This window comes from Bombus bifarius, unplaced genomic scaffold (genome assembly GCF_011952205.1).
Source record: "Bombus bifarius isolate JDL3187 unplaced genomic scaffold, Bbif_JDL3187 scf7180000008033, whole genome shotgun sequence".
In the NCBI taxonomy this organism is placed as follows: domain Eukaryota; kingdom Metazoa; phylum Arthropoda; class Insecta; order Hymenoptera; family Apidae; genus Bombus; species Bombus bifarius.
The window spans coordinates 1-72,089 of record NW_022884404.1 but is presented as its reverse complement, the minus strand read 5'-3'; the positions used below and the strand labels follow the sequence as shown (position 1 = coordinate 72,089).

General features: G+C 39.1%; 2 protein-coding genes and 1 pseudogene across 2 annotated transcripts; 1 reads left to right on the top strand and 2 right to left on the bottom strand.

The window, feature by feature from the left end:
• Positions 1 to 26,412: 26,412 nt before the first annotated feature.
• LOC117207514 (jerky protein homolog-like) lies at positions 26,413 to 29,642 on the bottom strand. The gene is made up of 4 exons (XM_033447815.1): positions 29,306 to 29,642; positions 28,743 to 29,233; positions 28,332 to 28,670; positions 26,413 to 26,649 (listed from the first exon to the last, which is right to left on the bottom strand). Exons 1-4 carry the CDS (start codon positions 29,640 to 29,642, stop codon positions 26,413 to 26,415), a joined length of 1,404 nt encoding a protein of 467 aa, XP_033303706.1.
• A 25,935-nt stretch (positions 29,643 to 55,577) lies between these two features.
• On the bottom strand, positions 55,578 to 57,192 carry LOC117207516 (annotated as a pseudogene).
• Positions 57,193 to 67,055: 9,863 nt separating this feature from the next.
• Positions 67,056 to 68,498, top strand: LOC117207513 (jerky protein homolog-like). The gene has a single exon (XM_033447813.1). The coding sequence runs from the start codon at positions 67,056 to 67,058 to the stop codon at positions 68,496 to 68,498; it is 1,443 nt and encodes a 480-aa protein (XP_033303704.1).
• The last annotated feature ends 3,591 nt before the right edge of the window (positions 68,499 to 72,089 follow it).

Genomic DNA, 72,089 nt, shown 5'->3' with positions numbered 1-72,089 from the left:
AGATCTATCTAAAACCTGTAACATGGCAAGCGAAACATATGAAAATTAGAAATCATATAGCAATTTTGGAAATATGATAAGAACTGCTGATATTTTTGCAACGAGCCTAAAAGTAAAGTTACATATTCTAAAGAATGTAATCTAGAAATTCACGAATCACTGCCTGTTACCAGAATAAAACGGAAAAACGGTGCAATAGGAGAAGGAGCTCCAGATAACAATATAATTAATGTAGAATTCAAAATTATTGAATTGATATGTAATATATTTGATGTTGTGTGTGAACGTATTTATCGTCGTTTTCTAATCAGTAAACCATTATATGCTGATTTTGCCTATCCTGATCTCAAACCTTTTTCCTACGGTAAAAAAAAAGTGAAACACATATAGATGCAGTCATATAAGTTTTGAAAATTTTAAAGATGAGTACGATAATTTCATTATTCATTATTATCATTATTCATTATCAGTAGAATAATTTGAAGAGAATACCAAAACAAGCATTTGCTATTAGCATCACGGAGGAAAGTGATGTATATGAATATGAAAATGAAGAAATTAATAAAATACTTAAACAACGCCAATCGTGCAACGATTGTGCCTTTTGTTCTTACGAAATATTTAATTGTGGCGGATCGGTATCAACAGGACGCCGACAGGTCGAAGCATCAACGCAGCGCAACACCTCCCGGGCGATCCGCGGGTACCAACAGCCAACACCAGAGGGCTACGACGACAACGAGACTGTCTATCTCGCTAGCGGTCGAATATACGGGCGAATGATACAAATACCGCACCTAGCGAGACTCAGTAAAGAATTCAGTAAATCACTACTTTCGGCAAAGTTACTGTTGTTGTCTTGCTTCGGAGTATCAAGACCGTTAGGTCACAAGTATTACAAGGAGTAATGAACTCTGAGCAAAACAATGTCGCCGCTACTTACAACCGTCAAACGCAGTCGAGTTCAAATTTTCTGGCTGTCCCCTGACCAGTATAAATAAGCAGATGCAATCACGAGCGTGAGAGTTCATCGAACAGAGTTGAAACATTTTGACGCTTAAACAAACATCGCACTGATCTACGAAGTTTCTTTGAGCGTTTAACGGGTATTTATTCCGTGACTCAAAATTATACCAGTGGACGCGTAATTTGTCTGTAATTAACTATTTGATTGAAAGTAGAGAAAAGTGAAAGAGAAAGTGGAGAAGAACAGATCTATCCTCCACAATTCTGTAAATGTAAAAATTATGCAACATATGCCAAAGTGTTCGACAAATAAATCTATATGTATCATAAAATGGAATTTTCCCTTTTGTTATATGTATACTATTATTATCTACTGCTTGTTTAAAAATTTATATGAATTATAGTGTATCAAACTTGGTACGTGATTTATATATTGCTTCTTTTGTACTATGAAAACCACGTGACGGTTTTCTTATTAACTAAACAGATTTGCCAAAGGAGGGCTGCTCATATCGGTGATCTGCCGGTAAAAATTTAATTTACAGAAAATTATTTTCAATGATGTATGGAATGTTGCACCTTACTCTGATCTTCACTTGATCAATAATGTACCAAATACCTAGCGTCCTTAAAAAATTGTTTATAGGACAATAGAATAAACCGTTAAATAGTGCATATAGTACTAAACATTAATTATTTGAAACTTGAAAACTAAAGCCAAGCGGCAGTTATATATGATAATAGACTCATAAAGGTATTCGTACATATGTGGATACATTTTATGAGCAATGTGAGCATATTACGTATATTACGTATGTTATACGACACTTTAGAATTTCATTAGCGCTATAATGAAATCTAATTATCGTAGTATATAATATAATGGAGAAATTTTAAACAATTTTGAAAATCTATACTGAAGTTGTAAGATATTTAGTAAAAATACATACATATATTTTAAAAATCACTAAAGTATTTAAACGGACAACCATCCACAATAATATTAATATTAGTATTGAGTGGGACTATATTACTATATACTATTAAATATTTATTATGTATATGCTTAAGATAATTGTCGATAATGTATATTACTTTTTTAATAAATATAAGTTTGCATTAAATATTTTGTAACTTCTATATATATTTTCAGACTGGGATCAAATTTTGTAACATGGCACTAATAATATTTCAAAACGTTTCTTACAACAGGCACAATGTATGTATATGTCGGAGATGAAAGGAAAACCGGAGCCTTCCCTTTGCAATTTTGAGGAAGCCTTCTAATGCTTTAGCCTAGATTTTATCATAACTGTAATTAAGCAATTGTCATTTGTAATTGTTTGATATTTGTGAAAGCGAAAGTGGGTTCGAGGTGACAACTGGTCGCCGAACGTAGCCACGGTCACGGGATAAACGTTTTGCCTGACGAAGGTGTGGATCGGTTGTATTGTTCTCCCTAGAAATCACATAGAATTGTACTTTGGAGATGTCGATATAATGGGACACACGTTGTAATAGGAATCAATCTCCAGACAGAAACTGCCTAGTAACGGCGTTTGGATCTTTCTCGATGTTTCCAAAGAGTATACAACAAACTTTTGACAGAAATTGCCTAGCAACAACGATTGGAACCTTCTCGATGTCTCCAGCGAGCATATAACAAACAAATGCAGTCGTATAGCGAAAAAGATTTTCATCAGATATTCATTCGTGTGATCGCCTTGGAAAGTGATACATCGAGCAATTTACCGAGTGTCTCAGCAATCGTATTTTTGTGTTTAAAATTATTCTACGCATAGTAAAGAGTTATCCCGTTGACCGTGGATTCGTTTGAACCCTGGAACATTGTTAATAGCGTTAATTAAATTCATTATTCGTAAAACCTATCAATCATTAATCTCATTATTCGTTAAAATTATTATTCGTAAGACATATTATTCCTTCCTCTTATTGTTCGTTAAACTTATTATTCTTTAATCTAATTATTAGTTAAACTTATCGTTTGTTAATCTTATCATTTATTAAACTCATTATTCATAATATTTTGTAAAATCTTGTTTATTCGCGTAAATATATTCAGTGTTTCGTAAAACAATGGCTAATTCAAACGAAGAATCATTACGCGCCCTAGATTCTAATGTTAACCCGACATATTTATATAGGTTCGTCGAACGCCCAAGTGCCAACGTGCCTCCGACATATATGTGGTAACGTATGGATTCATAGAGTAAGGACAAGTAATGATGACAAATTTAAAGTTTAGTGTAGTTTAATAAGTGATATTCAATAACAAAAGGAATATAAATAGAGTTTAATCTAATTTAATAAGCGATATTGAAGAACAAAAGGACCGATTATAATATCGTCGATTCACACTCTGTGTCCGCTCAACTCGCACTCTGCTTCTCAACTGACTCTCTGGCCGTTGTAGCATTCTTTTGTCTTTTGCTAGGCCCACCGAACACGTGTTCCGCGGACGCTCGTAGCTAGGGTCACGTAGGCCTTTTCGGCGAAACTATTTATTTGAAGGACCGATAAGGCATTGATGGAGCCGACAGCGCCTCGGCTCTCGCGACATTGTCTATAGTTAACTCGATGTTTCTTAGGCCCTTTTCCCCGATACTACATATATATATATATTGAAATTATTTTCATTATTTTTGCTAGCGTTGTAATGAACTATAACTGCTATGATCATACTGGCAAAATTTGAAACCAGTTTGAAACTACATATGGAAATTACAAGATATTTAATACAAAGTTATTTTTGATAAAAAATCAATAGTGCTTAAGGCATCTTATATACAATAAGTGTCGAAAATAATCTCATTAAAATACTTAGACTTAATAATACTATTGTTGATGATTGCTTGTTTAAATGCTTTTGTGATATTTGCAAAATATGAATATGCTTGGTCTAAATATCTTTCAATACATACATTACAATACATATAAGCACTTCTACGATGTTGGTGGTTGTCAGTATCTGGCCTACATAGTTTTTCAGTAGGACCATTTCGTTGGTCCACCTGGGGCAATTGAGCAGGGCATACTCCGCATCATCGCCCTCAGCATCACAAACCCAGCATCTTGAGTGGGTCTCCTTCTTTATCGTTTTTTCGGTATACATTGAATATACCATGCTCACTCACACATGGCGAAACAATACAGGGAAGTGAAAGTTATGGTGGGTCCTTAGGTTTATTGAGGGTCGAAATGACGTTACGCATGCCGGTTGTTGTCCGGTCGCGTGTGCTGGCGTGCAGATGTTTTCGGCGGCGTAACACATAATGTGTTCGAGATTTGAAGTGGCCTCCCACTTATGATTCAGACAACACATATGCCTTTTTGGAAAAGTCTGAACTTCCTATCACCCTAATTGAATACCTTACAATGCGGATCTCATTAAGAGGCTAATAAACACCCTAAGTGCCCGATGGGACAGGTCAAAAGTAAACAGCTGGTATCAATCAGCAACACCAAAGGATATACGCCCACAATTACAAGATTTAAAGGAATAGATTCCTATCCCAAAAAACCATGGTAAGAAGGAAAACCCAGGGACGGAAAGTTGGTATATATGGATCAAGCGAAGCTGAGTAGTATTATCAGAGTCTTCTAACAGTCTTCATGTGAGCGTCATACTCTTCGTGTTACACTAAATCGTATTAAGTAAACATAACATTATTCTATATCATAACATGCTAGTGATTTTCTTCTTGTATACCAAAGAGCGCAAATAAGTAACCTAAACATACTACTACTCGGCATCTTTAATTTACCTTCACTTTGAGCGTTAATCTAGTTCAAGGCTCGCGATATCAACCGATCAGTTGCAACCTGACTGAGCGCCACTTAGTTGAGAATTCGCAACAGAGTGGACCATCTAACGTGACCACTTCAATTATTTTCGTTAGTAGTGGATCAATCAGAATCATCTAATGCAAAGGTACGGTGACAATAACGTTCAAGCGGAAAGTAACGTTGCACAAACCGCATGACATGTGTTTTGCGTTAATCTAGTCTCGATCTTATTGAAGATCGCATCCTTTATTAAGCGAAAATTTCACCGTTACTTCAGTTATACTTTTCTCTATGTATCTGTAGCGTTATTATTTTACGTATTTAGGTGTTTATTCGTTTATATATTTATTTATATTTATACATTTACTTTTTAATTTATTTCTTCCTTTACTCGTTCATACTTATCACCTCGGGAAATCTTGGTTCTCCTAGGAACAATAACTTTATAAATCTATTGGGCACATTTACCTTGCTCATTACCATCTGCTGGCAACACCCGTGGCTTTAAAATTCTTCGTTATTCTTTATTCTTGCTTTATTCTTCTGCTTTGTTTGTCGTACTCAGAGTGTTTCCTAAGGGTTTATTGTTGCTAAGAAGTACTTTTAATAAACAAGTGATGCACTAATCTTTTTTCATACTATTCCGCACATAACATTAACATTGTTCCATGAACGTTAACTGCCCACTTGCCACAACTAATGAGGATTTTCGACAGCCCAGTAATAAATTCATCCGGAAACAATATGCGATCACAAAATGATTCATTGGTTTCCGATTGTTATAATATTCATTGGCAAAACATAACACGATTATGGAAGTCCTCTCCATGAAGTTCTTGATGGACCGATAAATTGTAAGGATGAAGATAATTACATTATTCTTCATTTATGATTGACTCGGACGCTATTTAGAAGATAACATAAACCGTTTCGCGTTTTGTTTGAAACGCGTCAACGGGAAGCATAAATTCCCGTTGCGATCAGAATAATCGACGCCACGAATAGGTCGATCCCCCATTTCGATTAGGATAATAGGGGTGGTTCAATGAGTATAACACTGATTTTAACAGGCTATAAAATTATATATTTTCAACAATTTAATAACTTTAATATTTGATATAATAGTGAATATGTCGACAGCCAAACTGCAAGTGAGTACAGACTGAGACTCCTTTTCGATTTGGCGACTGCGTTTTGACTCTTTTCGAGTAGGTTACTACGTTTTGACTGACTGTCACGTATGATTGGCTCCTGCTGAGGGAGTCGTATCAAGAGATTTTTATGAATGGCACTGGTGCCAAAATTAAAAATTTCGCCGATGCTTGTTCAAAATGTACTTGGAAGGTTTTGGGAGTGTGTTGGCTGTTCCTAGTGGTACATTCTTATCTTTCGATGCCTTGCCTCTTTTATTTTTTGCCATTTTCCTCTAACTCTCTTCTGTCTATTGGGTTTGGTCTATTGAAATACCGTCGCGTGGAGTAACTTGGCGCTATAGCTTCACCGTGCATCAGCTGCTTGTAAGCATGTTCGAATCCTCGGGTTATGCTTCTTTTCCCTTTCCTTTTCCTAAAAGACTGCATTGGCAGGCCAGCGTACGCCCTGCCGAACAAAGATTAAGATGTAGAGACGCTTGAGAGAGTGATAGTGAATAGGATTGTCCGAATAGTGGGCTGAAGAACGAATAATGACCAACATGGAAATCGTCGTGGTTGCTTGACTGAGAGTGGGTGGAAGAGAGCGAAAAACCGTAACTGTTATGTTCTTTGTTACATTAGTTAAATTTATTGTTATTAAAAACGTCCAACTTTATTGAAATTTTGTTCTTTTTTACCAGCTGTGCTTGTTTTGTTCTTTTCGTTCGATCTGCTAGCTTTCTCTTGTCCTGCTGTTGGTGCCTTGACGATACGTTCTAAAGAACTAGTTGATGAAGTAATATCATGTTCTATTAAAATTGATGAGATTGTTCTTTTACATGACAAGAACGATCCTTACCGCAAATGATAATTTGTGAATTAATAAGCTGACTTTGACGATCTTGTATTCTATTTGTCACGAATATTTTAGTCCAATTCGTCCGTTAATTTGATCTGTTCCAGCTTTCTGTGAGGCTTATCCGGCCCAGAATTGGATTTAGTTCCACTTAGCCAGAGCAGCCACCTTCCGACACATTTTCTATTGCCTGGCATCGATTTCCCTACTCATAATCTGGTTGAACCAAAGTAGCGAATTTAGCTTTACCGGTGTTCGCTCACGCCGCTCTCTCTACGCTGACTAAACCCACTCATATTCTTACCAGGTTGAACAAGAGTGCGAGGCTTGACTAGTCAGTCTCTATCTGATCATTTGTCACCTCCACAGAATTAACACAAATAAATTAACGTTTATTTCAACAACTTATCAACTAGGAAGACATAAAGAGAACAACAAAAAAAATGTAACTGCGTTTTGCTTGATAAATAATGCGCGATATATGAGATGTGTTGACGGTTCGACTTCTCGAAAAGTTCTGCTCGCCTTTCGATTTTTTCCGTTTTTTCTGGAAGGCGACCCCCACTACGTTCGGATCACGCCACATTCTTTTACGCGAGGTAAAATAACGGCCACGAGTCGACGTTTCTGGAGGTCGCCCTGCTTAATGAACCATGCGCTTGCCACTACAATGTTTGTTTGCCGGGCAGCCGCGACGATCCGTCTGCGACATTATAGTGCCGCGATCGACAGTTAAGAATATGACCTATGGTAAGCCGCATGGCGTAACAATAACTATGATCGATATCAACCATGTCAATATGGCGGCACTCGACAACAAATACCGCCACTGGTGACCCCGACGTGATCGACAGCGAAAAAGAGGTGTGCGACCGTGATAGCGCTACCAGAGATTTCGATCATCGCGAATCTAAGACTGTGGCGATCTGGATCTACCTCTACGGAGCACACGGAACGGCCCTCCCTTCAGCAAAACTCGACGCCCCACCGCCGAGCTACACAAGCAGGTGACAGGATACGAGACGATGATCAAGCCAGGGGTGATGTAGCCATTGCAAAGTTCACGGGCATCACCACCAGCACGTCATACTAAAAAGAGGAACAGAGGCCTACGACCGTACGTGGAACGCTCCGCACCATACCGACAGGTATCCACCGCCACATCGAAGACAACGCGCAACATCTACACGGGCTTGACAACAATCGGCTGACGCATTACCACACTAAGAAGAAACGTTATCGCTGGTAAGGGGGTACTGTGGCGGCACTCAACAGCAAATACCACCACTCGACGCTCACTAGTGTCGGACGACGGCAGCACAGTGGTTAGCGCCTTAGGTTACGAATGTTCGGGACCCGGGTTCAAATCCCGGCGACCAGAGTCCGATTTTTCTTCCGCGCATCTAAATTAGAAGAAAAATAGCAGTACCCTATCAGCGACATCTACAGCCAGCATCTACAAGTATCACGGACAACACTTACTCCTCATGAACATTTTTATATCTTGTGATACTACAAAGAATTAGATACACTTGGTTACTAGAACTTTACCATAATAGGTGACTGTCAGCATTAAGTTTAATTTGAATTTTATTCCTATTAACAAAATAAATACTTATAGATTGAACGAGGTTTAAAGTAGCATTCTTTATACCAAGATGATAACAATTCCCTGGCTGATTTTTTTTAATAACTGTTTCTTTACATGTTTTTAGAAGACTTCCAATAGCTCGGATGCCATGGAAGTCCCTTGTAAGACCCCGTCCGCACTGTGAGAACACGCGTGCGCCATTGGTTGCAGATCATCCACCGACGTTGATACATTCAGGGAGCATGTCAAAAGATCCTGTATAATTTTCCCCTTAATGGAGGGACTCATGCATCAACTGTACAATCAGAGTATCGGCAGCGCAATCGGCATTAATTTTAATTCGCCAAATGGCCGATACTGAGCCGGATCGACGCAATCCGATCTTTGCTGCATGGTTTGTTCATCAGTCGAGCACAGCGAGTGTTGCAGTTCGAACGTTTCACATATGTGGCGGCACTCGACAGCAATCATTGTCGGACGACAGCAGCGCAGTCGTTAGCGCCTTAGATTAAGAACGTTCGGGACCCGGCTTCAAATCCCGGTGACCGTAGTCCTATCCTCGGACGTCGTTTCGTGGGGCATGTGGCCAATACATGTACTTCAATAATGGAACTTTTTCTACAGCCATGGGTCGCCACATAGTATAGAGTATAATATACTGTAAGATAGTATATATACTATATATAAAATATAGTGTTATATTGTGTATAATTTAGTGCGTAGTTTATTGAACCTGTGCAAGCGGTTCATCACGCTATTTATATAAAAATTAGTACTATATACAAGGTATTCTGTTAGAGGTACAAACAAATTTAAGGAGTGGTTCTTGAAGCTAAAATGATGAGCCTTACCCACACTACACGTATTTCTACACCTGCATATACAGGCAAGAACGTAGATGCATACTAAAGTCCCGCTAGTCGTGCGAAGAAGAAGAGAAGAAATAGGCTCCTGCAACAGCATGCCTATGTGCTCGCCGCGTCCTAGTCTGTGTGACAGGTGATATTCGACTAATTATGCGATAAGGTAGTAAATTCCAAGCGCCTTGTCAAGAGTGACCGCCGGGGTAGCACCCGGTCACTCTACCCGTTCTGACAACCAACGTCTTTCCCCACTCCAACGATTAAATAATATAAATACTCACCCCAAAATCATCCAAGTCAGTCTGAATAAGGCCGAGCCAACCGGAATATTAAAAGTCTATCGATGCGAACGGCAAATACAATAAAGGGTTACCATTTAATCATTGTATAAATTGAGTGGAAATAAAGAACTCGATCTCCTGTTTGGAGATTGACATTTCTTCAGCTACTTGTTGAATTTTTACGAGACATTTTTGGCACCGACGTCAGGATCCATTCGCTTCAGTGGAAACGAAATCACGATTTCGGCGTACGTGTATCATTGAAGATTGAATGATCAGCGGACCACTGCGAATATTTCCTACTACGAAGCCCTAACAACTTTCAACGTTCCTCTACGGTGAAGCTAGACGAGAGGACTACGGTCAGCGCAGAGTAAGCCTACGTATAAGATTCCGAATCTAGAACCGACCAGAGAGAAAACACACCAGAGACGCCTCAACAGCCACAGCTACTACGGTAAGCTGGAAATCTGGATTCATTTGTACGTTACCGTGCGAGAAAACCAAGTTTCTCAAGCGTTTCGAGCTCAAATAGCAACGATAGTTCAGAATCAATAAGCTCAATTAGAATCATGTCTGCACCACGAAGAGACAAAATCTAAACTATTAATACCGCTTCTACAACCTGAGCTATGGATAATCCGACTCGTGCCATACTCGACGCGATGCAGAAACAAAACGAGAATTTCACTAAACAAATTGAACTTCTTAAGCGACGTATAGAAAAAAAAAATGGATGGCCGACAGTGAAAACAAGAGACGTACAGCAAAGATAGAACTACTAGCCAAAAATATATCTAAAATAAAAATAGGACACGACGCTACTACAGAATTAGGCTCCCTTATTACCATGGATGAATCTATTACCGCGAGCGATAGAACTCCCCCACCATCCGCCCCGATTCGACCGGAAGCAGACAACCATCCCTCCTATGAAGACCGTTTACCGCAATTCGCTTCTCCGAGCTTACGAGCCAAAGCCGCGATAGCATGTATTCCACAGTTAAACGGCGAAGACGATATCGGAGCAGAAGAGTTCATACGCGAAGTACGTGAAATGCGAGCCATGTGTAGCGAACAGCCATTCTTACTCAAAATGATCAAGATCGAGAAAATTACGGGTAAAGACGCAATGGCCATCCGTAATATACCGATCAGCGAATACGGACATCCGTTCGATGCCTACGACGAAACGTAGCCACCCATGCCTCCGTTAGGGAGATACAAGACCAGCTACGCGAAACAACACAGCGCTACGACGAAAATGTTCAAAGCTATATCATCATGTTTCGCAGAGCGTTCAATAAGTTACAATATAGTATGACAAACGAATATTCCGATGAAATTTCTGGACGAACAATGAACGATAGAATACTAAGAGACTCCGTAACCGATTTCATTCGAGGCCTAAAAACCGAAATAGGACAATTATTACTCGCCAATACACCATACAATATCTTCGAAGCTGAAAAGAAAGTCGCCGACATCGAGCGATACTTCAGGGAAGATCGAAGTCGACGACCAAGACCAATGGAACGACCACGATTCTCCGAGTAGCAACGACCAACGACCTATAATCCCGACCCAACCATTAGAAAACCAACCCCAACACCTAATGCAATGCCAAGAAACTTCCGGCAAGCTGAACGAATGCCACTTGCCCAAAGAACTCAACTGAAATGTTTCAAATGCAATCAAGTCGGGCATGTCTCCAGTCAACGTAGAAATTTTCAAACATCCAGCTAACATCCGAGACCACGAGCAGTCCACAACCTCGAGACACGCAAAGAAGAAACAGAGGAACCAATAGGCCAGACTTACGAATTAACGCCATAACAGGAAGACTACCCACAGTGCTTCTACGATCCAACGGACGACAACATAAATTCCTCGCTGACAGCGGAGCAGGAATTTACATACTCAAGAGAAGATGTGTATTAGAACCAAGAACAGTAAGAGAACGAAAATTATCTATGGGACACTCGAGATTTAGGACTAACGAACACGCCTTTGTAAAATTATTCGATAAAACTTTATAATTCTTTGTAGTAGATGATAACTTTCCAATTATTGAGGACGGCATACTCGGTTTGCCAGTCCTATCTAAATTCAAATTTGAACTCTCGAATCAACAACTAAAACTTGACGATAATATATTCTTTTATTGCAACAGGAAAACGACGTACCTCCAAAACAAGCAGTGTCAAAGATAGTATACCTGGAAGGAAAATCGACAACGATATGCTTTATCAATGGTGGTGAGTGCTTAGCCAAAATAACCAATCTTATCGAAAATTCAAATACATACGATCAAGTCTCCATATTTAAAGATATAGTCAGATTCTCGCATATAGAAAAAACTCTCCGTGAACCAATCGAAAAGATATTGCTGTTTTACCTCGACGTATTCAATCTAGGGACTGACCTTTTACCATGTACTAACCGTGCTAAGCACACAATAACGTTAAAAGAGAATGAAGTCATTAACACAAAATCCCACCGACTACCCTAATGCCACATAGAGGAAATTAAACGACAAATGGACGAAATGCTACAAAAGAACATCATAGAACCATCAGATTCCCCTTACAATTCATCAGTCTGGGTAGTACCAAAAAAGGCAGGCGCCTCAGGGAAACTAAAATAGCGAATCGTAATAGACTTTAGAAAAATAAACGAGCTAACTGACCAAGACGCATACCCATTATCCGACATAGGCGACATACTATCCCAACTAGACAACGCAAAATTCTTCTCAGCACTTGATTTATCCTCCGGATTCCACCAAAACCCAATGGACACAGACTCTAAGAAATACACATCGTTCTCTACACCACAAGGACATTACCACTACAATGGAATGCCATTCCATGGCATGGATGGAATCCAACGCATGATGGATACCACGCTAAGAAGGCTCACAAATAAACATTGCTTTGTGTATTTAGACGACATTACAATATACGGACAGTCGATTCAGGGCACAATAGCAACCACGCGATAGTATTGCAACGCGTACGAGAACTCGGACTCAAAATACTGCCAGACAAATGCGAATTCCTCAAACCAGAACTAGAATATCTCGGACATATAGTAACCGCCGAAAGTGTAAAGCCAAATCCCAAAAAATTAGAAGCCGTTAGTAACTTCAAATAGCCACGTAATCCCACAGACATCAAATCTTTCTTAGGACTAGCAGGTTATTATCGTAAATTCATCAGAAACTTTTCTAAAATTGCGAAACCATTGATTGAACTTACAAAGAAAGAGACACCATTTCATTGGACAGATAAAACCCATGAAGCATTCCAGACGTTAAAAGACAAACTCTGTTCATCATCCGTACTAAAATTCCCAGACTTTACAAAACAATTCACATTAACGACCGACTACAGTAACGAAAGCATAGGTGCTATCTTATCACAGGACGGACATCCATGTTGTTATATCTCACGAAATCTGAATCCACCGCAACGAAATTATTCCACAACTGAAAAAGAACTTTTAGCAATCGTATGGGCCGTGAAACGTTTCCGACAATATCTGTTTCCGGAAATTCCCTATTCGAACCGACCATCAAGCGCTAAAATGGCTACAAAACTGCAAAGATCCCTCACCACGCCTGATGAGATGGCGACTAAAATTAGAGGAATACCTGGAAGGAAAATCGACAACGATATGCTTTATCAATGGTGGTGAGTGCTTAGCCAAAATAACCAATCTTATCGAAAATTCAAATACATACGATCAAGTCTCCATATTTAAAGATATAGTCAGATTCTCGCATATAGAAAAAACTCTCCGTGAACCAATCGAAAAGATATTGCTGTTTTACCTCGACGTATTCAATCTAGGGACTGACCTTTTACCATGTACTTGTCGTGTAAAATTAAGGTAAAAATAAGGAACTTGTTAATTTCCGAAAAGGAGATTAAGTTCTTTTTATTTTTTACTCAATTTATACAATTTTTTCGGTTCGCGATGATACACTTTCGATACTTGGATTAGTTAAGAATTTTTTTATTAGACTGACTGGATGATTTTGAAGGGAGCATTTATATTCTTCCATTCGTTGGAGTGGGAGAAGGTTTTGTTTATACTTAGTGTAAAATTCGGAGAACGGCTGGAGTGATCGAATGCCACTCAGGCGGCTGAGAACGGGTGCTGACCGGACGGTCACACGCGATAAGGCGTTCGGAATTTCGGTTTGTTATTTACAGTTGCTCGAATTTCGTCTGTGACATTCCCCCCTTCTCAGATTGAACTTGATCCCTCAAGTTTTCTTCAGAAGACTTTTGTGGAATCGGACTTGACGTGGCTTGAAAATTACAGCTGATTCCTCCTCTTCATCTGAGTGGTATGTGTTGGTTGGAATATAGATGTTGGGTGTTGAGCGCAGGGTGAGTGGTACTGGTGGGGCTGTCGCATTGTGGCCGTTGATTACAGTTTCATTTCGGCAGCAAAATAAATTGATACATAATTTGTTCGGTATACATTTCCTGATGCATTTGAATACCCCTATTTTGTTTAATCCATATATACCTAGTATGCCTAATGCTATGTACCCTAATATCTGGAGCGTGGTTAGTCCCCAATACTGTATATTTTTAATTCTGTGTTCGAAATTAAGAGTTTCTATCTCGTCGCCTATTTTATCGATCGTTGTTTTATAGCCTTGTAAATTATCTATTATTTTCGGTGCTCGCTCGAGTTTATCTAATAGATGAGTGAAACTATCGTTTGGTTTGAGCGCTAGGGTTTTTGTTTTGATTTCGTATATGACTTCGTTTTTTGTTTCGCCTATACGCATGTGTTCGTCTTTGTACAATATATCGCAAGAAGTGTTGGCTCTTATGATGGAAGGCTTGTCAAGTTTATGTAAGGTATGTTTCGTTTGGCAAATTGTGTCTATTTCTATCAGATTTGCTGGTATCGCAGTGTAACTGTTGCTAGTTTTGAGCGGTATAAAGCTAATGTCTTCAATCTTAAGTACAGTTATTTGACAATGTTCAATGTGTGGTTTGAAATTTATTATTTCGCTGCGACAATCGGTTCTTGAATTTCTGTCATGGATTGGTAGTGTTTGTTTGCATATAGTGGTTCCGGCTCGATTCTTACAAAGTTTGTTGAAATACTCGATATCAGCGTTTATAAATGAAAGACCTGAAGTTAAATATATCTGATGTTCGACTACTGGAGCCAAAAATACTCCATTTCTTTTACTCGGGATAGGATATACTTGTAATATGTTTCATTCTGTGTTAGAGACTAAAGGTACTATGATTTTGAAAAATATTTTGTCATCTATTGTGAAGATTTTAAGATCACTGATGTCCAGTATGAATTGAAAATGTTCGGTTTTGGCAGAAATCGCGGTGTTGTACATCTGGCTACCTATTGCCTTGGCGTAATTTTCTATGAATTCATTGGGGTCAAGTATTTGTGGACTAATTATTCCTTGTTTGCCTAATATCATGACGTTAAGTATTTCATCTAATTGGAAGTGCAAAGTTTGCATCGCGGTGTCGACTTTCATGATCATCTTAAGCATAGATCTATCGATATTTGCCTGCTGTTGTAATTTTAATATATCACTATATGATCTCTCTAAGTGGTTTAGGTTTTCTGAGTTTACAATTTTTCTAATAAGTGCTGTTTGATTAGCTATTATGGTCTTGATTTTATTATTATCATCGAATAGTTTGTCCATATTTTTGTTTATGAGCGTAGGATCATCATCGTCGAGAGTCCCGAACAGACTTTTCGATACGGAACCTATGATGTTAAGCAAACCTCGTGTGCTCCGGGTATGTGTTAACGCTTTCAAGTGTTTTGCGAGTTGTTTTAGGTTATTGATGCGATTTTGTAATCCGCCTAACTCTTCGACGTGTTGTTTGCTGATTGCACGTGAGTCTATCGTTAATTTATATGATTCTATTGCGCTTATCTGTTCGTATATGTCGCTAGTGTCTAATCCTACTATTACATTGGCAGTGTCGCTGTATAAATATCCTTTTCCTATGTTTTCTACGAATACAGAGTTTCCTTCTAATGGTGTAATATTTATTTGCGCGGATACTATTCCGGCAAAGAGGAGCGTCGACCTGGAAAGTAAGGTTTTAAACGATTACCGTGTATCTTTTTGTCTTGAATCAGATAGTATGGAGTACATACTTTATCAATCGTGTACGGTCCTAACCATTCCACATCAAGTTTATGCCTTTTATGATCGTTATGTATTAAAACAGTGTCTCCTTCTTTGAAAACTGATTGAGGTTTTATAATTTTACGTTTTTGATCGCGCTGATATCGCTGTTTACTTTTGATCAATGTTTCGCGAGCGTGTCGGAGTCTAGAGTCCCATTCCTTTTTGCGGAACGTGACTTCGTCTGCGTATGTGCGTTGGGGATTCTTGGATATTGTGGAGGGAAGATTGGCTTGGTGTCCGAATGTGAGTTCGAATGGCGTGTAACCAGTAGAGTCGTGTATCATTGTGTTATATGCAAGGCATACAAAGTTAAGTTGATCGTCCCATTCTTCATCCGAATTTCGCTGTATCGACTTTAACATGTCTGTTATTACTGCGTGTGTCCGTTCTAACGATCCGTTACTTTGTGGGTGGAAGGATGTCGTTTTGATATGTTTGATTTTGAACGCGTCTTCGTACTGTTGCATTAAACTAGATATAAAATTCTGTCCGCGGTCAGTTAATATCTTTTTTGGAGCGGAAAAGATGTAAATGTAATGATTCAAGAGTGCGTTCCAAATTGTTTCCGTTTGCTGAGTTTTTAGTGGTACGAGTATTAAGTATTTTGTCAATTCGTCATGTATGGATAGAATGTACTGATTGCCTTTTTTCGTCTTTTTCAGTGGGCCTAATAAGTCCATAGCAATTTTATCGTTTGGTTCGAGGGGTGTGTCGGTGATACAAGGTTCTTCGCGCGGTCTGATACGTGTAGTTTTAGATGTTTGACAGGTGTCGCATGATTCTATATGTTGTTGTATACGTTTCATCAAATCTGGTACTCTGTGCCGTTCACGAATGCGATCGTATGTCTTTTGTATACCGGGGTGTCCTACTAAATCGTGATTTTCTTTCAATAATTCGTCTATTTCTTCGTCGCTATATGTTTGAATTGGTTCCCATGCAAAATTTAATTCTTTTACGGTGTCGTTCAGGAATAGTAAAATTTGTTTGATCGCGTTCTTTTCGGTCTCTGTGAAACTGTCGTCGCCTATACCTATCTTTTCGTTTATATGAATAATTTCGTTTAATTTAGTTAACCATTCGATTCTGTCGTAATTTCCTAGCTCTGTTTTGGATAATTGATAGAAAGATTTACGGTTCGGAGTCATTTTGAGAATTTTGGGTAACGCGTCGGTAGATTTTTCCCAATCGTGATATTTTTTATCGAGTTCTATGTTCAAATTTTCGCGTCGTCTGGTCAGAACATGTATTCTAGATAGTGCGTCGGCTGCAGTATTATCTTTTCCTTTCGTGTATTCTATGTCGTATTCGTATTCTTCTAGTTTTAATCGCCATCTCATCAAGCGTGATGAGGGGTCTTTGCAATTCTGTAACCATTTTAGTGCTTGGTGATCGGTTCGGATGAGGAATTTCCGTCCTAACAGATATTGTCGGAGGCGTTTCACGGCCCATACTATTGCTAAAAGTTCTTTTCCTCTAGTGGAATAATTTCGTTCCGGTGGGTTTAGAGTTCGCGAGATATAACAACATGGATGTCCGTCCTGTGATAAGATTGCACCTATACCTTCGTTACTGGCGTCAGTCGTTAATGTGAATGGTTTCGCAAAGTCTGGGAATTTTAGTACGGGTGATGAACAGAGTTTGTCTTTTAATGTCTGGAATGCTTCCTGGGTTTTATCTGTCCAATGAAATGGTGTCTCCTTTTTTGTAAGTTCGGTCAATGGTTTCGCGATCTTAGAAAAGTTTCTGATGAACTTACGGTAATAACCTGCTAGTCCTAAGAACGATTTGATGTCTGTGGGATTACGTGGCTGTTTGAAATTGCTAACGGCTTCTAATTTTTTGGGATTTGGCTTTACACCTTCGGCGGTTACTATATGTCCAAGATATTCTAATTCTGGTTTGAGAAATTCGCACTTGTCCGGCTGTATTTTGAGTCCGAGTTCGCGTAGGCGTTGCAATACTATCGCGAGGTTGCTATTGTGCTCTTCAATCGACTGTCCGAATATTATAATGTCGTCTAAATATACGAAGCAATGTTTATTTATGAGTCCTCTTAGCGCGGTATCCATCATGCGTTGAAATGTTGCAGGTGCATTCTTTAAACCGAATGGCATCCTATTGTAATGATAGTGTCCTTGTGGTGTGGAGAATGCTGTGTACTTTTTAGAGTCTATGTCCATTGGGATTTGGTGGAATCCGGAGGATAAATCGAGGGCTGAGAAGAATTTTGCGTTACCTAGTTGGGATAGTATGTCGTCTATGTCAGGTAATGGATATGCGTCCTGGTCAGTTAGTTCGTTTATTTTTCTGAAGTCTATTACAATTCGCCATTTCTGTTTCCCTGAGGCGTCTGCCTTTTTTGGTACTACCCAGACTGGTGAATTGTAGGGAGAATCAGATGGTTCTATAATGTTCTTTTGTAGCATTTCGTCCATTTGTCGTTTGATTTCTTCTTTATGGCATTCAGGCGGTCGGTAAGATTTTGTGTTAATGATTTTATTTTCTTTTAACGTTATTGTGTGTTTAGCAAGATTAGTGCATGGTAATAAGTCGGTCTCTAGATTGAATACGTCGAGATAGAACAGCAATATCTTTTCGATTGGTTCACGGAGGGTTTTTTCTATATGCGAAAGTCTAACTAAATCTTTAAACGTGGAGACTTGATCATACGTATTTGAATTTTCGATAAAATTAGTCATTTTGGCTGGGCACTCACCACCATTGATAAAGCATATCGTTGTCGGTTTTCCTTCCAGGTAGACTGTTTTTGACACTGCTTGTTTTGGAGGTACGTCGTTTTCCTGTTGCAATAAAAGTATATTATTGTCAAGTTTTAATTGTTGATTCGAGAGTTCAAATTTGAATTTAGGTAGGGCTGGCAAACCGAGTATGCCGTCTTCTATAATTGGAAAGTTGTCTTCTACCACAAAAAATTCTAGAGTTTTGCCAAATAGTTTTATCAAAGCGTGTTCGTTGGTTTTAAATTTAGAGTGTCCCATCGAGAATTTCCGTTCTTTTGTTATTCTTGGTCGTAATACGCATCTTCGCTTGAGTATATTAATTCCTGCTCCGCTGTCAATGAGGAATTTATGTCGCTGTCCGTCGGATCGTAAAAGTACTGTGGGTAGTCTTCCTGTTGTGGCGTTAATTCGTAGGTCTGGTCTATTGGTTCCTCTATTTCTTCCTTGTGTGTCTCGAGATTGTGGACTGCTGGTGGTCTCGGAAATTGGCTGGTGTTCGAAAATTTTTACATTGACTGGAGACATGTCCGATTTGGTTGCATTTGAAGCATTTTAATTGTGTCCTTTGGGCAAGTGGTATTTGTTCGGTTTGTCGGAAGCTTCTTGGCATTGGATTGGGTGTTGGAGTTGGTTTTTTAGTGATCGGATTAGGATTATTGGTTGTTAGTCGTTGCTGCTCAGGAAGTCGTAATCGTTCTATTGGTTTTAGTCGTCGATTTCGATCTTCCCTGAAGAATCGCTCGATGTCGGTGGCTTTCTTTTCGGCTTCAAGGATATTGTATGGTGGATTGGCGAGTAGTAATTGTCCTATTTCGCCTTTCAGGCCTCGGATAAAATCGATCACGGAGTCTTTTAAAATCCTGTCGTTCATAGCTCGTCTAGTAATTTCGTCACGGTATTCGTTCGTTATACTGTATTGTAACTTATTGAGTGCTCTGCGGAACCTGATGATATAACTTTGCACACTTTCGTCGTGACGCTGTCTCGTTTCGCGTAGCTGGTCTTGATGTTCTCTAACAGAGTCTTGGGTGGCTACGTTTCGTCTTAGGGCATCGTACAGGTGTCCGTATTCGTATATCGATATATTGCAGATGGCCATTGCGGCTTTACCCGTGATTATCCCGATTTTAATCATTTTTAATAGTAACGTGGGTTCGCTACACATGGCTCGTAATTCGCGTACTTCGCGTATGAATTCTTCTACTCCGATATTGTCTTCGCCGTTTAATTGCGGAATACATACTATCGCGTCTTTGGCCCGTAAGCTCGGAGAGGCGAATTGCGGTGGACGGTCTTCGTAAGAGGGATGGTTGTCTTCTTCTGTTCGAATTGGAACGCATGGTGGGGAAGTTCTATCTCTCGCGGCAACAGATTCGTCCATAGTAATAAGGGAGCCTAGTTCTGTAGTAGCGTCGCGTCCTATTTTTATTTTAGAGATATTTTTGCCTAATAGTTCTATTTCCGCTGCACGCTTCTTATTTTCACTGTCGGCCGTCCGTTGTGTCTCTTCTACACGTTGCGCAAGAATTTCAATTTGTTTTTGAATTACGTCGAGTATGGCACGAATCGAATTGTCCGTACCTCCGTTTGTAGAAACGGTTTCAATAGTTTCGACTTTGTCTTTTCGTGATGTGGGCATGATTCTAATTGAGCTTATTGAGTCTGAACTACTGTTGCTATTTGGACTCGAAGCGCTTGAGAAACTGAGTTTTCTCACACGGTATCGTGAAAATGAATCCAGATTTTTCAGCTTACCGTAGTAGCTATGGCCGTTGAGGAGTCTCAGGGATGTTTCCTCTCTGGTTGGTTTTAGATTCCGAATCTTATTCGTAGGCTTGCTCTGCGCTGACCGTAGTCCTCTCGTCTAGTTTCACCGTAATGGAACGTTGAAAGTTGCTCCAGGGCCTCGTAGTAGCAAAGATTCGCACTGGGTCCGTTGATCCTTCGATCTTCAATGATGCGCGTACGCCGAAATCGTAATTTCGTTTGCACTGAAGTGAATAGATCCTGGCACCGATCGCCAAAAATGTCGTGTAAAATTAAGGTAAAAATAAGGAACTTGTTAATTTCCGAAAAGGAGATTAAATTCTTTTTATTTTTTACTCAATTTATACAATTTTTTCGGTTCGCGATGATACACTTTCGATACTTGGATTAGTTAAGAATTTTTTTATTAGACTGACTGGATGATTTTGAAGGGAGCATTTATATTCTTCCATTCGTTGGAGTGGGAGAAGGTTTTGTTTATACTTAGTGTAAAATTCGGAGAACGGCTGGAGTGATCGAATGCCACTCAGGCGGCTGAGAACGGGTGCTGACCGGACGGTCACACGCGATAGCGTTCGGAATTTCGGTTTGTTATATACAGTTGCTCGAATTTCGTCTGTGACATACTAACCGTGCTAAGCACACAATAGCGTTAAAAGAGAATGAAGTCATTAACACAAAATCCCACCGACTACTCGAATGCCACATAGAGGAAATTAAACGACAAATGGACGAAATGCTACAAAAGAACATCATAGAACCATCAGATTCCCCTTACAATTCATCAGTCTGGGTAGTACCAAAAAAGGCAGGCGCCTCAGGGAAACTAAAATAGCGAATCGTAATAGACTTTAGAAAAATAAACGAGCTAACTAACCAAGACGCATACCCATTATCCGACATAGGCGACATACTATCCCAACTAGACAACGCAAAATTCTTCTCAGCACTTGATTTATCCTCCGGATTCCACCAAAACCCAATGGACACAGACTCTAAGAAATACACATCGTTCTCTACACCACAAGGACATTACCACTACAATGGAATGCCATTCTATGGCATGGATGGAATCCAACGCATGATGGATACCACGCTAAGAAGGCTCACAAATAAACATTGCTTTGTGTATTTAGACGACATTACAATATACGGACAGTCGATTCAAGGCACAATAGCAACCACGCGATAGTATTGCAACGCGTACGAGAACTCGGACTCAAAATACTGCCAGACAAATGCGAATTCCTCAAACCAGAACTAGAATATCTCGGACATATAGTAACCGCCGAAAGTGTAAAGCCAAATCCCAAAAAATTAGAAGCCGTTAGTAACTTCAAATAGCCACGTAATCCCACAGACATCAAATCTTTCTTAGGACTAGCAGGTTATTATCGTAAATTCATCAGAAACTTTTCTAAAATTGCGAAACCATTGATTGAACTTACAAAGAAAGAGACACCATTTCATTGGACAGATAAAACCCATGAAGCATTCCAGACGTTAAAAGACAAACTCTGTTCATCATCCGTACTAAAATTCCCAGACTTTACAAAACAATTCACATTAACGACCGACTACAGTAACGAAAGCATAGGTGCTATCTTATCACAGGACGGACATCCATGTTGTTATATCTCACGAAATCTGAATCCACCGCAACGAAATTATTCCACAACTGAAAAAGAACTTTTAGCAATCGTATGGGCCGTGAAACGTTTCCGACAATATCTGTTTCCGGAAATTCCCTATTCGAACCGACCATCAAGCGCTAAAATGGCTACAAAACTGCAAAGACCCCTCACCACGCCTGATGAGATGGCGACTAAAATTAGAGGAATACCAGTACGATATAGAATATACGAAAGAAAAAGATAATACTGCAGCCGACGCACTATCTAGAATACATGTTCTGATCAGACGATGCGAAAATTTAAACAAAGAACTCGATAAAAAGAATCACGATTGGGAAAAATCTACCGACGTGTTACCCAAAATTCTCAAAATGACTCCGAACCGTAAATCTTTCTATCAACTATAAAAAACAGAGCTAGGAAATTACGACAGAATCAAATGGTTAACCAAACTAAACGAAATTATTCATACAACGAGAAGATAGGTATAGGCGACGACAGTTTCACAGAAACCGCGAAGAACGCGATCAAAGGAATTTTATTATTCCTGAACGTCACCGCGAAAGAATTAAGTCTTGCATGGAAACCAATCCAAACATATAGCGACGAAGCAGTAGACGAATTATTAAGACAAAATCACGATTTAGTAGGAGACCCCGGTATACAAAAGACATACGACCGCATTCGTGAACGCCACAGAGTACCAGACTTGATGAAACGCACACAACAACACGTAGAATCATGCGACACCTGCCAAACATCTAAAACTACACGTATCAGACCGCGTGAAGAGCCTTGTATCACTGACACGCCCCTCGAACCAAACGATAAAATTGCTATGGACTTATTAGGTCCATTGAAAAAGACAAAGAATGGTAATCAGAACATTCTATCCATACATGACGAACTGACAAAATACTTGATACTCGTGCCACTAAAGCAAATGGAAATAACTTGGAACGCACTCTTGAATCATTACATTTATATCTTTTCCGCCCCAAAAAAGATACTAACCGACCGCGGATAGAATTTTATATCTAGTTTGATGCAACAGTTCGAAGACGCGATAAAAATCAAGCACATCAAAACGACATCCTTCAACCACAGAGTACCGGATCTTTAGAACGAACACACGCAGTAGTAACCGACATGTTACAATCGATACAGCGAAATTCAGATGAAGAATGGGACGATCAACTTAACTTTATATGTCTTGCATATAACACAATGATACACGACTCCATTGGTTCCACGCCATTCGAACTCACATTCGGACATCAAGCCAATCTCCCCTCCACAATATCCAAGAATACTCAACACGCTCGCGAAACATTGATCAAAAGCAAACAGCGATATCAGGGCGACCAAAAACGTAAAATTATAAAACCTCAATCAGTTTTCAAAGAAGGAGACTCCGTTTTAGTACATAACGATCATAAAAAGCCTAAACTCGATTTGGAATGGTTAGGACTATACACGGTTGATAAAGTGTGCACTCCATACTATCTGATCCAAGACAAAAAGATACGCGGTAATCGTTTAAAACCTTACTTTCCAGGTCGACACTCCTCTTCGCCGGAATAGTATCCGCGCAAATAAATATTACACCATTAGAAGGAAACTCTGTATTCGTAGAATACATAACAAAAGGATATTTGTATTGCGATAATGCCAATATTATTGTAGGATTAGACACTTGCGACATATACGAGCAAATAAGCACGATAGGATTATATAAATCAACAATAAACTCACGCGCAACCAGCAAAGAATACGCTGAAGAGTTAGACAGATTACAAAATCGTATCAATAACCTGAAACAACTCGCAAAACACTTGAAAGCGTTAACACACACCCGAAGCAAACGAGGTTTACTTAACATTATAGGTTCCGTATCGAAAAGTCTGTTCGGAACTCTCGACAATAACGATCTTACACTCATAAACGAGAATATGGACAAACTATTCAGTGACAACAATAAAATCAAGACTATAATAACTAATCAAACAGCACTTATTAGGAAACTTGTAAACTCAGAAAATCTAAACTACCTAGAGAAATCATGTAACGATGTATTAAAGCAACAGCAGCAGGCAAATATCGATAGATTTATGCTTAAAATGATCATGAAACTCTACACCGCGATGCAAACTTTACACTTTCAGTTAGACGAGTACTTAACGCAATAATATTAGGCAAACAAGGAATAATTAGACCACAAATACTCGACCCCGATGAATTTGTAGAAAACTACGCCAAGACAATAGGCAACCAGATGTACATCACCGCGATCTCTGCTAAAACCGAACATTTTTAGTTTATACTCGACATCAGTGATTTTAAAATCTTCACAGTAGGTCACAAAATTCTTCAAAATCATACCTTTAGTCTCTAACATGGAATGCAATATACTGCAGGTATATTCTATCCCGAGTGAATGAAGTGGAGTATTTTTGGCTCTAGTAGTCGAACATCAGATATACTTAACTTCAGGACTTTCATTTATGAACTCTGATATCGAATATCTCGACAAACTTTCTAAGAATCGAGCCGGAACCACTGTATGAAAACAAATACCACCAATCCATGACAGAAATTCGAGAAGCGATTGTCGCAGCGAAATAATAAACTTTAAACCTCACATCGAACATTGCCAAATAACTGTACTTAAGATTGAAGACATTAGCGTTATACCGCTCAGAACTTGCAACAGCTACATTGTGATACCGGCGAACCCGATAGAAGTAGACACAATTTGTCAAACGAAACATACCTTGCAAAAACTTGACAAGCCTTTCATCATAAGAACCAACACTTCTTGCGGTATATTGTACAAAGATGAACACATACGTATAGGCGAAACAAAAAACGAAATCAAATACGAAATCAAAACTAAAACCCTAGCGCCCAAACCAAACGATAGCATCAGTCATCTGTTAGACTAACTCGAGCAAGCACCAAAGGTAGTAGATAATTTACAAGGCTATGAAACCACGATCGATAAAATAGGCGATTAGATACAAACTCTTACTTTCAAACATAGAATCAAAAATATACAGTATTGGGGACTAATCACGCTCAGGATATTAGGGTACATAGCATTAGGCATGCTAGGTATATACGGAATAAACAAGATAGAAGTAATCAAATGCATCAATGAATGTATACCGAACAGTTTATGTATGAATTTATTTTGCTGCCGAAATGAAACCATAATCAACAGTCACAATGCGACATCCCCACCAGCACCAAACGCCCCGACCGCAACACCCAATATCTATGTCCCGACCAACACATACCACCTCGAAGAAGAAGAGGAATCAGCTATGATTTTCAAGCCACGCCGAATCCGATTCCACAAAAGCCTTCTGAAGAAAACTTGAGGGACCAAGTACAATCTAATAAGGGGGGAATGTCACAAGTGAATAAGGTAGTAAATTCCAAGCGCCTTATCATGAGTGACCGCCGGGGTAGCATCCGGTCACTCTACCCGTTCTCAGAAATATATGATAAGTACGACCAAAGTCTTTTCCCATTTCAACGAATAAATAATATAAATACTCCTCCCAAAATCATCCGTCAGTCTGAAAAGGCCGAGCCAGTATGAATATTAAAAGTCTATCGATGCGAACCGCGAATATTATAAAGAGTTACAATTTAATTATTGTATAAATTGAGTGCAAATAAAAAACTCCATCTCCTGTTTGGAGATCAACATTTTTTTAGTCACATGTTGAATTTTTCCGCGACATCTGCATCGATGCGCAAATACAACATTTGCTTACGCTGAGAGCGTTACTGTAGCGATATGTAGCGTAATTTATACTGTATTCTCTTAAATTTTAAACTCATTTCATTTCGATCAATGTTCCAATAGATCGTCAGAAAATAAGTCAGTACATTTTTCATTTTTTACCTACTTGCATCTAATATTATAAATGTGTATAATATAAAACGTTAATTTATTATGTGTATATTATTATTTATATGTAATTAATTATGTACTGCTGCCTGAGCATTACAAGTTCGAAATGTATTTTTTATTTGCACCATAAAATATGATCCATTGGGACCTCCAATGATTCAGCATTTTTATTGTTTTTTACCTAGAGTACCATCGGGATTTTCCCCAATGTTTTCCCCGATACTACAATATTAGTTTCTTAATTTTTTGCAAATTATGCAGAAGCTCGTTGCATACAAGGTTCCATAAGAAGGGTGCTAGTACGGAGCCTTGTGATACCCCCGCATATATAAAATTTTCCACCGTACCAAATGCATTACTCACGATTTTTCTTCTTACAAGATAATTCCAGAGTAATCTCTTGACTTTTAAGGGTAATTTCCTTCTGTTTCCTTCCTCCATCATTTTCTTCAAACTTAGTATATTGAATGCGTTTTTTATATGAATTTTATATGTTTCCTAGTGATCTCGGTCACATCGTCTATATTTTTGTCAGATTGTGGTGCTCTCCATTATTATCGTTATACCCTGCTAAAATCTTATTTTTCTTTTTGCAGCGGGATCAACTTTGTCACAAACAATGTTTCAATAATACTTTTTACCTTTGAAATCGGTATGGCCTTGGGGGAATTTTATTCGTTGCTCTTGCTGTAACTGTGCGATGAGGTCTTCCCCAATGGTCCCATTCTAAAATCTCGTGAAATTTTCCCCATGCCTTCTCATTGCTCTTGGCTATTGTCCTTTTATGCAAATTCCTAATTTTCTTGAAATCATCCAATGATTTAAGATGAGGATCATCACTTTTTGTTCTTGCTCTTGTAATGTCGCCCAGAAGCTAGAATTTCGCCGACCTCAGAATATGCATATAACACACCTGGTCATGCGATAGCGGTGTGAATAGACAGTAGCCGGGCTCCCACCCGTGAGATATGTGAATCATAGTGAGGAGGCAAAGATACCAGTCCTTTAGTCAGTAAGTCAGTCTGTAGTTTGCTATTGAAGCGTAACTTCGCCTTGTGAATAAAGTATACGAACGGGCTATTGTTCATTCGCCTTTCTTTTTATCTATATATTACCTCGTCATTTATTACGTGACACTTTCATGGCTCTTCTTTTGAAATCTATTTTTTCTTCCTAAGTTCCCTAATTTCATTATTCCACTTGTTACGTCGGGCGACACTCTACCTAGACCAGGCCACACACCGCGGGCAAGATGGGAACCAGATATCCGCTCATCCTTACTGCGTACCCTCAATAGTCTTAATTTGCTAGCTAAGGTCATTCAGACCAAACAAACATCTGTTTACTGAATCGTTTCTAAAGCTTATTGTTTGCTACGGGAAGACACGGGAAAGTTAGTTTTTCTCACGTATGACACATCCCACTAGCAACTTTCTATCGAGGGCGGCTAAGACCCTTCCTAGTCCACCAACCTTCGTTTATCCAATCCGAAGCAATGTATACTGCCCTCACCTCCTGACCTAAAACGGCATGAACAAATCCGATGGCCCCGTGCGCTAGACACACCCATCACTAGTTTTCCTCCGACACAGCGTCGTCACTCAACTTCACTTCTTCTACATCGTTGGAAAAGTCAACTACTAAGTCTAAAGTTAATGCCTATCGGGGCAGTCTAAGCATAACGCGAGAGTCGGTTCTCGGTATTGTCGAGCATACATCTCAGCTACTAAATATATTATAATGCTACGTCCCCTAATACACTAAATCCAATTATAAGAGTCCTGCTCTAACCTACATATCTATCTTATCTTCGTGCGATAAGTGATTATCTATTTATCTATGCTCATCAGTGTAATCTAAGTGCTGGAAATATATAATTTATAATTCTGTGAATCACAGTGTTATACAAACTCAATCACCCCTATTATCTCAACGGAAATCAGGGGATCGATCAATTCGTGGTGTCGATTGTTATAATCGTAACGGGAATTTACGACTCCCGTTGACGTCTCTCCTCGCGACTACGTCTCACCGCAATTGGTCGAAAAAACAAATACATTCATCGATCCATCTCTATATTCCCAATAAACATTTAATTTAACAATTACTTTAACTCTAATTTGCCAAATTCAAAGTATAAAGTTCAAAGAGAACGTAAATACAAGAAGAACATTGCGCGTCTTTCCTTGTCTTCCATACATAGTAGAATCTTGATTATTGGAACTAATAATGATAAATGTGTTTGAATTATAGAAAACAGTTTTTTCTGTACGTCAAACCAAATGCTACAAGGAAACAGTTGAACGCTACATAAAATCATACGGGTTCCGCAATTACTTATCGCTAAATCATATTATATTTCTTAACACATTTTTTAATACACGCGTTTTAATAGAAGCAATTCCACCGAGTTACTTTCATTTTGTGTTTCAAGCCACGTTAGCTCCTTTTTGAGAGCTTCGCACGAGAAGGTCCAGCTTCATCGTCTATAATATTTATGTTCACTGGACACAAAGTATCGTTTTTATATTCTCGAAGAGCTTCATTGGTACATACCTTCTTGATTATATCATGTCCGTTATCCATATTAAACCAACGGAACACATGAACATTCTGACACTGTTCACATCCAGGTAATGTATGCAGAAGTTCAACTGCGTTACTTATGTCAGCATCCCATGTTTCTGTGTATTGCGTACGCCGCATGTCTATAGGTCTTAAAAGGTTGTCCCACGAGTTTACCAGTATTGAATGGCCGATTAGTGTCCAAGCATCATTTACAAAGCGGCAGAAATCCCACACGCTTAATTCTTTATAGAGGTCTATCACTTCTTCCTCCGTATTGTAGATAGACAATGGCCTTATTGTTTTCAGTAATTCTATTCGGAACTTTCGCTAGAAACATGTGATTATACCACAATTCATTGGTTGACTGAGTGCTACAGCGTTCGGTGGAGGAGACTTAACTTCTACTAATGGATTTATATTATTGATATCATTGATATCGTGAAGCGACATAATATTATCTACTAACAACAAATATTTGTCCTCGCTTCCGTTCTCCCGTTGTCTTTCTTTAATTGATTCTAAGTAATACTCTTTGTACCATTGTTTGAAAATGCTACTGTCCATCCAAACCTTGGTGTTTACATTGTAGATAGTTGGGAAGATATCTGTATTCAAAACGGATGAACTTTGCGGGTTGCCAATTATTAGTACTGGCACCGTGTGACATCCGGTAGCATTTGCACAAAAAAGTGCGGTAACGTAATCTTCGCACATTTCCAGGTTTCCTGTCGATTTTGCACGATTAAAAATACAAGAATTTTCTGATACTGCTTTCCACATTACCGTTGTGTAAACGGCATTGTAAACGTTCCTCAATGTGAACCCACCTTCTTGCAGGAATCTGTTGAAATGAGCTTTAAAGGCTTCCGCTGTAGTGAATTCATTTGCGGCTTGAATATTTTGCCTTATATAGGCAGTAGTAATATTGTAACGTCCTTTAAAGCCTCACAACCAAGTAGTACTGGCTTTAAAACGAGGATGTCCGTTTAATTTCTCATTAATTTCTAGAGCTTCTCTCTGTATGTCTGCTCCTGTTATTTGTACCTTTCTTTCCTTACATCGTAAGTACCATTGGTAAACAACTTTATCTACATTCTGTAAACGTCGCCGTGTGAGACCCATGATGAGCCCGTATTGTTTTGTAATTTCTTCGCTTTTTACATATATAGTGTGCAATGTAGAGAGCGCAACACCGTACTTTTCCATTATGGTTTGTCGAATTTCACCTCTATCTCTCATCATAAGAATATTGTATTTATCAGTAATTGTCAAATATAACGGTATTCGCCTTGACGTCATTATTGTTTGAAACGTTTCGAATGTAAATACAGTACTGAAATGTTGAGACGAGATTTTATTTCGACAGTTGTTGTCGTTGACAATTTTGATGGGGGAAATAAATACTACGTGTATCAAACATGTATATAGATATATAGGTATGTCGGGTTATCATTAGAATTTAAGGCGCGTAACGATTCTTCGTTTGAATTAGCCATTGTTTTACGAAACACTGAATATATTTACGCGAATAAACAAGATTTTACAAAATATTATGAATAATAAGTTTAATAAATGATAAGATTAACAAACTATAAGTTTAACTAATGATTAGATTAAAGAATAATAATTTTAACGAACAATAAGAGGAACGAATAATATTTCTTACGAATAATAAATTTAACGAATAATGAGATAAACGATTGATAGGTTTTACGAACAATAAATTTAATTAACGCTATTAACAATGTTCCAGGGTTCAAACGAATCCACGGTCAACGGGTTAACTCTTTACTATGCGTAGAATAATTTTAAACACAAAAATACGATTGCTGAGACACTCGATAAATTGCTCGATGTATCACTTTCCAAGGCGATCACACGGATGAATATCTGATGAAAATCTTTTTCGCTATACGACTGCATTTGTTTGTTATATGCTCGCTGGAGGCATCGAGAAGGTGCCAATCGTCGTTGCCAGGCAGTTTCTGTCAAAAGTTTGTTGTATACTCTTTGGAAGCATCGAGAAAGATCCAAACGCTGTTGCTAGGCAGTTTCTGTCTGGAGTTTGATTCCTAATACAACGTGTGTCCCATTATATCGACATCTCCAAAGTACAATTCTATGTGATTTCTAGGGAGAACAATACAACCGATCCACACCTTCGTCAGGCAAAACGTTTATCCCGTGATCGTGGCTACGTTCGGCGACCAGTTGTCACCTCGAACCAACTTTCGCTTTCACAAATATCAAACAATTACAAATGACAATTGCTTAATTACAGGTATGATAAAATCTAGGCTAAAGCATTAGAAGACTTCCTCAAAATTGCAAAGGGAAGGCTCCGGTTTTCCTTTCATCTCCGACAGGTATATACGTATATACGTATACGAAATACACAATAGAGAATTATACAATATTCTGATGATAGAACGTTCGGATGATGTATGTACGTAATGTGTATATTCGAGTATTACGCTATATATCAAAATAATAAAAATAATATACGACCGAGAGGAGACATTAAACCGACAGCACGAAAATAAGAATCTAGTATGAGATTATTATGAGAATAAGAACAATTGTAATGCAGTTTATAAATCAATGGTTTTCTATAACTGAAATTATACTTCTGTCCATCCTATAAACGGTAATCTTTTTAAGAAGACTAAAAATTCATGGATTCTACGAATATTACAAACGTCCTTTTCATGGATTTATTCATCGAACATTTTTACGTAATTTTGAAAAGGAAAAAATAATAACTTTAACTACGAAGATAAAAGACTTAAAAATGAATTGTAATTTTGTCATCGTGCTTTATTGTTAATATCGGTTAATTTAAAGACAGAGTCTTTTTCTGTAGAAAATTCAACGTAGAACATATTTGTGAAGTATGAATTCGTCGAACAAAGAGTCTCGTACTTTTCACATAAAATGATTATTACTAGTGTTAGTTTGACTCATTTTAGACGTTTTGGTCCATCTTCTTCTCGTGGACAGTTCTGTCCGAACAGCCGAGCTAAACGGACGTGTAAAACTGCTTCGCCGAAAGTGCGGCAAGTGGCGAAAAGGAAGTTACGAACGTCAACGCTCATCGCCAAATGGTGGAAATCCGTGTCATCTACTAAAAAGACTATTATCAAATCTAAAATGCAAAGTCACATTCCACTGATAAAAATAATTAGTAAAGACGAAACATACTACATAAACAAAACAACAAACATTTCAAAACCAAGCCAATCAATAAACGAAGAACAGGAATGCTCAGCTATAAACGAAATTGAAATGGAACCAATAGAAAAGAATGAAGTGAATAAAACCAGTATCGAACTAATCTACCAGGATGAAAGCTGGAAGGTGGCAAGTTGTAACAAAAAACGAAAAATAACACCAAACACAAACGTTAGGAAAGATATCGAAGCAGAAAGACAACAATGGCTACAAGAAATCACACTCCGAAACTCCTTCAGCGCACTGCCAAAGAAGAAAGAAACCGTTGTCAGCAGTATATGTACCACCGCGACACAAAATGACAACACAAATGTGGGAAGAGTACTTTCGACACTTAGGTGACAAATATATTGCAGCTGGAGACTATAACTCAAAGCAGACACTATGGGGATCAAGAATCACCACACCTCGAGGCAGAACCTTGGAAAAATACATTAGAAATAATAACCTCAATATACTATCCACAGGAAGACCGACATACTGGCCGACAGACCTGAGCAAAAGGGATGACAGTCAGGCGACCTAGAGCCGCTCCATCGCCGTCCCAACGGACCACGACTAGAAGGAGCGGTAGCGCTAGAGGCAATGCCCGCCCCCCCTGTCACAAATTCAATAGTCAGGAATTATTAGGAGTGGCTCGAACAAGAGGACGCGGGAAGGGGCTGCAACAGAAGTTAATTCATAAGAGGTTCCTGGAGCACTCCTGTCATACGCGTAGGATGGTCATCGTGGAGTTCTAGTCGGTAGGAGTCCGACAGTACTCTGCTGATGCGCGATTATTAGAACAGCGGAGTGTCCATGAGGATTTCTCCACGTACAAAAAAAAGGGTTCTATCTATGAAATTTGAATTTGTCGAACAAAGAGTTCCATACTTTAAACATAAAATTATTACTATTAGTGTTGGTTTGACTCATTTTAGACGTTTTGGTCCACCTTCTTCTCGTAGTGATTAATTCCTTCCTTGTAATTTAAACGTGCGTAAGTTAAATATGTCAGAGATGAAAGGTCAACGGGGTCTTCCTTTGGAATTCTTTGGAAAACTCCCAATATTTTAGTCTTTATGATTTAACCTGATTATAATTGTTCGAGATTTGTGATAATGAGCTTGGCCTCGAGGCGACAACCAGTCGCCGAACGTAGTCGCGGTCAAGTCATAAACGTTTTGTCTAACAAGGATATGGAGTAATAGTTCCTAAAAGGACATAGTCGTAGCGGCACTCGACATTAAACATTCCAACGGTTTCTGTTCCGTGACTCGCCATACGCAGACGCTATTCTTCAAGTAAGATGATTGCCAGATGTCCATGCGTTTCCGCAGTACACGTGCAGCTTTCCCTCGAGGGCGGCTAGTATCTTTTTCTAACCACGGACATGGAAATTGACCAAATTAACAGCAACGTCAATTTCCCTCACTTTCTGAACGAAGGCTATCCTCGACGAATCCGATGATCTCGTGTCTTTAGACACATCCCATCATAGTCTTCCTCTGCAGCGTCATCGCGACGGAAAGTCATTCTCTCGTGGGGTCGTATTAGCGAGTTACTTAACGTCTTTGCGCTCGGTGGATATTCCACGTTTTAACAAACAGTTAGTTTAGTTATACTTCCATCGTAGCCAAGCAAGTCGAGTACGATTTGGGCTTTGGAAGAAAGCGCATCCTGTTATCTCGTTGACCGCGGATTCGTTATTGAACCTAAGATCATTGTTATTAGCTTCTCGAGTATCTAATTACCACGGTTACTTGTCAAATTCTGTAATAATAGTATTTGCACCAGTCAATGTCTTCTCTATTCCATAACGATAATGTGTAATCCAAATGAAGATGCGTTTCACGCCCCTAACCGTAATTCTAATGTAAATCCGACACATATATAGGCTATGTTCAAAACATTGATTCCTATAATATTTTTCAAAATCAGTCAAAATAGAGAATGTAGCCTTTTTTCAGTTTCGCCAAAATGCACATAAAATCATTGTTTTTCATGAATGCACGTTGTTGGTTTTCTGATGCAAAATTGATCGGATAATGTTCTGTCATTCGTGAGGGCTAACGAGGATTACCCTGTCGCCAATGCTGTCCAGGAAAATTCTTTATGGCCTGTTGCAAAATAATGCACACGGCACAGAAGCAATTGTAGCGGCACAGGAGTCAAAGGACGACGCGAGTCGGGAGCGACGCATGCTGTAGTATTGCCTCAGGATATTGACTCAGCCTTGACGCAGAAATGTAATGATACACAAACTCCGGGCAAAACAATGTCGCCGCTACATGCAACCGTTGAATGAAGAGGAATGTGAATTTTCCGACTCTCCCCCGACCAGTATGAATAAACGAACGCGACTGCAAGCGACAGAGTATCGAACAGTATCGTCGAGTATCGCACTGTATCTACAGAGTATCTCCGAGTATCTCACGAGTATTTATCGAGTTACGAGACGAGCATTAACGAGTATTTATTCCGCGAATTTAGTCGGCGATTTATATTTTGTACTTACGCCTCACGTATACGGCTGTACATTAATTTATTTATTTATTCGAAAAATATTGGACGGGTTGCGACAGCAGTCTATCGCTCTCCTTATTTCACATTATCTATCCACGACCAATCCGCCACAGAATCAAGTCTGCCTCTCATGGCCCTTTGTAGCAGAAACGATAAATCTAGAGCACTTTATCGTGTGGATTAGGGGTCATGGGTTATAATTAAATGAATTGTTCATTATTTAAAATTATATTCGCTATCTATTATTTATTATTCTTATATTTGTCGGGTTTACATTAGAATTAGGGTTAGGGGCGTAAAGCGAATCTTCGTTTGGATTACACGTCGTCGTTATGCAATAGAGAAGACATTGGCTAGTGCAAATACGATTACCATAGAACCGGACAAGTAACCGTGGTAATTAGATACTCGAGAGACTAATGACAATGATCCTAGGTTCAATAACGAATCCGCGGACAACGGGACGGTAGTCGTACGCACTCGCAAAAATCTAAGTCGGATTCTGTGTTAATATTCGCTGACCGTAAGGAGTTAATCCTTTTTGTCGATGAGACCGCAAGAGAGAATGACTTTCCGTCCCGGTGATACCCCAGAGGAAAACTATGACGGGTTGTGTCTAAGGACACGAGATCATCGGATTCGTCGGGGACATCCTACGTTCGGAAAGTAAGGGAAATTGACGTTGCTGCTAATTGGCCAATCTCCACATCGGTAGTTAGAAAAGGATGCTAGCTGCCCTTGAGGGAGGGTTGCTAGTGGGAGACGTCGTTCGTGGAAAAATAGTTCTCTCCTGTCTTCCCGTAACTGGGACAAAGACTGTGTATCTGTTGAAGGATTTTAGGTAACTAGATATTAGTGTTTATGACGGTCCTCGGGCTAGCCGATCACGTACTGTGGAGACGCGTCGACATCTGGTAAACATCCTGCTCGGAGAATAGGATCTGCGTGTGGCAAGCTACGGGACAGAAACCGTTGGAATGTTTACTGCCACGTGCCGCTACAAATCTTTCTTTTAAGGAGAGCTATAGGATTACTCAATGCCTTTGTTAGATGGAGAGTTCGTCCCGTTGACCGCGGCCACGTTCGGCGACTAATTGTCGCCTTGAGCCCAAGCTCATTGTCACAAGTCTCAAACAAATACAATTGGTTAGATCGTTTAGTTACAACTGTAGATTTTAATTACGATGTTTTTATGGATTTTCCCGAGGTTTCAGAGGGAAGGCACCGGTGCCCTCTTATCTCCGACATATTTATTAAATTGAAATGTTTGGTCATTAAATGGGCATGAACTATTTCTCAGATAGCTGTATAGATCGGTAAATTTGTTGCTGTCAAATATTAATAGCCAAATACATGTACTTTTTCATCATTATAGTATTAAATGTTTTTAATAATTCTGGTAGCAAGAACATCTATATACAATGTTCTGAAGAAACAGCGAAACTGGTAAATAAGCAATAAGTTTCATACCTTCCTTTTTTTGCATATGGAGAAATCCTCATGGACACTCCGTCGCTGCAAGCAGCAGCAGAGCATTGTCAAGCCCTTATCGACTAAAACTCCACGATGGCCCGCCTACGCGTGTGACAAGAATACCCCGCGGTCTCGGCTTTTGCGAATTACTACAAGTGCATTCCCCGCGACCCCTTGCGATCCTCCCTGCTAGTCGCGTCCCGTTGGGGATGGCAGTGGAGCGGCCCTCGGCCGCCTGACTGTCATCCCCCTCCATCGTCTTATCCTACAAGGGTGAGAGTTTTTTTTTTCTCCCATTCTGTTCGCTCCTTAGCGAGCATAACTCGTTCGCAGAAGAGGCGGACAACCTCGTATTCCTGTGACCCTCTCAACATCGCTTCTACAATCGCTGAGGGTGTCAATCTTCCTCCTATAGCGTGCCGCAGAGTGTATCGGGGCAGCTCCCACGCCGGACGGAACTCCAGCGTGTGCTGCGCTGTGTACCTGCTCTCTCCGCCGTGGTGACAAATGTCTGTCGTCTCCCGTCCGATTTTTCTCAGGCACTCGCCGAACACGTCGTGTCCAGTGAGCACCTGGGTCATCCTGTATGTGAGCGGGAGGCAACGATGGCTCCTCCATGCCTCCTAACTGGGAGGACGACCTGGACGAGTTGATGTCCGCTTCCTTCGTTGATCAACTGAGACCGCCAATGGTCACACGCATGCTCCTCGGCGGTTCCTAGGTTATCTGGCGCCGCCTGCTCGGTCAAATCTTCTCCCGGATCCCATACTTTCCAGCGGCCGTATCTCCTTTTCAGCGCTAGCGCCCGACGGGATCCCACTGGGGGGGGGGGGGCTAGAGCGGTCGAAGACGCGTGGGACATCGTCCGGTATCCCCTAATGATTCTGATGGCGGTTACACTGTGCAGCCTCCTGAGGAGCAGGATGCTGCGACGACTCGCCATCAGATCGTCCGCCCATACCTGGGTCCCGCATATCACTCGGGAGCGAACGACGCCCTCGCATAGTCGGCGCACCGCAACTGCCGCTCCACCGATGTTCGGCAGCAGGCCGCACAAGGCATTGGCCGCCGCCGACACCTTCGGAATCAGGGGGTCGAAGTGCGGCTCGAACCTCCACTGGCTGTCGATGACGAGACCCAGGTATTTCATCCGCGATCTCACCCCGACGGTTTCACCCGCCATGTTTATGCAGAGGCGGGACGGTGGAGTCTCTCGCCTTTTCTTGTCGTAAAACCAAATTGCCTCCGACTTCGCAGGGGAGACCCTCACGCCCAGTCCGCGTACAGCACGGGTCGCGCAGGCCGTTGCGATTTCACCGATGCGCAGCGTCTCGTGCCAATCACGAGACCCTGACCAAGAACCAACCTAATATTTCATCAACAAAAATTATATTATGAAAGGGTACACCTGCCCTTAAATTTTTCTCGTATAAAATACAGAAAATTTGGTAAATTTGGAAAGAAGTAAGGATACCTCACATCTATAACCGTCCTAACAATTAACAAGCGCTGTAATTCCCAAACTTGTTTTGATCATGCTGTACTTTAGGAAATATACCGATATTTAGACGCAGTCTCTATACAAATGTTAAAATTTCCAACAGCACGATTTAAAAAAAGAGAAACAGAAAGAGAACCTTGCTTAATTGGTAGGTAACACTGGTTAAGTGTTTAGTGCAATAAATGTATAAATATATAGAATAACAATATCTTACAGACAGTTTTTCTTTTCGGATATTTATAGAACGTAACTTTGACTATGTCAAAACTATATATTTACAGAAGAGAAGTTCGAACAAATTGTCCTTATTACCAACCCAATTTGTTCTATTTATTATATAAGTTCTATTCACATTAATAATTTTCAGAAAAATATATACTAAAATCTTAATAGTTTCTAACCCATTATGCTGTAAGGTTGTTCTACAGTGTATAGCCTAGGATCGCTGGGCCGTGTTAATGGCAGAATGAACCACTACACGTACAAAGGAATTTAAACCGTACAATTACAAGAAACTAGAAAATATGGCAAGTGATGAATGAAATATCGATTTCCAAGAGGATCCAGGTCCTAAACACATAGTAGAATTGTGTACATAGCAAAAGTGGTTATTATTGCAAAAATGTAAAGTTATGAACTGGCCAGCCCAAAGCTCAAACATGAATCCGATTGAAAATCTATGGGCGATATCGAAAAAAAGTTACAAGATAAATATGATTTCTTACTTTGTAATCTTAATAAATTATAAGATAGAATTGAAGAACAAGGGTATGAAATATTTTAAGAAGTATACACAAATTTGGTTGAAAATATGCTAAAACGGATTGCAGCCGTTTTAAGTGCAAAGGGCTCATGTACAGAATATGAAGTTCGTTTAAAGCCTTTTACCTCCTTTTCGTGCGGTGCGGAATCGAGTCAGAAGAATACCTATATAATCAACGAATAAAATAGAATACAGTAAAATTTGTACGTGTTATTACCATACATTAAGTGTATATTAATATATTTAAGTTATGTTACGTTTCTTTCATTCCCTATTGCAATATGTAAATAAATTATCACATTCTACAGATCACACTGCATTGGTTCAATTTCGCTCCTCACTGTATTTTATACATTCTGGCATATGATATTTGTATAAAAATATCATATGAATGTATAAGAATGATAATTGAAATCGTTATGAGATATTTATTTAGTTGGCTTTAAAACTGAAATATTATTGCCGTCAATCCTCGCGCAGTGATCGTACGCAGGATCTGTTTATAATGCTAAAACAAATGGTACTATTCCATCGTCATAAGGTTAAGCATGCGTTTGCCACGACTGGCATACTTCAAATCCAATGGACTCACGATGGAGATAAAGATGTGGCGGCACTCGGCGACAATGTATATCGCTGAAGTGCCTAATGAACCATCAACATCCCAACGGTCCTTCCGCCGAAGGTTCTAGAAGAAAGAGCACGTGGCAACGGTCGCTGACGCCTAGTAAATGCATGGACGGTGGGGATGTTGAGGGATGACAAAAGAAAGTAATCGGATCCGATCGAAAGTCAAATTGTAAGAGCTTCAGTCTTGGAAAGTCACGCCTAGAGTTCGGAAGTGGATTGTAAAGTGGGTTGTTGTTAGAAAAATAAAGCTTCTTTTTTTTATTTTTCACCTCAAATTTCTTTTTTATTTTGTTATTTTACGTGACATTTTCGTATTCGTATTCGAAACGCAGCAGAGTACATATGGCACGTGATTATCTACCAAGAATTAGTTATTATTAGTTATAAATGGTAAGGGAAGAATAAAATTTGTTTATTAGAAAACAAATTTGTGAAGTTTCTGTAAAAATTTTATAGGTTCATAAATTGAAAACTTTGTATGAATTATTTGTTATTAAATACGTTTTGAGGTTCGATATTTAATTGATTCACATAGACTTCGTTCTGTATACTCTGTATTTCACCACCATGTACAGCCATTACAACACATCGGATATTCTTTGATAATTAACACGTGGCGGACGGGAAAACAAAAGAGCGTCGTTAGTAATCGTACCAACTCTGCATGAAGGAACTAGTGATCATATCAACCTAACATTTTCCACAACATTATTCTAATCGAAAAACTTTATTTCCGCTATATGGTGGATCATATAGCAAGTAGATAGATTATTCTTATTTATGTGGTCTTGTGATTTTTATTACATTTTTGGTCTTTGGTATATTTGCATAGAATACACAATTTTACAGCCACGTTCTTTAATGATAATTTCTTTGGTTACTTGTTCGTTTATCTTCATGTAAGAGTGATGGCAGTGATATTTATATTTTAGTTTTAATTGAACCTATTGGTTATAGTTTTTCATATAAAGGTTATGTCGCTCTTTCCATGAATTTATTTTCTTTCGCAAAGAAATGTTTTCATCGCTGAATGTTTATGTGTATTTAGAAACAAATTGTGCTATCAATAATGGTTACTAATGACTGAACAAAATCATTTACTATAATTAGTTCATGACCGGAACACTCAAAAATCAATATTTTTTAATATGTGTAATATAATCAAATGTTTTGTTTTAAAATTAGTTACTTTCTGAAAATTTTATTTTATTTGGAAAGAATGAAAAAAATATTACTGCATCAGTGATACACATGGTGAAAATATGTTGCATAATGTAGAATACCTTTATAATTAGATTTTATATTCTTATAAGATAACCATGTTAATGATTTTGTTCTGAATTCTGTTAATAATTATTGCTTTTTGAACTTCTTGTTTCATTTATCTGATCAGTTCGCTGTTGAGTGCCGAAGCGTGCAGACGTGTGTCTAGTGCTCTGTGAAGTTCGTAAAACAACAAGTTTTTTTTTTATTTAGTTGTTTACATTTACAATTTGTCCGATTTGGACATTTGGTAGAATTTTTTGGCTGTTTGGTTATCATGTGGGTGGCTATCCCCAGCGGGGTACCATCTTCGTGTTTGTCAGGTTTGTTATATCCTTTGTGAGATCTGTTGGGTGTTTCCTTTTTAGTCTTCTTTCTATGCTTGATGTGTTGATCGTTTCCGCTGCCAGCCGGTTCGCGTGCGTTGCATATTCTTTCTCTGTACCTTCTTGCACATCTGCTAATCTCCTCCTTGACCGTTGGTATTCCCAGGTCTTTCCGAATGTTCTCGTTTCTAACGTACCGTGGGGCGTTTACTATTGTTCTAAGAATTTTAGCTTGCATTGTCTCTATTTTGCTCATATGGCTCATTGCTGCTGTTCTCCATAGTGTATTCCGTACGTCCAGATTGGTTTTATGATCATTTTGTATATTTTTAATTTATTTTCAATACTTAGTTTGGATTTTCGACTTGTTAGCCAATGCATTTGTTTCCTTGCCGTCTGTATTTTGCCTGTTATTGATTTGATATGCTGTTTCCATGTGAGTTGTGTATCTATGTGGAGCCCTAGGTATTTGACTTGCCTTGTTTGTATTATGTTCGTGCCGTTAAGGAAGATGTTTAGTGGTACCTGTTATCGCAGTGTGAATGTAATATGGTTGCATTTACTGCGGTTTGCTTTAATTTGTTTAACTTGTAGTCACTTTTCTATTTTTGTGATATGTTCTTGTAGTAATGTGACTGCTGTTACAGGGTTAGTGTGCCTGACTAGTACCGCTGTGTCACCCGCGAATGTTAGTATTTTGCTATAGGTAGTTGTTGGTATGCTGCCTTGATGTCTCTGACTTCGGAGCATGTGTCCTTGAGTTTTATTACGAAGGTTCTGCTGCTTAAGTAAGATTTTATTAATTGGTATATTTGCTCCGGGAATTGTTTCCTGATTGTTTGTAGAAGGCTTTCTTGGTTTATTTTGTCGAATGCTTTCTCTATGTCCATAGAGAGGGCTGTACAGTATTGCTTGTTTTCTAGCGCTAGTATTGTTTCGTTGACCATTCTGTGCATTTGCTCTATAATGGAGTGTTTGTTTCGGAATCCGAGTTGGTGATCCGGTATTAATTTTTCCTTCTTTATTATTGGTTTTATGCGGTCGTTAGTTACTTTCTCTAGTATTTTAGAGAACACAGGAAGTAATGATATTGGCCTGTATGATGTAGTTTGATGTGGGCCTTTGCCTGGTTTAGGTAACATCATGATCTGTACCAGTTTCCAAAGTTTAGGAAAGTATTGAATTCTTAGTATTGCGTTAAATATTATTGTGACTTGTCTTATCGCTTTTGGCGGAAGGTTTTTCAAAATTTTGCTATTGATTAGGTCGATTCCTGGTGCATTATTATTTTTTGTTTTCTCGATTATGTTTCTAATTTCTTGTGCTGTTGTTTTAGGTATGGTGTAGTGTTTGTCAGTTGATGTACTAGTGGTTAGAGCATCCTCGTCCGTATGACTATTGTGGTTGCTGTTGTTGATATTGTGTGGTGTAAATGTGTTGCATAGGTAATTGGAAAATTCTTCAGCTTGTCCTTCGTTGCTTCTTGCCCATGTGTTATCTGCTCTTCTGATTGCTGGGACCAGTTTTATTGTTTCCTTTATTTCTTTTGTGGCTTTCCATAGGGAGTAGTTGTAGTTCTCATGTGCAGATTGTGACTCTATGAATTTTGTGAATTCGTTATTGTTGTGCTCTTTTATTTTGTTTTTTATTTCCTTCGCAAGTTTGTTTAGGTATTTTTTGTTTTCTCGTGTTCTATGTTTTTGACACTTTGCTTTCGCTTTTCTTTTTTCTCTAATTTTTTCAAGTATGTCTGGTGGAATTATTTTTGTTTGTCTGTTGGTTGATTCATGTATAGTGGTTGCCCATGCTGCTTCTTGAATAGTTTCTATAAATGTTGTTACTGCTTGATCGATGTGTTCAGGTGTTTACAATGGGATGTTGCAGTTGATTTTGCTCTCAATTATTTCTTTAAATGTTTGCCATTTGGTGGTTTTATTGCATAGTGTCTCTGAATTGCTGTAAAGTATTGGTTTTTTTCTGTATGTAATTATTATGGGTGTATGATCGGAGGTAAGCTCAAGGCTGGGTCCTATGTTTAGTTTATTTGCGTTTAGTCCCTTTGTAACTGCAAAATCAAGTAGGCCAGGTATTTTGCTCAGGTCTGTCGGGCAGTATGTCTGTCTTCCTGTGGATAATATATTGAGGTTATTGTTTCTAATGTATTTTTCCAAGGTTCTGCCTCGAGGTGTGGTGATTCTTGAACCCCATAGTGTGTGCTTTGAGTTGTTGTCTCCAGCTGCGATACACTTGTCACCTAAGTGTTGAAACTATTCTTCCCACATTTGCGATGTAATTTTGTGTCGCGGTGGTACATATACTGCTGACAACTGTAAATGGTTGCTGCTAGTTTGTACAGTAACGGTGGTTGCTTGTATATGTTCCTTACTAACTTGGTTGTGTAAGTGATGTTGAATGTCGTTTCTTATTACTACTGCGGTCCCTCCGTGTGCTTTTCCTGAGGGATGCTTGGTGTCATATATGGTGCAGTACGGTATTTTTATGTAACTTTTTGTAGTGAAGTGTGTTTCTGATACGAATAGTATGTCGGTATTATTGTTGTACATGAATGTTTTAGTTTCTAGGACCCTTTGTTGTAGGCCGTTAGAGTTCCAGGCTGCTATGATAAGCATGTCCATTTTTATTTTTTATTTTTTGCTCAGCATGTTTGTAAGTAGTTGTAGCATGACTGTGATTTGTTGCATTTGCTGTCTGAGGACTGCGTTTTGTTCGCTTATCATTTTTATTAGCATTTTGGTGTTTTCGATGGATTGTTTTAGTAGTTCTTTGATTTCTGTAACGTCTTCGGTGTTGTTGCTTTGATTCTGTTTGTTTGTGGGCGTCGCTTGTCTATTTTTTGGGTTACTGGCGCGTAACTTCGGTTTCCTTGGGGATCTGTGTTACTGTTTATAGCTTTTTGTTCATTTTGTGCTTTCAATGTTGCTTCATTATCCGTTATACTTTGTTGTGGTTGATCTATTGCGATGTGGTGGAAACAGTTTACGTTGTAGTTGTTTCCTAATTTCTCATCTTTTATAGCTGGCTGGGTGGTTTCCATTACAGTTATAGCATTTAACTTCGTTTATTTTCCCTATGTAGGAACAGTGTGTTGTTAGATGGTTTTTAGCACATTTAACACATGCCGCGCTTCTGTTACAATAATTTTTAGTGTGTCCGTATTGTTGACACCGCATGCATTGTGGTATATCTTTTTTTGTGGCGTAGTGGTTACACTGTTACTATCGTATTTATAATTCTTTTGATTTCGTAGATTTCCTTGTTGTTGGTTCTGGGTTCCAGTTCTATTATGAATAAAGGTAGTGGTTGCTTCGTATCGTATCTCGTCGTATTGTTTATTGTTCTTGTTTGGTGGCCAATTTGTGCTAATTCGTCACTTAGTTTTTTTGTGTTAGTTTTTGGATGTAGTCCTCTTATAACTATTTTGTAGCTCCTTTCCGTTTTGAGCTGGTACGTGTGGTATATAGCGTTTTTTTCTTTTAATTCTTTTATCACTTTCCTATAGTTTTCTGGGGTGTTTGTTTGTATGTTTACTTGTTCTAGTTTTGTTTGTTTTATTATGTAGCTTTCCTTCCCATCTATAATGTTTAGTCGATCAATAAGCAGGTCTATTATCCGGGCCTCGACAAATATTGGTGGTGGTTTTGTAGTGTGCGTTGATTTAGTCGTGTTTTTGGTTGTTGGGTTGTCGTCTATTTCTTCCGTAAGTGAGCTGAAGGAGTTTCTTAGTGGTAATTCTTGCAGCCATCGCTGCTTTTCTGTACCTGGATTACTTGTTATTTTCGTTTCTTGTTATAACTCGCCACCTTCCAGCTTTCATCCTGTTGGATTGTTTCGTTATTGGTATTATTTTCTTCGTTTGGTATTGTTTCCATGTCCACTTCGTTTGTAACTGAGCATTCCTGTTCTTCGTTCGTTGGTTGGCTTGGTTTTGATATGTTTGTTCTTTTATTTCTGTAGTATTGTTCGTCTTTGTTAATTATTTTTATTGGTGAGATGTGCTTTTTCATTTATATTTGCTTATAGTCTTCTTAGTAGAAGACACGGGTTTGCACCATTTAGCTATGGGCTTTGCCGCTGGTAACTTTTTCTTCCCCACTTGCCGCAATATTTCTGTAGCACTGTTTTACACGTCCGTTTAGCTGCTCGGGCAGAACTGATGTAAAACAACACGTCACGCCCATCCGTCGAAAGTGTTTCGAAGCAAACTTAACCCAAGTGTTTCATGACTAACCAGTGGAAAATCCAACGCTCCTGATCTCTGATCCGAATCATAGTCTCTCGACTAGTTACTTCAAATTGACTTAACTAGATCTATGATGGCCCAAGTATCCCGACCAGGCTCTCTTGAGCAAAACTACAACTGCTCCGCTCTTCCTCCCCCGTAGCGAAAGGGCAATATGTCCCTCCTTACATTCGAGACGAAAAACATCAAAAAGCGTAAGCTAGAAATAGTTAAAACTAACGCAATGACTAGCCAAAACGTACAGACAACAAGCGGTGTAACCACCTATAATAGATACTCAATATTAGAATCCACTAATAACTCCATGGGCACAGCCGAAACACCAACAAACCAAAATACGCGCAACAATCCCCCTCCCCCGCCTACCTTCATTGACGACATCATCGACATTCACACAATGGTAGTCCATTGAGAAAGAAATTAACAAAGAAGACTACAAACTTAAAATAAACAATAACCAAGTCAAAATTCTGCCGACCAACCCAGAATCATTGAGGAAACTAAGCAAGCTACTAAAAACCGTTAACGCAAATTTCCACACGTATCAATTAAAGCAAAAGAGACGTTCCCGAGTGGTACTACGCAACATCCACCACTCAACTAACTTGGACGAACTGAAGTCCGAACTCCTAGATCAAGTCCACGAAGTAACAAACATAAGCAACATAAGACATAGAATCTCGAAAGACACGCTATCCTTATTTTTCATAGACATAAAACAAAAGCCAAATAACAAACAAATATATAACATCAATCAATTAATGAACTCAGTAGTCAAATTCGAACCTCCTCTTATAAAAAAAAGAGATAGTGCAATGTAAAAGATGCAAAAGGTACGGTCACACGCAGAAATACTGCAACCGTAATTTCCGCTGCGTTAAATGTGCAGGTATACACCCTACTGAGCAGTGCACGAAATCTCTAGAAACCCCTGCGAAGTGCATCCTCTGTCAAGGAAACCACTCTGCGAACTATAAATGTTGCTCTGCCTACAAAACCCTATACACAAATAAGTACCCTAAACCCAAAGCAAAAGAGTTAACCAATCAAGTACCCAGTCCTTAAAAATTCTCTACTACTTCAATGTCCTATGCCCAAGCAGTCCAAGGAAATCAAAAGAATCCGAAAACCCATAGGGACCATTCTCATAACAGCGTTCCCAGTTCACAAAAAAAGAACAATTTCGCCAGACTCGAAAAACTAATCGAAAAACAATCAGAACAAATTAATAACTTACTATCATTATTAACACTCATCATGTATAAATTAATACGCCCCGACACAAAATAAAACCAAGACGAATAGCTCTTTGGAATGCCAACGGTCTAGCTCAACACAAATACGAACTAGAACTCTCTTTAAAACAACAACAAATAGACGTAATGCTCATATCTGAAATTCTCTTCACCGACAAAAATTACCTGAAAATAAACGGTTATAACTTCTACCATACCCAACATCCCAGTGGAAAGGCCCACGGCAGCACGGAATTTATTATCAAAGCCAGCATTAAGCACTACGAACTTCCATCATTCCAGAAAGACTACCTCCAAGCAATAAACGTAGCAATAGAAGACTGCCATGGTACAATCACCACTTCAGCAGTATACTGCCCTCCCAGACACTCCATTTCTAAAGAAGACTTTGATAAATTCCTTGGCGCTCTGGGCAATAGATTCATAGCTGGAGGCGACTATAACGCCAAACATACTCAATGGGGCAGCAGACTGGTCACGGTAAGAGGCAAAAATCTCTTAAACAGCATAATAGCCAACTACCTCACCACATACGAACCCACGCACTGGCCCACTGACACTAACAAAATACCCGACCTACTTGCCTTCTTCATAACTAAAAATATCTCGCCAAGATACATCCAAATCAACTCCTCGGTTGATCTCTCTTCTGATCATTCCCCCGTGATAGCAACAGTCAGTTCAACAATTATCGAGAATACACATAATGGCTCCATTCACAACCAAGACACCAACTGGCAGTTCTTTAGAGAAGTCTTTACTCACACAACTTCAGCCTTAACTCCACTAAAAACTAGGGAAGAAATGGAAGCAGCCACGGAATACTTAAACACGAGCATAATAAACGCCATCCGCCTCTCCACACCAACAAAGACGTCTATCAGCAAAAATGAATATCCCCATTACATATTTAAAAAAAAGCAGAAAAACGTAGACTAAGAAGAGTATGGCAGACCCATAGAACACCGGATAACAAACGCAAACTAAACGACGCAACTAGGAAGCTATCCAAAACCATAAAAAATTACAAAAACGACTGTTTCCAAAAATATCTCGCCAGTTTATCCCCCACAGCCGACTCCAACTACTCACTATGGAAGGCTTCCAGGAAACTCAGCGCCCCCCACAAATAATCCCTCCAATCCGCCGTCCGCAAGGTGGATGGGCGCGTAGCTCTATAGAAAAAGCCGAACTGTTTGCTAAATACTTGGCTAAAGTATTCAAACCTCATTCCTCCAAAGCTGCCGCGGACGTTACTGAATACCTGCACACCCCCTTCCAAATGTCCCCGCCTATTGAATCCTTCACTTCTGCAGAGATTATAGAAACAATCAGTCGCCTAAATCCCAAGAAAGCAGCAGGGCACGACCTAATAGGCAGTAAATCAATCAAGGAACTCCCCATAAAAGGGATTGCACTCATCACATCGATTTTGAACGTAATTCTTCGCCTTGAATACTTTCCTAAGGCCTGGAAAGTCTTACTGATTACTCTCATTCCTAAACCCGGAAAACCGATTTATGAAACTAGCTCCTATCGCCCAATTAGTCTTCTACCTACCCTGTCTAAACTATTCGAGAAGATGCCAACGAATCGACTCCTTTCACTCCTAGAGGATTTGAAAACACTCCCAGGTCACCAATTCGGCTATCGAAAACAACATTCAACAGTAGAGCAAATCCATCGCATAACCCGCATGATCAGCCAAACCCTTGAAAAGAAAAAATATTGCTCAGCGGTATTCCTAGACATCCAACAGGCATTCGACAAAGTATGGCATGAAGGGCTACTATACAAGCTTAAAAAGATCCTACCTCACCCCTACTACTCCATCCTAAAATCCTCCCTAACCAATAGACAATTATGGTTAAATGCCTAGAGGCCACTTCCGCAACATTCCCAATACAATCCGGCATACCCCAAGGTAGTGTCCTCGACCCCCTACTGTTCTCCATCTACACTGCCGACTTACTTATACCTGTGGCGGATCGGTATCAACAGGACGCTGACAGGACGAGGCATCAACGCGGCGCAACACCTCCCGGGCGATCCGCGGGTACCAACCGCCAACACTAGAGGGCTAAGACGACAACGAGTCTGTCTGTCTAACTCGCTAGCGGTCGAATATACGAGCGATTGATATAAATACCGCACCTAGCGAGACTCCCTCTACGTCTAAGGCAGGGACTACCGGGCATAGCCTTACTGACGAGTCCACCGGTAGTCCCGGGACGAAACGCACTCTCTCTCTCTTTTCATCCGCCTCATTGGTGACCACCGACAACGAACACGCACCTTTGGAGAAGGAGTCAGGAAAGGAGCCAACCACCGACGACGAACACGCCAAGCAGGTGACCGGATACGAGACGACGACCAAGCCGGGAGGTGATGTAGCCATTGCAACAGTTCATGGGCATCGCCTCCAGCAGCACGTCAGAGGAGGAGACAACCACCTCGTCCCCACGACGATCAGCCTTCCATATTCGACGACGAGCCATTCCCTCTAACTTGTATCGCGCTATATAGCTTTGGGGTCACGCTATAGCGCTGGGGGGAGGCTGTGTGGCGGATCGGTATCAACAGGACGCTGCCAGGACGAGGCATCAACGCGGCGCAACACCTCCCGGGCGATCCGCGGGTACCAACCGATAACACTAGAGGGCTACGACGACAACGAGTCTGTCTGTCTAACTCGCTAGCGGTCGAATATACGAGCGATTGATATAAATACCGCACCTAGCGAGACTCCCTCTACGTCTAAGGCAGGGACTACCGGGCATAGCCTTACTGACGAGTCCACCGGTAGTCCCGGGACGAAACGCACTCTCTCTCTTTTCATCCGCCTCATACCAAACGAGATAGCAATAGCAACATTTGCTGACGACAGAGCGCTATTAGCTACCCACGCAGACCCGGTAATTGCCTCATCCACTCTCCAGCGATGTCTCGACTTCATGGAAAGGTAGTTTCATAAATGGGGTTTCAAAATTAACGAAAAAAAATCCTCACATGTAACCTTCGCGCTCCGAAAACCATTCACCATTAACAACACAATAATTCCTAGCAAGGACTCAGTCAGAAGCCTGGGCATGGCCCTGGACAGGAGGCTGACTTTGAAAAGTCACATCACAGACAAAACAAAGCAACTCAAGGACAAACTCAAGAAATTCTATTGGCTCACTGGCCAACGATCCAAACTCAACACACAGAATAAAATTACTCTCTATAAGACCGTAATAAAACCTGTCTGGACCTACGAAATCCAACTATGGGGAACACTAGTAATTCCAACATTGAAATACTTCAACGCTTCCAATCGGAAACGCTAAGATACATTATTAAATGTACCCTGGTATGTCACCAATTAACTAACACATCGCGACTTCAAGATACCCACAGTCATAGAGGAAATTGCAAAATATAGCGACAGATATAGCAAAAGAGTCAACAAACACCGAAATCCCCTAATCAGTGCACTACTTGATACGACGGACCAGATTCGCAGGCTGTAGAGACACTACCCGCTAGACCTAAACGACAGATTCAACTAGTTATTTAAATTAAGTAACATCTACTTATTTACAATACTTACGTACAAATTATACTTATCTATAACAAGTATTAACTGATTATAAATAATTAGCCATGTGTTACTGCGCCACGCCAGAAAAATTACTGAAAACTCTCAACGTGAAAATTGATTGCAATTTTAATAAATAAAAAAAAGACAGTCTATAAGATCGTAAAAATAACTTTTATACCACTCAAAAACGAAAATCGCTACATAGCTACACCAGAAAGACCAATAGAACTCAATATATTCTCTAAGGAATGACATCAAATTGTCAAACTCAAGCAGCCCTCTCTGATGAAAACTAAGATAACTATAGATATGTCGGAGATGAAAAGAACACCGGAGCCTTTGGAATTTTGGATAATCCCGCAACATTGTAACCTAGAGTCTACTATAGCTGTAATCAAACAATTGTAGTTATTCAACCCGATTGTAATTATTCGAGAATTGTGATAATGAGCTTGGGCTCGAGGCGACAGTCAGTCGCCGAACGCAGCCGCGGTCACGGGATGAACGCTTTGTCTAACAAAGTTATGGAGTAATTCTATAGCTCTCCTTAAAAGAAATATTCGTGGCGACACGCGACAGTAAACATTCCAACGGTTTCTGTCCTGTGGCTCGCCACACGCAGACCCTATTCTTCGAGTAAGATGATTGCCAGATGTCGATGCGTCTCCGCAGTACATGTTCGGCTAGCTCGAGGGCCCGTTATAAATCTTAAGGTTTAGTTAACTAAAGTCCTTCAAACAGACAAACAGTCTTTGTCCCAACTACGGGAAGATAGAGGAGACATATTTTTCAACGAGCGGCGTCTCCCACTAGCAACTTTCCCTCGAGGGCGGCTAGCATCTTTTTCTAACCACCGATATGGAGATTGACCAATTAGCAACGCCAATTTCCCTTACTTTCTGAACGAAGGCTTTTCTCGACGAATCCGATGATCTCGTGTCCTTAGACACACCCCATTATAGTTTACCTCTGTGGCATGATCGGGACGCGAAAGACATTCTTTCTCGCGATCTCATTGATGAAAGGAGTAACTCCTTACGACTAGTGAATATTACGCGTCCGACTTAGATTTTGTGAGTACGTTCATCTATCATCCCGTCGACCGCGGATTCGTTATTGAACCTAGGATCATTGTCATTAGTTTCTCGAGCACCTAACTACCGCGGTTACTTGTCCGGTTCTATAATAATCGTATTTGCACTAGTCAATGTCTTCTCCATTGCATAACGACAACGTGTAACCCAAACGAAGATTCGTTTCACGCCCCTAACCCTAATTCTAATGTAAACCCGACAGATATATTGTATGGAGACAACCATATGAGAATCAGTGGCAATCCCAAGAGCATTTCTTACGATATTAAGATCAAAATTATAAATATAACTAGTGACATAAATTTATCCTCAATGCTTGATACCTCAGAAAAAACTCCTAAAGTAATGAGCAACCTAAACGGTTATACTGATACCTTGAATGAAATACAAGATAGAGCCAATCAATTAACTTTTTCGCACAGAATGACACAAATTAAAACTTGGGGTCCCACTACGTTGCAAATAATAGGATATATATCCATTGCACTCATATGCTTGTATCTGATTAACAAGATTGGACTGTCAAAACTATGTATTCACATATTTTGCTGTAAAATTAAGAAAAACACTGTTAGTAACACACCTAACGTTAGCATTGCAACACCTTCCGCCCCTATAAACATTTACACACCGAAATTACCTGCATAACCTGGAACAGAAAGAGAATCAAGAGTATGTTTTGCATTATCAACACCGCCCAAGGCCAAACTTCATCCATGGATTCTGGAGAAACTCAACAACTTAGAGGACTAAGTTCACTCTACGAAGGGGGGAGTATAACGTCGCACAGAAGCCAGGAATCCGCCGACCTCAGGATATGCATATAACACACCTGGGCATGCTATAGCGCTGAGAATAGACAGTAGCTGGACTCCCACCCGAGAGATATGTGAATCATAGTGAGGAGGTAAAGATCCCAGTGCTTTAGTCAGTAAGTCAGTCTGTACTTTGCGATTGAAGCATAACTTCACCTTGTGAATAAAGTATACGAACGGGCTATTGTTCATCCGCCTTTTTTTAATTTATATATAACCTCGTCATTTATTACGTGACACTCTCATGGCCCTTCTTTTCGAATCTATTTTTTCTTCCTAAGTTCTCTGATTTCATTATTCCACCTGTTACGTCGGGCGACGCTCTACCCAGACCAGGCTACATACCGCGGGCAAGATGGGAACCAGATATCCGCTCATCCTTACTGCGTACCCTCAATAGTCTTAAGGACTCATCGTAAATATCAGGAATTCGCTAGCTAAGGTCCTTCAGACCGAACATTCATCTGTTTACTGAATCGTTTCTAAAGCTTATTGTTTACTACGGAAAGACACGGGAAAGTTAGTTTTTCTCACGTATGACACATCCCACTAGCAACTTTCTATCGAGGGCGGCTAAGACCCTTTCTAGTCCACCAACCTTCTTTTATCCAACCAGAAGCAATGTCCACTGCCCTCACTTTCCCAACCAAAATTGTAATCAACAAATCCGATGGCCCCTTGCGTTTGACACACCCATCACCAGCTTTCCTCCGACACAGTATCGCCACTTTGAGTTACTTATTCTTCATCGTTAGAACAATCAACATGTTATTACCGGGTTTCTATCTTTAATTCAATCATTCACTTACTTGTACATACGCATCAGTGTAATTACCTTCATTACAAAGTTGTTGGAGTAAGCATTAATTTAGACCTGTTAATTCAGTGTAATCTCAATTGAACCACCCCTATTATCGTAACAGAAATCAGGGGATCGATCAGTTGGTGGCGGCGGTTATTTAATCGTAACGGGAATTTACGACTCTAGGTGACGTGATATCTCGCGATAGCGTCTCTCCGCGAACGGTCGAAAACACCACCAATAGTTTCCTTCTTATTTCCTGTTGGAATCCTAATCTTTTTCAGACTTGTCTCGCAAGTTTCCCCGTTACTGTCTTGAAAATATTCCCTATTACGGCTTCGTTGTTGTTCTTAAAAAATTCTTTATTGTTTACTATATCGTCAAATTTTTTAATAAAGTCTTCGGGTTCAAATTCCTCCGTAGAAAATTTAAAATAATTAAATTTGCTACTGCTTATCCTCGTTTTGAATTTGTGTAAAATATAGTAACGGTCGAAGGTTGAATAATTTCTTAAGACTTTATTATTTTTGTGTATATTAGTCGTATGATTATCTGCACTGATTACATCCGAGCAACTAATTCTCCCATTCCTAATGTATGTGTATTTTTGTCTCAGTCTAATTGCAAACAGACCATGCTTGCATAACACTTCCATTAATGTTATGCCCCTCTTGTCTGTCTTAATTCCTCCACAAGCCATCGTTTTTGCATTAAAATCTCCCGCCGTATTGATTTTATGATGTTCCCTACTGTCTTTCCTCAGATTATTTATTAACGTGTTTATTAAACTCATTTCTGTTGATGTTGAGCGAGCAATTCTCACTTATGGGAAAGCAATTGTTAATTACCAGGCCCACTATTCCATTCTTATTAATTAATGTATCTTCGTTAGGAAACCTGCCATTGAACAGCGGAATCCAAATGGAGGTGTCATTTTTCGCATCGTTAAAGCAGTACGCTTACTGCCTATACGATTCTGAGATGACAACCGCATCTACTCGGTACTCGCAAGCGTACTGGTACATTAAGTCTTGTGCCAGTTTGCACCTATTCAGGTTAGTCTGCAAGATCTTAATTTTAACCCTGCTTCACACTCAATCTGTACGTAGGGCACGCCAATGAGCCTGTGACATGCCTTGTGTTGTTTAGTTTACGGGTGCTACACATCGCGCAGCACGGCTCGTTGTTGCAGTTTGACATATTGTGGTCTTTATCTCCACATCTTCTGCATATTTCCTTGCCAGGTTTGATCGCTTTACACTGACTCGTTGAATGCCCTATTAGATGACATCTATAGCATTTCTCAATCCTATTAAGAATTCTTGCCGTGGCTATGATAGGACCCGTTCTTAAATTTAAATTAGAATTATCTTTGGGAAAATATGCAGCTGGCACCACTACTATCACCTGCTGCGTGCACACCGGAGTTACATCCGGTGACTCTGCGCGTAACCCGGAATCCATCCCTTGGTCGAGGCGACCACTAGCTGTGCAAATATAATTAGTCGGACCGCAATAATCCTAAGGAACTGTAATAAAACTAAACATTTCTATTTTACCGTTAGGGCCTTCAAAATTAAAATATACAATTAATCGTATTAAATATCGTATTAAAATATATTCAAGTCGAGACGTTCCTTATGGTTATTGCTCCATCAGTGAAGAAACGTGAGTTTTCCCATTTTTCGCGGGATTTCTACCCGCAAGTGACCAGTGATGGGACGAGCAACATCCAGCAACAGGTTTTCTCTGCGTCAGCATCGTCACCGAATTTCGCTGGTTTTCCATCTTTAGATCAGTCAACATCCCTTGACTGGTTTTTTATGCGTTAACCAGTCAATGTGTTGGATTGGTTTATCAGCCTCAGATCAGTCACCTGTTTAACTTATATCTATACACACCGAGCGTAACTGTCTATGTCCACAAACTTGTTGAATAAGGTGTATATTGCGATCTGTTACTTCAGTGTTATAATCAGTTCAACCACCTCTATTATCCAAAACGAAATATCGGATCGATTATTTCGTGGCGCCGATTATCTAGTCGTAACGGGAATTTACGATTCCCGTTAGCGCGCTTCCTCGCGATCGCGTCTCTCCGCGAACGATCGAACATTGTTAGTAAAGAAAAAAAAAAAAAAAACAAACTAGAAGTAAATACGGAAAATATATTCTATGCATGTTTTAGGTAAATTCTGAAATTATGAAGTGATATGATAACGTTTAAGTATGGTTAAATTTGTGTAAAAGCTTGAAATCGGTCAATCTATCCAACACTGGTAGGTTTAGTGTTAAATGTGACAAAGAGTCTTTCTTTCACAATTTCTAACAATGAATGATTATGGTGATTATACAGATTATTTATCTATGATAATGATATGATTATGTATGATATGTATGTATGATGTATATGTTAAATATTTATCATTTAACATGTATTATTCTGATGTAACAATCTGATAAAGGAGTTTGAGTACGTATAACTACATTTCTGCAAATATAGACCTGGTTCTAAAATACAGATTTATCAACCAATATTTCGCGATTAATACTTTTAAAAATTTAGAAATGTAAATAGAATTGATACCTTCTTCGTATTTATTGAACATAATTGTAAATACTTTTAACTGACACGGTTAATTTGGACGAATAATGTCGGCCCGAAACAATGCAGAAGAAAATTGTGTTCAAGAACATATAAGGGAGATATAGATACAGTGATATATAGTATGATGTAGGCAGAATATAGACAGATATGGGTGTTGAGATAAGAAGAAGGTTATATACATTTCTCAAAATAAAATTACATTTTTCGATGCATTGATTGATGTAGTTCCTTATAAAGAAATATTAGCCCTACTACTTTCTTTTAAGCAGATATAAATATTTTAGAGACATATGTTAACGAGTACCTGTATCAACATTTCGGTTAATGATGTAGTCCAACGCTACTGCTTATTTAATAGCGTATATTTAGTATATCGTAAATCTACGAAATAATAGTTATTAGTTTCTTTTGACTTTTACTTTCTTTAACGTACTTCAAAGTCATATACATCGTCGAGGTCGCCATTCTTAATAATTACATTTAGTGAATTACTTACAATTACATGTTCCTTTTCGTTTAATAAGACAAATTACGAAGAATGCGAGAAAGAAGGAAGAGAAAAAGAAGCCCATTTGTGTGAATGTATATGTTTCTATATCATATAATTTTATCAATATAAATTTAGTTCCAATTCAAGTTTTGCACTGATTAGTCGTGTACCTACCGGATTTGGTAGGTACTCGCACTGATAAATATCCGCTGATCTACAGAATGGGATACACAAATCGGGGCACCTAAATAACTTCGTTATTAATATTATGAAAAGAACTACGCAGGGCAAGGTTATACTATTTGGTAGATAATGTTTTTGCTAGAAGACATTTTTTAAATATTATTTTAAGGTCATCATCATTTATTTGTTCGATAATATACTTGTTTTATACATTCATCGATACATCTCTATATTCCCAATAAACATTTAATTTAACAATTACTTAAACTCTAATTTGCCAAATTCAAAGTATAAAGTTCAAAGAGAACGTAAATACAAGAATAACATTGCGCGTCTTTCCTTGTCTTCCATACATAGTACAATCTTGATTATCGGAACTAATAATGATAAATGTGTTTGAATGATAGAAAACGGCTTTTTCTGTATAGCAAACCAAATGCTACAAGGAAACAATTGGACGCTACATAAAATCATACGGGTTCCACAATTACTTATCGCTAAATCATATTATATTTCTTAACACATTTTCTAATACACGCGTTTTAATAGAAGCAATTCCACCGAGTTGCTTTCATTTTGTGTTTCAAATCACGTTAGCTCCTTTTTGAGAGCTTCGCACGAGAAGGTCCAGCTTCACCGTCTATAATATTTATGTTCACTGGATTGTCTTTAAATTCTTGAAGAACTTCTTCGACACATTTCTTCTGGACTATATTATATTGGTTCTCAATAGAAAACCAGTTAAACACATCTATTTCTTCGCACTCTTTGCATCCAGGTAAATCTATCAGCATTCCAAGTACATCGTTTATTTCAGCTTCCCATTTTTCTGTGACTTCTATACTCTGCACATTTCTCACCGTCAAAAGTCTGTCCCACGAGTTTGTCAGTATTGCATCCTCGACACTTAACCAAGCATCATGTACAATGCGGCAGCAATCCCACATGGATATTTCTTTATGTACTTCTATTATATCTTCCTCCGTGCCGCCAACAGTTATTGGCATCGCTGTTTTCAGTAATTCTATTCGGTACTTTCGCTTGAAACATGATATTATACCACGATTCATTGGTTGACGGAGTGGTGATACGTTAACTGGGAGAGACATAACTGTAACGGAACGATCTAAATCGTGAAGATCGTCGAGATTGTGAAGTGACATGGCATTATCGAGTAACAACAAATGTTGCTCCGTGGGAGCGTTCTCCCGTTGTCTTGCTTTGACTAATTCTAAGAAAAGATTTTCGTACCAGTCTTTGAAAATGGCACTGTCCATGCAAGCATTGGCTTTTTATTTGTAGATAGCTGAGAAATCTTCTGTATCGTAATTGTATAAAACGTGAACATCCGGTTCGGTACCGATTAGTAGTACCGGCAACTTGCGACATCCGGTAGCATTTACACAAAAAAGTGCAGTAACGTAATCTTCGCACATTTCCAGGTTTCCTGTCGATTTCGCACGGTCCATAATACAAGTTCTTTCTGGTACTATTTTCCACATTATTGTTGTGTAAACGACATTGTAAACGTTCTTCAATGCGATCTGACGTTCATGCAGTAATCTGTTAAAGTCAACTGCAAAGGCTTCCGCTGCAGCGCTTTCAGTATCGAATGGAACAGTTTCTCTGATATCCGCATTAGTAATATTGAAACGTTCTTTAAAGCCTAGGAGCCAAGCGCGACCGGCTCTAAAACTAGGATGTCCGTGTAATTTCATATTAATTTCTAGAGCTCTTCCCTGTAGGTCTGCTTCTGTGATTTGTACGTTTCTTTCCTTACATCGTAAATACCATTGGTGAATAACTCTATCTACATCAAATGTACGTCGTATTAAACGTTTTGTGTCACGGCTAAGTTCCTTACTGCTTTCGAATTGTTTTTTAATCCTTTCGCTTTGTGCATATATACGCTTCAAGGTGGTTTGTGAAATACCGTACTTCTCCATTGCAGATTGTCGAGATTCACATCTTTTTCTCATCTCAAGGATATCGAATTTTTCGGCAATTGTCAAATGTATCGATGTTCGTTTTGACGTCATTACTGTTTGAAACGTTTCGACTGTAGATACCGCACTGAAATGTTGAGACGAGATTTTATTTCGACAGTTGTTGTCGTCGACAATTTTGATAGGGGGAAATAAATACTATGTGTATTAAACATGTATATAGGTATATAGGTATATTCGTATATACGTATATTCTGATGATAGAACGTTCGGATGATGTATGTACGTAATGTATAATCGAGGTTACGCTGTATATCAAAATAACAAATAGTATTCGACCGAGAGGTGACATTAAGCAGGCAGCACGAAAATAAGAATTTAGTATGAGAGTATTATGAGAATAAGAACAATTTTAATGCATACAGTTTATAAATCAATGGCTTTCTCTAACTGAATTAATACTTCTGTCCATCCTATAAACGGTAAACTTTTTAAGAAGACTAAAAATTCATGGATTCTACGAATATTACAAACGTCCTTTTCATGGACTTATTCATCGAACATTTATACGTAATTTTGAAAAGGAAAAAATAATAACTTTAACTACGAAGATAAAAGACCTAAAAATGAATTGTAATTTTGTCATCGTGCTTTATTGTTAATATCGATTAATTTGAATACAGAGTCTTTTTCTGTAGAAAATTCAACGTAGAACATATTTGTGAAATATCAATTCGTCGAACAAAGAGTTTCGTACTTTTCACATAAAATGATTACTACTAGTGTTAGTTTGACTCATTTTAGACGTTTTGGTCCATCTTCTTCTCGTAGACAGTTCTGTCCGAGCAGCCAAGCTAAACGGACGTGTAAAGCTGCTTCGCCGAAAGTGCGGCAAGTGGCGAAAAGGAAGTTACGAACGTCAACGCTCATCGCCAAATGGTGGAAATCCGTGTCTTTTACTAAAAAGACTATTATCAAATCTGAAATGCAAAGTCACATTCCACTGATAAAAATAATTAGTAAAGACGAAACATACTACATCAAAAAAACAACAAACATTTCAAAACCAAGCCAATCAATAAACGAAGAACAGGAATGCTCAGCTACAAACGAAGTTGAAATGGAACCAATAGAAAAGAATGAAGAGAATAAAACCAGTATCGAACTAACCTACCAGGATGAAAGCTGGAAGGTGGTAAGTTGTAACAAAAAACGAAAAATAACACCAAACACAAACGTTAGGAAAGATATCGAAGCAGAAAGACAACAATGGCTACAAGAAATCACATTCCGAAACTCCTTCAGCGCACTGCCAAAGAGAAAGAAGCCGTTGTCAGCAGTATATGTACCACCGCGTCAGAAAATGACAACACAAATGTGGGAAGAGTACTTTCGACACTTAGGTGACAAGTATATGTAGTATCGTGGACGAAAAGCCTAAGAGATATCGGGCGAATCATGAACAATGTCGCGAGAGCCGAGGCGCCGTCGGGTCCATCAATGTGTCATCGGTCTTTTCAAGTGCATCGTTTCGTAGAAAAGACCTACGTGACCCTGGCTAGGAGCGTCTGCAGAACACGTGTGCCTAGCAAAAGACAATAGAATGCGACAACGGCCAGAGAGTCAGTCGAGGAGCCGAGTGCGAGTTGAGCGGAGACAGAGTTTGCGAGTGGCGTTGCCGAGAGAGTCGAGTCTGGCCTTGCCAGAGAGTTTTGTGAAAGTCGAGTCGTTAGCTAATTATTTAGTTGTGCTGTTTTCTGTGCGTTTGGTATGAATAGTTCAGGTTGAACAACAATCGTCTTTTTCTGTCCGATTAACATCTGTATCATCCATTCCTTGTAAACACATTATATCACGATATTACATATATTGCAGCTGGCGACTATAACTCAAAGCACACACTATGGGGATCAAGAATCACCACACCTCGAGGCAGAACCTTGGAAAAATACATTAGAAATAATAACCTCAATATACTATCCACAGGAAGACCGACATACTGGCCGACAGACCTGAGCAAAATTCCTGACCTACTCGATTTTGCAGTTACAAAGGGACTAAACGCAAATAAACTAAACATAGCACCCAGCCTCGAGCTTACCTCCGACCATGCGCCCATAATAATTACATACAGAAACAAACCAATACTTTACAGCAGTACAGAGAAGCTATGCAATAAAACCCCCAAATGGCACATATTCAAATAAATAATAGAGAGCAAAATCAGCTGCAACGTCCCACTGAAAACACCTGCACACATCGATCAAGCAGTAACAAAAGTCACAGAAACTATCCAAGAAGCAGTAAGGGCAACCACTATTCCTGAAGCAACCAACAGACAAACAAAGACAGTTCCACTAGACATCCTCGAAAAAATTAGAAAAGAAAGAAAAGCGAAAGCAAAATGGCAAAAACACAGAACAAAAGAAAACAAAAAACATCTAAACAAACTCGCAAAAGAAATAAAAAACAAAATAAAAGAGCACAACAACAACGAGTTCACAAAGTTCATCGAGTTCACGTGCTGTGGATTTGGTGTTGTCATAGATTCTGTGTTATTCTGTTGCGTGTGGAAATTGTTGTGTATCCTGTTTCGAATCGGCGGAAAAGTTTGCTTTGTAGTTGTTTTCTGACTACGCAGCCTTTGTAGCTGGTTGGGTGATTTCCACCGCAATTGTGACATTTTACGTCATTTATTTTTCCCGTGTGGGGGCAGTTAGGTGCTTTCCTGCGCATTTGACACACGCCGGGTTTCTGTTGCAGTAATTTTTTGTGTGTCCATATTGTTGACACCGCATGCATTGTGGTACATCTTTTCTGTAGCGCGGTGGTTCCATTGTTACTATTGTGTTTAGTATTTTTTTAATATCAAAAATTTCCTTGTTGTTGGTTCTGGGTTCCAGTTCTATTAACAATAGTAGTAATGGTTGCTTCGTATCGTACCTTGTCATATTGTTTATAGTTCTTGTTTGGTGGTCAATTTTTGCTAATTCGTCACTTAGTTTTTTTGTGTTAGTTTTTGGATGTAGTCCTCTTATAACTATTTTGTAGCTCCTTTCCGTTTTGAGCTGGTACGTGTGGTATATAGCGTTTTTTCTTTTAATTCTTTTATCACTTTCCTATAAGTTTCTGGGGTGTTTGTTTGTATTTTTACTTGTTCTAGTTTTGTTTGTTTTATTATGTAGTTTTCTTCCCGACTATATAATTTAGTCGATCTATAAGCGGGTCTATTATCTGGGCCTCGACAAATATTGGTGGTGGTTTTGTTGTGTTCATTGATTTAGTTGTGTTTTTGGTTGCTGGGTCGTCGTTTATTTCTTCCGTAAGTGAACTGAAGGAGTTTCTTAGTGGTAATTCTTGCAGCCATCGCTGCTTTTCCGTATCTAGATTACCTGTTATTTTTCTTTTTTTGTTATAGCTGGCCGCCTTCCAGCTTTCATCCTGCTGGACTGTTTCGTTATTGGTATTATTCTCTTCGTTATCCGTTATCGGATGTTTGCTGGATGTTTGAAAATTTCTACGTTGACTGGAGACTTGGTTGCATTTGAAACATTTCAGTTGAGTTCTTTGGGCAAGTGGCATTCGTTCAGTTTGCCGGAAGTTTCTTGGCATTGCATTAGGTGTTGGGGTTGGTTTTCTAATGGTTGGGTTGGGATTATAGGTCGTTGGTCGTTGCTACTCGGAGAATCGTGGTCGTTCCATTGGTCTTGGTCGTCGACTTCGATCTTCCCTGAAGTATCGCTCGATGTCGGCGACTTTCTTTTCAGCTTCTGTATGGTGGATTGGCGAGTAATAATTGTCCTATTTCGGTTTTTAAGCCTCGAATGAAATCGGTTACGGAGTCTCTTAGTATACTATCGTTCATTGTTCGTCCAGAAATTTCATCGGAATATTCGTTTGTCATACTATATTGTAACTTATTGAACGCTCTGCGGAACATGATGATATAGCTTTGAACATTTTCGTCGTAGCGCTGTGTTGTTTCGCGTAACTGGTCTTGTATCTCCCTAACGGAGGCATGGGTGGCTACGTTTCGTCGTAGGGCATCGTACGAATGTCCGTATTCGCTGATCGGTATATTACGGATGGCCATTGCGGCTTTACCCGTAATTTTCTCGATCTTGATCATTTTGAGTAAGAGTGGCTGTTCGCTACACATGGCTCGCATTTCACGTACTTCGCGTATGAACTCTTCTACTCCGATATCGTCTTCGCCATTTAACTGTGGAATACATGCTATCGCGTCTTTGGATCGTAAGCTCGGAGAAGCGAATTGCGGTAAACGGTCTTCATATGAGGGATAGTTGTCTACCTCTGGTCGAATCGGGACAGATGGTGGGGGAGTTCTGTCTCTCGCGGCAATAGATTCGTCCATGGTAATAAAGGAGCCTAATTCTGTAGTAGCGTCGTGTCCTAATTTTATTTTAGAGATATTTCTGCCTAGTAGTTCTATCTCTGCTGCACGTCTCGTGTTCTCACTGTCGGCTATCCGTTGTGTTTATTCTATACGTCGCGTAAGAAGTTCGATTTGCTTAGTGAAATTCTGGTTTTGTTTCTGCATCGCGTCGATCATGGCACGAGTCGAATTATCCATAGCTCCGATTGTAGAAGCGGTATTAATAGTTTCGTTTTGGTTTTGGTTTATCATATCGCTGCTCGTATTTCACCTGTGACATCGTCGCTGTACTTTACTTATTCTACACGGCTAGAAAACTCAACTACTTCTTCTACGCCGCTAGAAAGGTCAACTTCTTCTACAAAGTCTAACGTCTAAGTCTAACGTCTAAGTCTAAGCTCGAAAAATCTAATTCACATCATCTATCTAAGTCGGTTCTCGGGATTACCGAACATTCACTGACATACTAAATTTAACTAAAAGAGCCTTGCTCTATTGTGCATATCTATCTTATGTTCGTGCGACAAGTTCTCATCTACGATTTATACCTACTCAACAGTGTAACTGAAGTGTTGGAAATAAAAACCTTATAACCCTGTGAATCACAGTGTTATACTAACTGAATCACCCCTATTATCTTAACGGTAATCAGGGGATCGATCAACTCGTGGTGTCGACTATTATAATCGTAACGGGAACTTACGACTCCCGTTGATGTCTCTCCTCGCGATTGCGTCTCCCTGCGATTGGTCGAAAATACAGAAGGATATCCTAAAATCGGATCGAATTCCTGTAACAAACTAATTGTATCATCGCTTAATAATATATGACGTGTTCATTATATAATATTAAATATTGTTAAATATACCAGTTTATATTAACCCTGTTAATTCAGTATGCAACTCATTTGAACTACCTCTGTTATCTTAATCGAAACAGGGGAACGACTAATTCGTGGCGTCGATTATCAGAATCGTAGAGAGAATTTACGCCTGTCGCTAACGCGTTTTCCATGCGGCCGCGTCTCTCCGCGAACGGTCGTAACATATGTGTTCGTAATTTTTTTTTATTTAGTTGTTTCCATTCACAAATTGTCCAGTTTGGACATTTAGTAGAATTTTTTAGCTGTTTCTTGCGACGCACAACTTACTAACGATCAGTCAGGTGGCAAATGATCGGTTATTTATCGCGAGCCTTGAACGTTATTAGCGCCCAAGGTGGAGGATTATAATAAATGTAAAGAGCGAGGTTTTGTTCACCTTATTTATTCCACTCAATACTCTGATTACAACTGTCTTTAAGTTATTGAATTCCACTTACTACTCTGAATACACTGCCCGTAAGTTTACTGATTATCCTGTTAAATGTAATGTTCACTGACTGAATACTGCTACGTGTTGACTCTTAGGATACTGGTGCAAGAGTGAGTCCTGTCCATAAGTCTACGGATTATCTTGTTAAATATGCTGTTCGTGGTCGGTGTGTCTCAAGTCTGTACCTAACTCATCATTGGGTAAAGCCGTATGTTTGAGGATGGGCTGGCTGCCTTCGTGAAGGTTCGTGCGCGGGTGACCTTACACTTGGCGAAAGCCCACGTGTCCGGTCTTCCTGAGATGTAGCATAAAAATAAAGCAATTTCGTATTTTATGGGTGTTTTCCGGGAGGTCCTAAGGTACCTGGACTGTACAATAGGCCCACTGTTTATGATGGGTCCGCATTACGGTACCCTTGACGGTCGTCCTGCCCGAGGCTCGCGTCTAGTGGTCATACGGTCGCGGCAATTACCAGGCGACCATTCCAAATCTCGAACACTGTTTGATTATCATGTGGGTGGCTACCTTCAGCGGGATACCATCTTCGTGTTTATTAGGTTGTGTCCTTTGTGAGGTCTGCTGGTGTTTTCCTTTTCAGTCTTCTATCCATGTTTGAGGTGTTGATCGTTTTCGCAGCTAGCCGGTTTGGGTGTGTTCCTATTCTCTCTTTGTAGTTTCCTGCGTATCTGCTAATTTTCTGTTTGACAGTTGGTATTCCCAGGTCTTTCCGTGTGTTCTCGTTTCAAACGTACCATGGGGCGTTTACTATTGTTCTAAGAATTTTATCTTGTACTGTCTCTATTTTGTTTATATGGCTCACTGCTGCCGCCCCCCTAGTGGTATTCCGTACGTCCAGATTGGTTTTATGATCGTTTTGTATATTTTTAATTTATTTTCTATGCTTAATTTGGATTTTCGACTTGTTAGGCAATGCATTTGTCTCCTTGTTGTCTGTATTTTTTATAGGTATTTGACTTGCCTTGTTTGCGGTATGTTCGCGCCGTTCAGTAGGATGTCTCTGCCTTCAGAGTATGTGTCCTTGATTTTTATTACGAAGATTCTGTTGCTTAAGTAAGATTTTATTAATTGGTATATTTGCTCCGGGAATTGTTTCCTGATTGTTTGTAAAAGGCTTTCGTGGTTTATTTTGTCGAATGCTTTCTCTATGTCCATAGAGAGGGCTGTACAGTATTGCTTGTTTTCTAGTGCTAGTATTGTTTCGTTGACCATTCTGTGCATTTGCTCTATAATGGAGTGTTTGTTTCTGAATCCAAATTGGTGATCTGGTATTAATTATTCCTCTATTATTGGTTTTTTGCGGTCGTATATTATTTTCTCTAGTATTTTAGAAAACACAGGAAGTAGTGATATTGGTCTGTAAGATGTAGTTTGGTGTGGGTCTTTGCCAGTTTCCATAGTTTAGGAAAGTATTGAATTCTTAGTACTGCATTGAATATTATTGTAGTTAGACATATCGCGTTTGGCGGAAGGTTTTTCAAGATTTTACCATTGATTAGGTCGATTCCTGATGCATTCTTATTTTTTGTTTTCTCGATTATGTTTCTAATTTCTTGTGCTGCTGTTTTAGGTATGGTGTAGTGTTTCTCAGTTGAGGTACTAGTGGTTTGCGCATCCTCTTCCGTATGGCATTTGGGGTTGCTGTTGTTGATATTATGTGGTGTAAATGTGTTGTAAAGGTGGTTGGAAAATACTTCAGCTAGCTCTTCGTTGCTATTTGCCCATGTGTTGTCTGCTATTCTGATTGCAGGGACTAGTTTTATTGGTTTCTTTATTTTTCTCGTGGCTTTCCATAGGAAGTAGTTGGAGTTCTCGTATGCAAAGAGTGACTCTATGAATTTTGTGAATTCGTTATTGTTGTGCTCTTTTATTTTTTTTTTATTTCCTTCGCAAGTTTGTTTAGGTATTTTTTGTTTTCTCGTGCTCTATGTTTTTGCCATTTTGCATTAGCTTTTCTTTTTTCTCTAATTTTTTCAAGTATGTCAGGTGAAATTATTTTTGTGTGTCTCTTGGTTAGTTCATGTATAGTGGTTGCCCATGCTGCTTCTTAAATAGCTTCTGTCAGTGCTGTTACTGCCTGTTCGATGTGTTCAGGTGTTTACAATTGTATGTTGCAGTTGGTTTTGCTCTCGATTATTTCTTTAAAAGTTTGCCATTTGGTGGTTTTGGTGCATAGCGTCTCTGTACTGCTGTAAAGTATTGGTTTGTTTCTGTATGTAATTATTATGGGCGCATGGTCGGAGGTAAGCTCGAGGCTGGGTGCTATGTTTAGTTTATTTGCGTTTAGTCCCTTTGTAACTGCAAAATCGAGTAGGTCAGGAATTTTGCTCAGGTCTGTCGGCCAGTATGTCGGTCTTCCTGTGGATAGTATATTGAGGTTATTATTTCTAATGTATTTTTCCAAGGTTCTGCCTCGAGGTGTGGTGATTCTTGATCCCCATAGTGTGTGCTTTGAGTTATAGTCGCCAGCTGCAATATATGTAATATCGTGATATAATGTGTTTACAAGGAATGGATGATACAGATGTTAATCGGACAGAAAAAGACGATTGTTGTTCAACCTGAACTATTCATACCAAACGCACAGAAAACAGCACAACTAAATAATTAGCTAACGACTCGACTTTCACAAAACTCTCTGGCAAGGCCAGACTCGACTCTCTCGGCAACGCCACTCGCAAACTCTGTCTCCGCTCAACTCGCACTCGGCTCCTCGACTGACTCTCTGGCCGTTGTCGCATTCTATTGTCTTTTGCTAGGCACACGTGTTCTGCAGACGCTCCTAGCCAGGGTCACGTAGGTCTTTTCTACGAAACGATGCACTTGAAAAGACCGATGACACATTGATGGACCCGACGGCGCCTCGGCTCTCGCGACATTGTTCATGATTCGCCCGATATCTCTTAGGCTTTTCGTCCACGATACTACATATATTTGTCACCTAAGTGTCGAAAGTACTCTTCCCACATTTGTGTTGTCATTTTGTGTCGCGGTGGTACATATACTGTTGACAACGGCTTCTTTCTTCTTTGGCAGTGCGCCGAAGGAGTTTCGGAGTGTGATTTCTTGTAGCCATTGTTGTCTTTCTGCTTCGATATCTTTCCTAACGTTTGTGTTTGGTGTTATTTTTCGTTTTTTGTTACAACTTGCCACCTTCCAGCTTTCATCCTTCTTCCATTCTTTTCTATTGGTTCCATTTCAACTTCGTTTGTAGCTGAGCATTCCTGTTCTTCGTTTATTGATTGGCTTGGATTTGAAATGTTTGTTGTTTTGTTTATGTAGTATGTTTCGTCTTTACTAATTATTTTTATCAGTGGAATGTGACTTTGCATTTTAGATTTGATAATAGTCTTTTTAGTAGATGACACGGATTTCCACCATTTGGCGATGAGCGTTGACGTTCGTAACTTCCTTTTCGCCACTTGCCGCACTTTCGGCGAAGCAGTTTTACACGTCCGTTTAGCTCGGCTGTTCGGACAGAACTGTCCACGAGAAGAAGATGGACCAAAACGTCTAAAATGAGTCAAACTAACACTAGTAATAATCATTTTATGTGAAAAGTACGAGACTCTTTGTTCGACGAATTCATATTTCACAAATATGTTCTACGTCGACTTTTCTACAGAAAAAGAATCTGTATTCAAATTACTCGATATTAACAATAAAGCACGATGACAAAATTACAATTCATGTTTAAGTCTTTTATCTTCGTAGTAAAAATTATTATTTTTTCCTTTTCAAAATTACGTAAAAATGTTCGAAGAATAAATCCATGAAATGAACGTTTGTAACATTCGTAGAATCCATGAGTTTTTAGTCTTCTTAAAAAGTTTACCGTTTATAGGATGGGCAGAGGTATAAATTCAGTTAGAGAAAACCATTGATTTATAAACTGTTTGCATTAAAATTGTTCTTATTCTCATAATACTCTCATACTAAACTCTTATTTTCGTGCTGCCTGCTTGATGTCACCTCTCGGTAGAATACTATCTGTTATTTTGATATACAGCGTAACCTCGATTATACATTACGTACATACATCATCCAAACGTTCTATCATCAGAATATTGTATAATTCTCTATTGTGTATTTCATATACGTATATACGTATATACCTATATACCTATATACATGTTTAATACACATAGTATTTATTTCCCCCTATCAAAATTGTCGACGACAACAACTGTCGAAATAAAATCTCGTCTCAACATTTCAGTGCGGTATCTACAGTCGAAACGTTTCAAACAGTAATGATGTCAAAACGACCATCGATACGTTTGACAATTGCCGAAAAATACGATATCCTTGAGATGAGAAAAAGATGTGAATCTCGAAAATCTGCAATGGAAAAGTACGGTATTTCACAAACCACCTTGTGGCGTATATACGCACAAAGCGAATGGATTAAAAACCAATACGAAACCAGGACGGAAGTTAGCAGATACGAAAAACATTTAATACGACGTCGAGTTGATGTAGATGGAATTGTTCACCAATGGTACTTACGATGTAAGGAAAGAAACGAACAAATGACAGGAGCAGACATAAAGAGAATAGCTCTAGAAATTAATATGAAGTTACAGGGATCTCCTAGTTTTAGAGCCGGCCGCGCTTGGTTCCTAGGCTTTAAAGAACGATACAGTATTACTAATGCGGATGTCAAGGAAACTGTTCCAATCGAAACTGAAACCGATGCAGCGGAAGTCTTTAAAGCTGATTTTAACAGATTACTGCTTGAACGTCAGATCATATTGGAGAACGTTTACAATGTCGTTTATACAACAATAATGTGGAAAATGGTGCCAGAAAGAACTTGTATTGTGGACTGTGCGAAATCGACAGAAAACCTGGAAGTGTGCGAAGGTTACGTTACTGCACTTTTTTGTGCAAATGCTACCGGATGTCGCAAGTTGCCGGTACTGCTAATCGGTACCGAACCGGCTGATCAGGTTTTACGCAATAACGATACAGATGCATTCTCAACTATCTACAAATCAAAAGAAAATGCTTGCATGGACAGTACCATTTTCAAAGACTGGTACGAAGATCTTTTCTTAGAATCAGTCAAAGAAAGACAACGGGAGAACGCTCCCAGGGAGCAATATTTGTTGTTACTCGATAATGCTATGTCACTTCACAATCTCAATGATCTTCACGATTTAGATCGTTCCGTTACAGTTATGTCTCTTCCAGTTAACGTATCACCACTCCGTCAACCAATGAATTGTGGTATAATATCATGTTTCAAGCGAAAATACCGAATAGAATTAGTGAAATCAGCGTTGACAAGAGCTGCTGGCGGTACGGTGCAGGATATGATACAGGTCCATAGTGAAATATCCATGTGGGATTGCTGCCAGTTTGTACATAATGCTTGGTCAATTGTCGACGATGCAATACTGAGAAGCTCGTGGGACAGCCTTTTGTTTGATGAAAACGTGCGGAATATAGATGTCGCAGATAGATGGGAAGCCGACATGGAAGAAGTATTTCACATTGTGAAAGAATTACCTGGATGGGGAGAGTGCGAAGAAATCGATGTGTATAACTGGTTTTATATTGAGAAGCAATATGATATAGTCAAGAAGAAATGTACCGATGAAGTTATTCAAAAATTTAAAGACAATCCAGTGAACATAGATAATATCTACGATGAAGCTGGACCTTCTCGTGCGAAGCTCTCAAAAAGGAGCTAACGTGATTTGAAACACAAAATGGAAGTAACTCGGTGGAATTGCTTCTATTAAAGTGCGTGTATTAATAAATGTGTTAAGAAATATAATATGATTTAGCGATAAGTAATTATGGAACCCGTATGATTTTATGTAGCGTTCAATTGTTTCCTTGTAGCATTTGGTTTGATGTACAGAAAAAGCTGTTTTCTATAATTCAAACATATTTATCATTATTAGTTCCAATAATTAAGATTCTACTATGTATGGAAGACAAGGAAAGACGCGCAATGTTATTCTTGTATTTACGTACTCTTTGAACTTTATACTTTGAATTTGGCAAATTAGAGTTTAAGTAATTGTTAAATTAAATGTTTATTGGGAATATAGAGATGGATCGATGAATGTATAAAACAAGTATATTATCGCACAAATAAATGATGATGACCTTAAAATAATATTTAAAAAATGTCTTCTAGCAAAAACATTATCTACCAAATAGTATAACCTTGCCCTGCGTAGTTCTTTTCATAATATTAATAACGAAGTTATTTAGGTGCCCCGATTTGTGTATCCCATTCTGTAGATCAGCGGATATTTATCAGTGCGAGTACCTACCAAATCCGGTAGGTACACGACTAATCAGTGCAAAACTTGAATTGGAACTAAATTTATATTGATAAAATTATATGATATAGAAACATATACATTCACACAAATGGGCTTCTTTTTCTCTTCCTTCTTTCTCGCATTCTTCGTAATTTGTCTTATTAAACGAAAAGGAACATGTAATTGTAAGTAATTCACTAAATGTAATTATTAAGAATGGCGACCTCGACGATGTATATGACTTTGAAGTACGTTAAAGAAAGTAAAAGTCAAAAGAAACTAATAACTATTATTTCGTAGATTTACGATATACTAAATATACGCTATTAAATAAGCAGTAGCGTTGGACTACATCATTAACCGAAATGTTGATACAGGTACTCGTTAACATATGTCTCTAAAATATTTATATCTGCTTAAAAGAAAGTAGTAGGGCTAATATTTCTTTATAAGGAACTACATCAATCAATGCATCGAAAAATGTAATTTTATTTTGAGAAATGTATATAACCTTCTTCTTATCTCAACACCCATATCTGTCTATATTCTGCCTACATCATACTATATATCACTGTATCTATATCTCCCTTATATGTTCTTGAACACAATTTTCTTCTGCATTGTTTCGGGCCGACATTATTCGTCCAAATTAACCGTGTCAGTTAAAAGTATTTACAATTATGTTCAATAAATACGAAGAAGGTATCAATTCTATTTACATTTCTAAATTTTTAAAAGTATTAATCGCGAAATATTGGTTGATAAATCTGTATTTTAGAACCAGGTCTATATTTGCAGAAATATAGTTATATGTACTCAAACTCCTTTATCAGATTGTTACATCAGAATAATACATGTTAAATGATAAATATTTAACATATACATCATACATACATATCATACATAATCATATCATTATCATAGATAAATAATCTGTATAATCACCATAATCATTCATTGTTAGAAATTGTAAAAGAAAGACTCTTTGTCACATTTAACGCTAAACCTACCAGTGTTGGTTAGATTGACCGATTTCAAGCTTTTACACAAATTTAACCATACTTAAACGTTATCATATCACTTCATAATTTCAGAATTTACCTAAAACATGCATAGAATATATTTTCCGTATTTACTTCTAGTTTGTTTTTTTTTTTTTTTCTTTACTAACAATGTTCGATCGTTCGCGGAGAGACGCGATCGCGAGGAAGCGCGCTAACGGGAATCGTAAATTCCCGTTACGACTAGATAATCGGCGCCACGAAGTAATCTATCCGATATTTCGTTTTGGATAATAGAGGTGGTTGAACTGCTTATAACACTGAAGTAACAGATCGCATTATACACCTTATTCAACAAGTTTGTGGACATAGACAGTTACGCTCGGTGTGTATAGATATAAGTTAAACAGGTGACTGATCTAAGGCTGATAAACCAATCCAAGACATTGACTGGTTAACGCATAAAAAACCAGTCAAGGGATGTTGACTGATCTAAAGATGGAAAACCAGCGAAATTCGGTGACGATGCTGACGCAGAGAAAACCTGTTGCTGGATGTTGCTCGTCCCATCACTGGTCACTTGCGGGTAGAAATCCCGCGAAAAATGGGAAAACTCACGTTTCTTCACTGATGGAGCAATAACCATAAGGAACGTCTCGACTTGAATATATTTTAATACGATATTTAATACGATTAATTGTATATTTTAATTTTGAAGGCCCTAACGGTAAAATAGAAATGTTTAGTTTTATTACAGTTCCTTAGGATTATTGCGGTCCGACTAATTATATTTGCACAGCTAGTGGTCGCCTCGACCAAGGGATGGATTCCGGGTTACGCGCAGAGTCACCGGATGTAACTCCGGTGTGCACGCAGCAGGTGATAGTAGTGGTGCCCGCTGCATATTTTCCCAAAGATAATTCTAATTTAAATTTAAGAACGGGTCCTATCATAGCCACGGCAAGAATTCTTAATAGGATTGAGAAATGCTATAGATGTCATCTAATAGGGCATTCAACGAGTCAGTGTAAAGCGATCAAACCTGGCAAGGAAATATGCAGAAGATGTGGAGATAAAGACCACAATATGTCAAACTGCAACAACGAGCCGTGCTGCGCGATGTGTAGCACCCGTAAACTAAACAACACAAGGCATGTCACAGGCTCATTGGCGTGCCCTACGTACAGATTGAGTGTGAAGCAGGGTTAAAATTAAGATCTTGCAGACTAACCTGAATAGGTGCAAACTGGCACAAGACTTAATGTACCAGTACGCTTGCGAGTACCGAGTAGATGCGGTTGTCATCTCAGAATCGTATAGGCAGTAAGCGTACTGCTTTAACGATGCGAAAAATGACACCTCCATTTGGATTCCGCTGTTCAATGGCAGGTTTCCTAACGAAGATACATTAATTAATAAGAATGGAATAGTGGGCCTGGTAATTAACAATTGCTTTCCCATAAGTGAGAATTGCTCGCTCAACATCAACAGAAATGAGTTTAATAAACACGTTAATAAATAATCTGAGGAAAGACAGTAGGGAACATCATAAAATCAATACGGCGGGAGATTTTAATGCAAAAACGATGGCTTGTGGAGGAATTAAGACAGACAAGAGGGGCATAACATTAATGGAAGTGTTATGCAAGCATGGTCTGTTTGCAATTAGACTGAGACAAAAATACACATACATTAGGAATGGGAGAATTAGTTGCTCGGATGTAATCAGTGCAGATAATCATACGACTAATATACACAAAAATAATAAAGTCTTAAGAAATTATTCAACCTTCGACCGTTACTATATTTTACACAAATTCAAAACGAGGATAAGCAGTAGCAAATTTAATTATTTTAAATTTTCTACGGAGGAATTTGAACCCGAAGACTTTATTAAAAAATTTGACGATATAGTAAACAATAAAGAATTTTTTAAGAACAACAACGAAGCCGTAATAGGGAATATTTTCAAGACAGTAACGGGGAAACTTGCGAGACAAGTCTG

Excerpts from the sequence above, each read along its gene's own strand:
- LOC117207514 (XM_033447815.1), bottom strand. The coding sequence starts at position 29,642 with ATGACGTCAAGGCGAATACCGTTATATTTGACAATTACTGATAAATAC. Across the intron at positions 28,671-28,742 it reads ATATAAATCCATTAGTAGAA|CGAAAGTTCCGAATAGAATT; the intron begins GTTAAGTCTCCT and ends ACATGTTTCTAG. Across the intron at positions 26,650-28,331 it reads GACATGATATAATCAAGAAG|CTTCTGGGCGACATTACAAG; the intron begins GTATGTACCAAT and ends GCGAAATTCTAG.
- LOC117207513 (XM_033447813.1), top strand. The coding sequence starts at position 67,056 with ATGTCAAAACGACCATCGATACGTTTGACAATTGCCGAAAAATACGAT.